The sequence below is a fragment of the Thalia democratica genome, chromosome 3 (assembly GCF_965202585.1).
Source record: "Thalia democratica chromosome 3, ktThaDemo2.hap1.1, whole genome shotgun sequence".
Taxonomy (NCBI): domain Eukaryota; kingdom Metazoa; phylum Chordata; class Thaliacea; order Salpida; family Salpidae; genus Thalia; species Thalia democratica.
The window spans coordinates 52856406-52928494 of record NC_139167.1 but is presented as its reverse complement, the minus strand read 5'-3'; the positions used below and the strand labels follow the sequence as shown (position 1 = coordinate 52928494).

Here is a 72089-nt window from a genome sequence, read left to right as displayed (position 1 = left end):
AGCTAATCTTATTTTTTATTTTATTAAAACTGTCAAAAACTTGTTATATTTGCACATATGTATAAACAAGAGTACAGTTAAAAAAGTAAACGTTTAACGTTAGTTTTTTATTGTTTATACTGAAAAGAAACAAATTGAACTTATCTTTGAGTTATAGTAAACACCAATGCTTAATTAGCAACAAAAAGAATATTTTTAAAACTTGCATTTATTTTGTAAATATTTTACATTTTAAGATTTATAAATAGTCCTAGCTATTAATAATGTTGCTTATAATAAAAACACAAGAATTCCCAATATATTTATAAAATACTGGTTGATTACTAAAAATTTTGAAAACCAATATTTTTTTACTATCAATTTCTTTGTTTCTACCATTTTTTTACAGACGTAAAGCTTTCGAATGGTAACAGGTAAGCAGTGGCGTCGCGTGGTATTTTTTTTAGGTGGTGCAGAATTTAAAAAAAAATCCCCTACTTTAAAACTCTTTTTTATCTTAAACAAAGACTTTTTTCTATAGCAATTACATTAAATTGATAATGTAATTTGGGAATTTTTGTAAAAAAAAAAAAATAAAATTCAAAAAAAAAACTAATTAAGAAAATAACTTTAAAAAAAAGGTAAATACTTTAAATATAGGAATAGAAAAAAAAATTAAGTAATTTAAAAGACTCAAAAATGTTAGATTACTTATGATATAAATTTTTAAGAAGACTTTAAAGTTTAAACTAACAGTAGAAAAAATTTAGACAAAACAAATTTTTATTATATTGAAAAATACAGCAACTTTATTAGTCCTTTTTATTGCCTCAACTTTATTTAAAAAATATTTGACTAAACACATCATACTAAGAATGGTTATTTTACCAATGTTTAACTTAACAAAATAATAAATGTCTTATTAGACTTGGCAAGGAAATTAAAAAGTCTACAAACAAAACAAAAAAAGGTTTTGTACAAACTGCAAGTTTATTTTAAGTAAAATTTATTTTACTAAGTAGAAAATAATTGCTTATTTACTGCTAAATATTGACAAAAATAAATGAGTATCAACTTAGAACTAATTAAAACTGTTGATGTTTGAAATAAAAACAGCTTGACTACTAAGTTGAAAACACAAAAGTAAAATAAGCAAGCTCATAAACATCAAACTTTACGAAGTCTCTAACTTACAATTTAGAATTTAGATTAAACAGACTAATATTATAATAAGAAAATACAGCAAATGCAATAATATTTCTCTTAGCCTCAACTTTAGTTAAAAAATATTGGGTTAATTAAACATCAAACTATTTATAATTATTTTACTAATATTTAATTTAAAAAAATCTATTTATACGTGGCAAGTAAATTAAAACTTTTACAAACAAATAAAATGTTGTGTACAAATTGAAATTTTTTTAAAGAATAACTTACATTACTCAGTAAAGAAATTTAAAAGAATTTTAAAATACAATTAAGATAAAAAAAAAAGTTTGACTAAGTAAAAAACTCAAAAGTAAAATAATCAAACTAAATAATATTAAGTTTTACAAAGGCTCTAAAGTTAAAACTTAGAGTAGCTTACAGTTTAGATATAACAAACTTATATTTTAATAGAAAACACAGCAAGTATAGTAATATTTCATTTTAGCTTCAACTTTACTTGAAAAATATTGGATTAAATACCAAATTAAAAATAATATTTTTACTTATTTTTAACTAAACAAAAAAGGAATGCATAATGAAGCTTGGCAAGTAAATTAAAAAGTCTACAAACAAAGAAAATCTTATGTACAAATTACAACTTTTAAAAAAAAAACTTAATTTGCTTAGTACAGAAAATGGTTACTACTGAATGAATACCTAAAAAATAAATCTGAAGTTCTAACTTTGCAAACATAAATACTTAAACTTTTACTTTTCACCTTTGTAACTAAAATTCATTCTTCTCTCCTTTTGGTTGATAAACTTCTCCATCATCTCTTCCTTGAAACTAGCACAGATTTTGAGTAAGTCCCTACCAATTGAAATTACACTTAAAGAATTCAACCTTGACTGACCCATGGTGTTTCTCAAAAATGTTTTGATCCTTTTCAAAGATGAAAATGTTCTTTCAGCTTCTACACTAGTCATGGGAATAGTTATCAAAATTCTAAGAAGCTTTGCAGTCTTGTTAAATATTTTAGTCAGGTTATGTTCTTAAAGATATAACAATATTTTCACTAAAGCATCCTGATGCATTTCAGTACGTGAATAAAATGTTTTCAGTTCTCTTTCTAACTGTTTACATTCAACTACAGGATAACACTTCTTCACTGTTTCTATAAGCTTCAAAGGAAAACAAATTTATAAACAGTAAAATTTTTTGCCAAAAATAACTGCGAAATTCTTAAATGGCCTAAAAACTTGAACCTTTCAGTGATGGTGAAGCTGACACTATCACAGACTTCTTTTGCTGAAGAAGAAAGGCTTTTTTTAACATTCTCTGTACTACTTGAATTTCTTATACTGTTGACTGCAGCTTGAAATGTTTCCAAATGTTGTTTAATTTTTTGAACAGTTAAGTCTGTGCATTGCATGATGTTATACAAAATTTCAATTGCAGGCATAATTTCCTCTGTTAACTCTGATAACTGGCATGATTTAAGTTTAGAAACTGTCCAATTTACTTGACTAGTATTTTTCTGCATTTTCCTAGTTATAAAATCTATAAAAATAGCAATTACCTTGTTCAACAAAAAAATTGTTTTAGCTATACAGAGTAAACTAATAAACAGTTTCAATATTAAAAAAATAAAAGCAAGGTTGCCACTCTAGAAACACGGTTGCCACTCTTTGAGTCAAAAAACTGTCCTGAGTGACCTTGAGTTGGGATGAAACACTTTTTTCACAATTTGATCTTATTTTATGTAGTTTTTACTGAGCTACAAGATGCTTTTTACAGATTTAAAAATTTTAAAATATTTTTTTAGATATAGCCGGTCAAAGTCGAAGGCAACAAAAGGTTCCTTATGGGAGGCACAAACTGAAACGGGGTTAAAAAAAAGTGTTTTAACCCATCCCCCCTTTTAAGCCCTTAATATCTACTTTAGAATTATTTTACTTAAATTGTTTTATACAGTTTTAATTTAACTACAAGTCATCTTTTATAAATATAAAAAAATCATATTAATTTTTGAGATATAGTAATTCACAGTCAGAGGTAAAAATATATGTTGATACTTTTAAATTTAAAACTTTTCTTCAACAAAAGTATAAAAATTGATAAAAAGTAGGATGAAAAAGTTTGATAAAAATTGCTTTAAAAATTATGGAGAATATAGGTTTTCAGTAAAATTGTATTTTTTTGCTGTTTTGGTTTGCTCCTTGTATAACTAATCATTGTACTCTCTGGCTTTGACCGGTTGTATCTAAAAGTTTAATTGGAAATTTCAAGTTTATTAAAGAGTAACTATTAGCTTTCTGAAAAAGTTAAAATAAGAACAACATAAAAAAAAGAGCCTATACACACCCCCCCCCCCCCCCTTACCCCTCACTATTTTGCACAATTTTTTTTACAAACATTAAAATTTTTATTAATTTGTTTTCTAAATTTAATGTTTTTTTGTTGGAGATTAAAAATTCAATAGTTCTTTAAGGGTATGTTTTTTTTATTTAAATTTAATTTGTTTTTCATTTTGATGACAGTATTTTTCTCAGGAGCTCAACTTTTTTAAGTTTGGTTAGTGAGGCTGTTAACTTTTCAATAAATTTAAAGATAATATATAAATATGTAACCATTATAGCAGTAAAAAAAAAATGGTTAGTTAGTTTTCATGTGGCCATAGGGGTAAAACACTTATATTTTTAATTTAAAATAAGTTTGTTATTTTCAGAGTAAAAAACTAAAACTGCTTTAGTCAGCCTGAATATTTTTCGAATTTGGCCTGTTTTAATTTATCTTGGGTAATTTTGAGTTTTTTTTTAATTTCTAAGTTATCCTGATTATGAGGCAAGGTAACCATGTTTCAACAATTTTATCTAAAATTTTTGCTTTGTTTATGAAAAAATGAAACTAAAAGTCATATAAAGTAGACTAAACTTTCCTAAGATGTTAAACTATTCTAAGTAATCAAAATTTCTAAGTTAAGGCTATTTACTTTATTTAAATATGTGACTGTTTCAATAATACTAATTTTTATTTAATATAAATCTAAATTATTTTTTTGTAAGAGTAAACTAGAAGTTTACAATAAACTTCTTAACATTTTTTTTCAGAACTCAAATTTTACATTTAAATATAATTTAGTCAAACATTTTATTAACTTTATGATAACAATAATCAGTTATAGTTGAGTTTATGTATGCAGATTAAAATAAAAAATCAAGTTTTTAAGACTTTGGTGATTTAGGTTTTTTATCTATTTTTTTCAAAATATGTAATTAATGACAAGTTTTGTTTTTTTATTGTTTCGTTTTAATAGAAGTGATCTCTTAAATTTAAAATATCATGTGGGTACATAAACCTAAGTTTAATCCTTTGCACTTTGCAATAGCTTAGCTTTGTTTTTAATTTATGTTTACAATAGCTTGTAGATGATACTTAAGCAAGTTCTGTTTTAGGGAATTTTCAACTTAACTTACTTACCGCAAGATATTGATTTTGCGGTAATTCTTAAAGAAATTTTGCTTTTTTGAGTTCATTTGCGGCAGTCAGCTAAGTGTTTGCGGCAGTGAAGTGGGCAAAATGGTCGTTTTCAAAATTGGAGGTTTAAAAGAGATTTTGTTCTAAAAAATAACAAAAACGTTATAGATACTTTTTTTTTTCCTACAAAATTTTAAGGTGGTGCAGTTGCGGTAGTGCAACACCCCACGCGACGCCCCTGCAGGTAAGTAAAAAAAAAAACGATTTTATTTTTGAACAGCTTAGAAAGTAGTTTTGTTAATCATATTAGTTTCCTTAAAAGAAGAAGTTTTGATAAAATGAAAATGAAACCATTGTAAATAGATTGCATAAAATTGAGCGTTAACATTTTTTATTTTAAATAACTGAAGAAAAGAGTTATCTGATAGTAATTTTTAATTAGTTAGGTTGTTAAAATTAAGTATTTTGGACGCGTTTTAACCTTAGTACTGAAACTAAAGCTTTTGTTAATTATTTACTTGAAAACTAAATTTTTTTATGATATATTTTCATAAATATCATTGCATTTTTTAAATAAAGTACAAATAAGTATATAAAATTATAAAGAGTAATTTAATATTTTTGTTATTTATATAGGTTTATTTTTAGTCGACTGAAACTGTTTTACTAATTTAACGCTTATTTATAAGTAAAACAAATAAAAGAATAAACAAATAAACCTACTCTTCTAATAAAATCATTTTGTTTAATTATTATAAGAGCTTAAATTTAGTTAAAATTTTAATTTAGAAAAGTCTTGAGTAACTAAATTAAATAAAAGTCATAACTGGTTTATTAAAACATAATTTATAGACGTTTAGTCATTAATTGACGCAATCTATTATCTGATGATAATAAAAAGTTTATTTTCTCAAAAATATATAAAATATAAGTTAATAGTTAGTAATGTGCTTGATTTTTTTTTAATTCTTGGCCAACTTTTATCTAATCTAATACAAGCAAAAAAATCCTAAACCCGTTTTCTAATTTATTAAGGAAACTGTTTTACGTCAACTTTAAACTATCTAGCTTCAATCTTCTTTTGATAAATTTTTTTAACTAGTTTTTAAAATAATAACCATTAATGAGTTTAATGTATAATGTAGGTACAGTTTAAAACAAAGAAAGACAATTATATCACTATGAAATTCGAACTATGCTTAATTATATTTAACGAATAAAATATAAAAAATCAAATGTGTCAATTGGTTTCAGTTGAAAATTTTGAAATAATTATTTTACATGTACTGAAATAAAATTAACTTAATAAAATTACTTAACTGTGTATATATGTTTGGAATAAAATAAATGCATATAGGTTTGGAACTTTTCATAAGTCAAATGAATTAAACTTGTTTTGTTAAAAACTTAATTTAGTACTTTTGTTCTCACTTTTAATTAAAACTACTGCTATAGACGTAAGTCAAAAAACATCAAACAGTAAAATTTTAATTTGATTTGTTTATAGAATGTCTAATGTTAAAGTATATAAACTGAATATTTAACCGTAACAATGTTTATAACTTTAAAAAATCTTTTATCAGACAAATTCAAAATGTGTTGAAGGTGTTTAATGTGGTTTTATTTAGAAGTCATAAATTACACAACGTTCTAAATTGTGTTTTAAATAAAATGTAAAATGTTCGTTTTCGTTGCATGAGAATTATCTTACCTAAACTAAAAAAAATCATTATTTTATTATTAGAATGTTCATAAATAATTCAACCTAATAAAATAGATTAACTTTATTTTAAGTGGTATCAAACTCTTTCAATCATTTACATTAAGTTATCAATAAAATGCATGATGTTCAGTTTTGAAATAAATATTACTGTTATTAGTATTTTGTCAACATATGTATCTTGTTTTGGTGTTATATGTATATGTTTAAGGGTTTATCAAAAGTTCTGACTACTTTTTGAAGTTTACTTTCTATAATTTATACTGTTTTTATAATGTTGTTTTAAAAACACTGATATCTATATACAATATACATAGTATAGATATTTTAAAACTTTTTTTGAAGGCTTCATGACAATTCATATTCGGACAATTCAAACTCTTAAAAAATTGTTAAAAGGCCACAACTAAAAAGTATTAAATGTTTGAAAAAAAAATGCGTATGTAAGTCTAACTGTTTCTACAAAAACTTTCTTTTGTTTTTGAAAAAAAAGACTTTAATTGAAGAAAGTTTAAAAAAAATATTAAAACACTATACTTTAAAACTTTATTTAGCATCTCTAAAATTATTTAAAATATTTAAAAAAAAAGTAGGTTTCAATTAGACCTACATCCACATTTTTTATCTTTTTGAATAATTCAAAAATTTTTAGGTTGCAGCCCTTTAAAAATCGTTTTAAGAACTTGAATTGTATAACTTGAATACTCTTGCACACTTTTTTAAAATGGTTAGTGTTAAAGTAATTCTATTTAACTTAAATTTTGCAGATCTAAATAATATTTTTTAAACAGGAAAAAACTAGTTATTGATGTTGCTAGCAATTTTTTGCTGTCTTATGCAGCAATTATCAAAAAAATCGGCTTTGTTGTTATTGTTAAATCGGCAAAAGTTCTGACTACTGTTTGAAGTTTACTTTTTATAATTTATACATAATTTTGACTTGCCATTAGATATTACAGAAAAAATATAAGTTTCTCAAAAAACGTGTACTAATAAAACTTTAATGCAATTTATATAAGTTACGTTTAAAATTTTACAAATAAAGACTCAACGTTTAAAATATCATTTTCCTAAAATTGTTTCCAATTTCTTTAGTATTTTTTTGATAATTCACACCATATATTAAAGTGAAGTATTAAAATATAACTAGATTAAAAATCGACTTTATTTTTTTTAGCTTAAAGTTTTATCACAAAAAAATTTAAAACATGTATCGTTTTAGGTATAATTTTTTGCAGTATTATTATATAATGATAAATATTAATCATAATTTGTAATGTTCAAAATTTTTACTGAGGTTTAAATACCTATTATAAGCTCTAAATATTTTAGTATGTCAGACTGTACAAAATCTAATCAAATATCAGAAGATAAAGATTACAGAGAAAATTTTATTACATATTCTATTGTTTTAATAAAAACATTAATATTAATAATAACAATAATAAATCAATAATAAGAGTAATAATAATAAAAGTAATAATAATAATAATAATAATAATAATAATAATAATAATAATAATAATAATAATAATAACAATAATAATAATGATAATGATAATTGTAGTAATAAAAATCATAACAGTTATAATAAATTTAACAATAATATGTATATTATATTCTATAATTATCAAATTTTAGTGTTAAAGTAAGGTCAAGAAAAGAAGAGTTCTTATTTTGAAGTTTGGACTCAGAAAAGAAGAACTCATATAAGGTGTAGATAGGATTTAAAAAAACTGCGGACAGAATGAAGAATTCGAATGAAATGTTAAATCAGAATTGAGGGTTCTTATGTAATGTATAATGTTAGTATTATGTACTACTACTAATAATAATAATTGTAATAATAATAATAATAACAATAATAGTAATAATAATAACTATTATTATAAGAACAATAATAATAAAAAAACTGGCGATAGAAATTTTTCTTTTTGCATTATTTTTAGCTAATATGATTTGTATATTTTGATTTGTATCACACAAAAATCGAAATTGGAATACTCAGAAATTTATCAAAACTAGATGAGACACTTTTTAACGAACCATAGAAATACATAACAAATTTCTTAAACTCAGATGCTTACAAACTACTAATTAACTTCATATACAAGTGTTGATTTAGTATTAAATTTATTTGTGTTTTAGCTTTTACAAAGTTTTAATAACAAACACTTATTGTTTTTGTAATAATGATGGTTAAATTTTGGTACCTATTTTATATATATATATTTAGTTTATAAATTATTTTATCCTGTGCCGCCTAACAAGCTAGTAACTGTTGTTTTTTTCACATGTAAATTTATTGATTTTACCTTTTACTTAAATGGTTGTATTATCACGATTTTTAAATATGTGTTTTAGTCATGAACCAGTAAATACTCATTCTTGTTCGATGTTTATTTTTTTCAAAACTAAAACAGTGTATGAAAAGTAATTTACTTATTTTAAGTATTTATTTTGATATATTTTTGATTCTCGTGTTTAATTTTCTAACTTTTAAAGTAGTTTTTAACATCATTTTAGTTAAAAATCAAAGCAACTGAAGTTATAAACTACGAATGACTATTATTTTATTAAGAATGCTTTTTAATGAGTAGGAACAATAAAAAGAAACAATTTAAAATTTTCATGCAAAATCTTATATAAAAATACGTCTATACTCAATTTGTTTGAAATATTTCAATTAATACTGAAATAGTTCAACCTAGACTTTAACTGTTTTAAAATTGATACAAACCATTCAAAACTCATCACTACTTTAACAACATTATTCAGAAGTTATTCGATCCTATAAACTCATAAACTAGTTTATAAAAAAAGTTAATTACTTTTTTTATTAAATGTAAATACACGATATGTTCTGTTGTTTTTGACAAGATTTTTTTTACAGAAAGTAGATTAACTTAATCGTGATGAACATTTGTTTTCAACAAAATTTTTGTTTCAATTTGAAGAAATTAAATGGCTTTGAAAAGGTAAGAAAAATATTATAATGTTTTTAAATATGGTGCTTACAAAAAATATACTAATTTCATGTTCAAATACTTTTTAAATATCTGTTTATTTATGATATATATATATATATATATATATATAAGCGCATATAAAAAATTATAACTTTTTAGTTAACTATTAATATACTGTTAATAAGCTGTTGTTCATGGTATTTTTTCTTTTTTATAATAATAATAAAACTTTTGAAAGTATTCATAGGTTTCAAAACGTGTCCTAATTTATAAACGTTCCACTGAACTGTTCGAAACTTTTAACAAAAAAATTATATTGTTATTTATGTATGTTTAGCTTATCTTTCCAATAAAAAAAAATATTTCACTTTATTCAGATATTAAGTAATAACCTAGATATACACTTTTTTTAGCTTTTTTCATTCAAAACTACGTAAAGTTGACATAATATTTTTTTTCATTTTTGGTCAAGCAAATGAAAGCATGTGGAAGACTAAATAACTGTATATAATAAGTATGGTTACTCTAAGTAAAAAAGCAGTTTATTGAACTTCAAGTGAAGTTCATGTATTAGATCTAAATTTGTAAAATAGTCTAAATAACAATACAAATACTACATTAAACAAACAGACTCTGTGTTCAGTTATAATAATAAATACAATAAAGTTATTTTTTCTGAACTATATAGGTTCAAACTGACTTTTATTACTTAGTTAGTACTCTTTGTTTGATAAGCATTAGTTGATATTTTTGTTTAAATATTTTATTAGGACAACCATTTAAAAAAATAACTTTTGGGAAATTTTTTAAAACTTAACGATAGAAACGTAAACAAATGTCACAAATGTTTATTTCATAAATTAAATAATCGTTTTATTAAATAAAAAGTAATTTGTCTTTTTCCTTACCAACAATACAAATACAATAAAAAAAAAGTACTTATTAATCACCCGAAAATTAATTTTATTTGGAAAAAGTTAGGAAGTCTTAAAATATGACATGTAATTAATAGTAAACTTCTTTCACTTCATAATAAAAAAACATAACTGAGCTTTTTCCTGTGGAGTTGTAAACTATAAAATTCTACGTAAGTTGACTGTATACACTTTCATGTTACCCTACTGACTTATCTTATTTTTAATAAAACTTTTCATAATAATTGGATCTTAACTAAGAAGGCCATAAATACGCAATTAATTAAGTTTTTCACGAAGGTCTTTTAGAACTAGTATTTTATTTTTTTAAAGTTTTTGCTGTTTTATCACCATATTCTTATTTAACTTCAAACAAAATGATGTGATATCTAGAGTTTCTTAATAGCAAAGGGTATATTTATTCTTTATACAGAGCTACACAGAATATCATATCATTAAATTAATAGTTCAATTTATTTTACTGGGTATTTTACTCAAAATTGTATCTAGAGAATATAGAATGAGCTGTACACTTTTTATGAGGATGTTTTGTATTATTAATGCAATTTTATATGTTTATATTAAAAAAATAGAATACGTTATAAATTTTCCTCTAGAATCTTAATCGTGTAATATCTGATAAATTTTGTATATTCTGACATATTAAAATACTTAGAGCTTATAATAAATGCTTTTATTAGGTATTTCATTCTCTGTAAAAAGTTTAAACATTACAAACTTTGATTTGTATTAAAAATTATATATTAATATTGTAAAAAAATATACCTAAAACAATACATGTTTTAATGATATTTCGTGATAAAACTTTAAGCTAGCAAAAAATGAAATCTGTTTTTAATATAGTTAGTTTTGATATTTTACTTTAATATATGGTTAAAAATTAATAATAAATATTAAAGAAGTTGATAATAATTTGATTAAAATGGTTTTGTTGACGTTTAACCTTTATTTGTAAAACCTTAAAATCAGCTCATTAGAATTGTATTAAAGTTTTATTGATACGTTTTTTGAGAACGTTTTTATTTGTACTATAATACTAAATGGTAAGTCAAAATTATATGTAACTTATGTAACGTAAACTTCAAACAGTAGTAAGAACTTTTGTTAAACCCTTAAACATTTAACACCAAAACAAGATCCATATGTTAACAAAATATTAAAAACAATAATATTTAATTTTAAAATGAATAAAATGCATTTTAATGATAGCTTATTGTAAATGATCGATAGACTTCAATACCACTTACAGTGATGTTAATCTAATTTTAATAGTTTAGATTATTTATGAACATTTCAATACTAAAATAGAGTATTATTTAGTTTAGGTAAGATACTTCTCATGCAAAGAAATTGAACATGTTACATTTTACTTGAAACACAATTTAGAACGTTGTGTTGTTTTGACTTTAAAATTATACCACATTAATTATCTTAATCGCAGTTCAAATTTGTCTGATAAAATATTTAAAAAGTTATAAATATTTCAAAAATTAAAAATCTAATTTCAATATTTTAAAATTAGGCATTCTATATATAAGTTAAATGAAAGTTTGTTTAATTAAGCTTTTACTAATATCTATAGCAGTAGCATGATTTAAAATTTGAACAAAAGTACTAAATTAAGCTTTTAACAAAAAACAGTCAATTTATTTAACTTATGAAAAGTTTCAAATATGTATGCGTTTATTTTATTCCAAACATATATACACAGTTAAGTAATTTTATTAAGTGTAATTTATTTTAGTACAGGTGAAATAGTAGTTTTAATTTTTCAGCTGAAACTAATTGAAATATGTGGTTTGTTATTTTTCTTTCGTTAATTAAAATAAACCCGAGTTCAGATTTCAATTTGATATAATTGCCTTACTTTGTATTAAAGTGTTGATAATTTTTACATTAAACTAATTAATGATTATCGTTAAAAATCAGCAGTTAAAATGTTATCAAACGAAAAATGAAGCTAAATAGTTTAAAATTGAGGTAAAACATTGTTTTACTAAATTAGAAAACGGATTCAGGATCTTTTTTGTTTGTATTAGGTTGGATAAAAATTGGATTAATATTTGAAAAAAGTTATTCTAAACACATTACCAATAACAAACTAGTATTTTATAACTTTCTGAGATAATAAACTTTTTATTAACATCAGATAATAAATAGCGTCAATTGATGACTAAACTTAAATAAATTATGTTTAAATAAACCAGTTATGACCTTAACTTAATTTATTTACTCCAGATATTTCTAAATTAAGAATAAAATAAATTCAAAGAAATATGTATACTATGAAGATACTTAAATTTCTTAACTTCTAAAATTAACCGGCTTTTTTTGTATTACCTTTTAGATAAATTATAACTAAAAGTTATATATTCATATTTATGTTCTGCTTTAAAGTTATAGTGACGGCCTGATTTTCATATATGTACAATAAACTAGAGTTTAGACTAAACGTACTTTTTTTTAGTTTAGATTAAATTAAAATATGTTTATATATCAGAAAAACTATTCCCTTACTTTTATTAACAAACACATAACTATGTTTGAAAAATACTGTAACTTTACTTGATATGTTGAAATACTTTTTAGTCTTCGAGCTAAAATCATTGATTAAAATTGATTTAATTTGAAGATTTAAAGCTTAATACATAAAGTAAACTTAAACAATATAAAACATAAATTTCAAAACTTCATGTTATAACACATGTTGTGATCTGTTTGTAGCTAATACATTTAAAATGATTACAAAACATTAAATGTTAAATTACAAAACATCATAAGTGAACACACATTGATTTTATTCGTAATTAGTAATTTTTATTAGAATGCTTTTTACACCTCAAAAGAAAATACCAATTACAAACCATTTCAATAATTAAAAAATATATACATTGTTTTTTTACTTCACGAGAAACTTTTATTCATTTGTGTATTTTTATATACAACGTTATAGGATTTAAATGCGATAAAGTTGTTAAATTAACATAGCTAAACATTTATTGTACATGGAACACTTTGTACTCACGATCGTATTGTCTAGTTCTATATTAAAATCGATTTGAACATATGCTTTTAGAGAAAAAGAAGAATACATTTGAATATACTTCGAATGAACTGTTCTTTAGCTTGTCTTAGTTAAAATTTTTAAACAAAATGCTAAATATAAATTTGAGTTTAGTAGTTGTTGGAGTACCTGTATAAACAAAGTTACAAACTTATATGTAAACTAAAAGTTCATTTCTAGAAACTAATTTAATGTGTATTAAAATTTTTTTTTTTTAGTTTGTTTATAATTATTTTATTGAACAATAAAAGTTTGACTAAACTAATGTTGTTTAACGTATTTAAGATACAATATTTGGCATATGACGTTGTTTTCTAAAAATAAATTAAAAGCCTTAGATAAAGTTTCTATTTAACTCAAATTATTTTTTTATATTCTTCTTGAAATGTACGTGCTTTCCGAAAATAAAAGTTGTTCAAAATACAGTTAAGTTAAAAAAAAAGAAAAAAAAAAAATACACAGCTAAAATTTTACAATTTGAGAATTAAAATTTCCTCATTAGCTTAGAATTCCTAATTTTTTTAATTAATTGTCTTTAAATTGCAAAAATAAAAAAGTTAAAACCTATCAATTATATTGCTGTTGTGAAACCATTTATTGTGTATTGAACGATAAAAAAAGCACTCAAAAAGTTTGGTCTAAGGACCTGGTGTACGAAAAAACCTTTTGGTTATCGAGTCGTACACCACATGCCTTAACAATTTCTTACAAGCAAAAAATTTTTTTTTTTATCTAAAATATAAGCCTCAAGAAATAAAACAATCAATAAAATGAAAGAATAAAAAATTAACCGAAAATTTACTAAGTTATGTGTTTACTTAAGAACGTTTTATTTATAATGTACTCGAAAGCTTGTCTAATAAGATAAAATTAAAATACAGTGTAAGCCTAAAACTCAAAAGAATAACATAGAACTAAGTAACATTTTAAGACCAAAAACATTAACTAAAACTTAACTTATAAAACGAGAATAACAATAGACATGAAAAAAGCAGACATTAAAATACTTAAAATATAGGTCACAACTTTCAAATAAGGTAAAATTGTAAATGCTGAATTACTTTAAAGTTGAATTTTATTTGTATTTTATAAAAAAAACTTTTTTTTTTTTAAACTGATTGAAAGACTTAACAAAGTTAACATTTGAATAAATAAACAAAAAAAAGTTTTATAAATTATTATTACTTTATAAAGAGGTGAGTTTGACCGTAAACTCAATTTAACTTTTATAAATAATAATATAGAAAGTAAGTACTGTAACATTTAAACATTATGCACTTAGTGAGAAAAACAAAAACACAAAAACATCAACAATTTTTTTTTATTTCAAAAATTTTTTATTTGTTTTTTTCTTCTGAATACTTTTTTCAGCCCAAAAATGTAAGTATAAAGAAGCAAATAATATTTGCAAACATAAAAAAAATGAAAAATATTTTTATGTTTGCTTAGAAAGTTAAATTAATTGATTATAAGTTAACTTGAGATAGCGATCTCAGATTACCATTTATTTATATATATATATAACTCTCTGTTAAAAAGTACATCTATCACTTAATTTTTATATGGGCATACTAGAGAAATAAATATATAAGGAAGTTTGTAAAAGTTCTGTAAAATTATTTAGCTACTCTAAAGTTTAAAATTTTTAATGTTTTGATTATACAATTCTAAATGTTCAAAAATTACAAAAAAAATTTTTACAACTTAATTTTTTTATTTTCTTACCTCTGTTTTTATTTATTTACTTTTTTTATTCATTTTCAATTATAACCAACAATGACCTCTCTTATTGCTAGTGATCCTTAAAGGGTTTGGTCATATATTTTAAAATGTTTTAACACGTTAAAGTCTAAATCTTACAATTTAAGTTTCGTTTTAATACCTTGTCTTTGATTTTACATCTATTTTAGCTTTTCAGTTTTAAACTATTGACAACAATAAGCTTTATAATTTCTAATGCTTTGCAGATAATTAATTAAAATATATTTATATAACAATTTTTATGATGTTAAAGGTTTTGGCTGTACATTTCAAAATATATCAAAGTCAAAAGGTTAGAACTTGAGTTTTTATGGTTCGTTTTCTTTATTTTTATTTATAATTTAGATACATATTAAACAATAACCAACAATAAGCTCCATTATTTCGATTGATTTTGAAGGTTGTGGTAATATATTAGAAAAAAGTATCTTAACACATTAAAGTCAAAGTCTAACAATTTAAATTTCTTCTACTCCCTTGCCTTTGACTTTACTTTAATTTTCCTGTTGAAATAGAGTAAGGATAATATTTTATATTTTAATAATTTTCAAAGTCATACAATGTAAACCAATTGTTCAAATGTAAGCTTCAAATTTTTAAGTTTTGTAGTTACGTCCTATTATGTTTTTTATAACTTTTCCATATGCATAGAAATTTGTGTTCATTCAGTTTATATTCAATTTGTTAAAAAGTGTCGTTTTCAAAGAGTTTGAAAGTACTTTAAACAATTTAATAAGAATAAAATAAAAAAATTGTCGATTTATTCGGAATATAATAGTTTTTATATGTAGTATTAAGTTAAAGACAAACAAATCACAAAGAATAATTGACATACCTAAGGACAATTTAAAAATTTAATTATTATAACATTGTTTTTGTTATTTTAGTAGAAAAAATACTAAAGTGGTCAAAATTATAATAAGTACTATTACAAGAATTTTTAACGTTTAAAAACAAATTTTAGTTCTGTATACAGTCCAACGATACTTAAAACTAGTGATCTACTGGATCTGGTAGGATCCAGCCTTTTATTTTTTAAGATTTGGCTCCTAATTTTGAAAACAGATCCGGTTCTAGCCGGATCCAAAACATTTAATAGAGTAATACTTATTTTCTCATAGAAACAAAACGTATATATTTTAATTAAATAAACCCTATAAAACATAAGCAAACTATCACGTATAAACAAGTCCACATTATTAGCATTTTTAACAGTTATAATGTTATTTGTAAAAATTAGGATTTTTTTTACCACTAGCTATAGAAGTTATAAACAAACTTTATAAATATCCAATTATCAACGTTTTACTTGAACTCTATAGGCACACGTTTAGCTTATTTGAAATACAAAAATAGCGTTGATTGATTTTAATGTGCCAATTTAGCTTCCTTCTTCCATAATAAAACCAGATTTTACTCTTAACCTTTTATGAACTGTGTAAAGTTAAAAAAAAAAATTGTCTTTGTATACCTTTAAAAAGTTTAAGATAGGGTTGGAAAGCTTTTGTTATCAGGGTGACAGCATTAAGTACATAACAAGCCTAATTTGTTCGACGTAGACTTTTCCGGGCTGCTTTTTTTATAAAACTAAAATAAACTTTATAAAAGTTTTTAAACTTAGAGCTCTACTAATAGGCGCTAATAGGTAGCAAATTAAAATCTAATTGTAAAGTATTTAGACTTAACTTACTATTAAAATCACAACGTGTCATGCCACTAGTCCGGGAGACGGAAAATTGCGGGCCACAAGCGTAGTTCGGCCCGCAAGAATAATAAATTAATTTAATAAAATAATATAACTTGTTTGCGAAAAATTCCGCGAAAAATACAAAAGAAACTTGCAATAGATATTTTGAGGTTTAAAGTGAAGAGCAAAAAAAATTAGGTAAAATTTACGGGAGATTTGAAACTCAAACTAAATATTTTTATTCTGCTATGAAGAGTTAAAAATGAAATTACTACTGTAGCCCTTTGTTTTAGAAATTTGGCCCACAACTACCAAATTCCTTCAAATTACTTGTTTATACGCTAATGTTAAGTCATTTTCTATGATAACCTGGAGTTGAAAATCAAAACTCACTGTTGAATTGTATTTATAGTTAATTGTATTTTGTTAATCAAATTACTAACAATTAAAAAACTTTTGAGTATATTTATAAAAGCTCATGTAACAATAGATTTTTACAATTAAGGTTGTAACCCTATAAAATTGATGCAACACAAATATTGAGCTGTAAAATATTTTTATGGAATATTAAAAACAACTTCAAATTAAGAAAGTCATTAGCAGGTATTAAGTGTACCGCTTTGATTTTATTTAAAAACTAAAAGTTTTATAATAATTAAAAGCAATATAAAATCATATATATTCAAAGTTTAATTATTTAGATTTTTTAGCTTTGTCAAATGATTTGTTTTTGAAATCTACCAAAAAAGTTCTGTATTGATTTGAGTAAAAGTATTGTTCATACTAAAGACTAAACAGGTTTTACAGAACTCAAAGATCAAAAGGTTAATTAGTGGCTTAAAAGTAAAATTTCAACCAAAAAAAAATTGAAAATAGGTTGACGTTTTATTGAATAACTATTTTTTTTATATATGTTTTATCGAACCATATAAAGCTAATTTATGACTTGATATAAAAGCTTTTGCTTGTTGTGATATAAAAAATTAAAACCGTTTTACTTAAATTATTTGATTTTTTTTTTCGTAGCTATAAAACTGCCATTTATTTTCAGTAATGATTTCTTTTTAGAAAAGTTAGTGGCTGATTCTTTTGCTATTATGAAAGAAAAGAATCAAATAGTTTAAAAGAGCATAATTTTAGTAATACAATCAATAAAAGATTTCTTTGACAATTTTAAATTACATGTTAGCTATTAACTAGATTATTTCAACACTTTAACAACAATAAGAATGTTGCAAAAAACTAATTTTAAAAAATGTAGCAAAAATCCCATACTCAAAACAAAATGTTTCAACCCTACTACGATAAGTAAAAAAGGTATTCCAAAATTTGTTTAAGATATACATTAATCGAGCATTACTTTAAATAGAAAGCCGATTTTTTCGATAACTGCTGCATAAAACAGCAAAAAATTGCTAGCAACATCAATAACTAGTTTTTTCCTGTTTAAAAAATATTTTTTAGCAAAATTTAAATTAAATAGAATTACTTTAACACTAACCATTTAAAAAAAGTGTGCAAGAGTATTCAAGTTATACAATTCAAGTTCTTAAAACGATTTTTAAAGGGCTACACTAAAAATTAATGAATTATTCAAAAAGATAAAAAATGCGGACGTAGGTCTAATTGAAACCTACTTTTTTTTTTGAAATATTTTAAATATTTCTAGAGATATTGCTAAATAACGTTTTAAAGTAAAGTAGTTTAAATTTTTTTAATTTCTTCAATTAAAGTCTTATTTTTTTAAATACAAAAACAAAAGTTTTTTTAGAAACAGTTAGACTTACATACGCATTTTTATTTTTTCAAACATTTAATACTTTTTAGTTGTGGCCTTTTAACAATTTTTTAAGAGTTTTAATTGTCCTAATTTGAATTGTCATGAAGCCTTCAAAAACAGTTTTAAAATATCTATACTATGTATATTGTATATAGATATCAGTGTTTTTAAAATAACTTTCTAGTCTTTTAGTTTAATTTCAATCTTCTTCATAACTTAATACTGAAATAAATCTGTTTTAATTTGCTTTTAGTCTTTATTACTTTAATATTGGCCTAATTGAAATCGAAGTTGACCATACGTAGTGGCGTGCTTACAAGACTTAAATTTAAAACAACATACAGGTAATATGAAAAAGCTAAAAACTAAATAAAAATATATTACTTAAAATAAATTACAAATAAATAAAATCTATTAAAATAAACAGTAATTCTGTGATCAATTTGTCCTGTAAGTCTCCTAAAGATAAAATTTTGGCTTTCACCGGATTTCTTTATAATAAGAAGCGCATAATGTTGCAAACATAAGTTTGCTTTTTCTAACTTCACTTAAGCTTTTTAGTTCGCGTTGCAAAAATCTTTGTATCTTAGTTTTAAAGGACCAATGGTACGTTGATAGCTGTATAAAAAAATCGCTCATTACTAACTCTAAGATTATCATCTTAGTGATAAATACTATGTAATTGTATTTATTAGTTGAAAGTTTAGTTTTTATAATTTTATTAAGACTAATAGAAAGTTGTCGATGTGTACCGTTTTTAATATTTAAGCTATTTTTTTCAACTACAGTAATTATCGAAAATACCCTGTATATTTTTCTATAACTCAATTAATTTATTCACTTAATTAGATCATGCTCTATTTTAACATATTCACTTTGTATTTAATACCAATTTAATATCTTCACACTTAAACAAACACAAATAAAAGCGTCTGACTTGCATCTTTTTGAAGTTGAAAATCACCTTAATTAATAGAAAAAACGCAAAACATTTTTTTAGAAAGATGATATATTAAGTCAGATTTTTTTCTATCTAAAAGAAATTTTCAAATTCAGATTGAAAGAGTAAATTAATATAGTTCTGGGCTAAATAAAAATTTGGTTTTAGATTTACTAATACTAGTTTTAAATAAAATACTATTCACTATGTTAAGTTTAGTGCGATTTGGGCCCACTATGCTCTTAAATTTACTAGGTTGAAAGCTCTAGTAACGTCGATAGATGCAACGTATAAGTTCATATGTTGTTTTGCATTTCTCCTGTAGCTGTCATACTAAAAAATTGTTAACATCTATTTTTGAATTTTATCAACGTTTTTTTAATCTGTGTCAGACACAAAGGTTAGAATTAGCTTGGCTTGAAAGTGTATTGTCTGACTTTTTAAATACATTTAAAAAATATAAAATCAAAATTTAGTTATAACAGACTATGATAAGTGACTGCCTATTTATTACTAATTTGATAAAATGTTTTTAATGAGTTTAACAGACTTAATATTTTTATATCCTTTACTTATTCAACTCATACTGGTTCTAAATAAAAAATGTTTTAATACAGATTCAATTTCAGAAACAACTTGTAGTAATTTGTTATTTTTTCAGTTTTAAGTTTCAGGTTAAACACAAAAAACAAAACATTTTAGAACTGTAATATAAATTGAGATACAAAATACTTAGCTACTGTGTTTTAAGTTAGAGACTGTGTTCTAAAACAAAAAAACAAGTTTATATGACCAAACAAAAACCTAACGAAAAAGTTATAAAATACTTTAAACAAACTTTTATATATGTTTATAACTAAACTTTCAAAAAAAGTTGTTAAAGTTTTTCAAGTAACAAGGTACAGCTGTTTAGGTACTATTATAAGGCATATTTATAGAATATACGTAAATAAACAAACTGAAGTAGTAGGTAAAAAAAAATTACGTTATGTTGTTATTTGAGTATTTCTAGGTAAAGTTTTTATATACTCTGAAAAACAAAAACTTAAACTCAGATTAGCATAATCTTAAAATAGTTTATTCCAAATTTCAATTACAAATTTATATAGTTTTATCAAAGTCTAACTTTTTACTTTAATGAACAGTGCCAATATAAACTTTACTGAATAAGCGATTATGGTTTTGATTACAAACTAAAAAAAATAAAAAGACGTTTTAGTATAGTTTTTATTAATAAAGAGTCTCTACAATATTGTCGTAAACTAGCTTAAGTAAACAAAACATTGATATAAATCAAACTAAAAAATTTAACAAACTTTATTGTTTTTAAGATTAAGTTGATTAAGTAGCTAACTATTTTGTATACTTTTTAAAATTATTTAACAATTAAGTGCTTTTGGTAAACATTAAATGTGTTTCATGGTATTAGTAGATTAAAAATTGCCCTTCACCAACAGCTTGTAATGATTATGAAAAATTTATAAAGTTACTATTAAAAATAAGTGTAAGTACTTTTTTTACTATAAGTTATTAAAATAAGTTGCTATAATAAATTATTTTACGACTTTATCTACCTAGAATTTAGGTGAATTTTTTAGTTACCAATTACTAAACCTTCCAAAGTAACATATTTTTCACAGCTATCTAAAACTGCAAATTTTTATTTGTTTATTGAAAAAGGATTGAACTTTATTTTTTTAGTAACAAAATCTCAAAAAAGTTTTCTTCCGGTATTAATGAGTTATGTAAAATTCTTAAAAAGTTTATGCTCTCACTTTTATGAAAGTTACCTCATCAATTTTACTTGATATTGTAATATTTATTGTTATATTTATTAAAATCTATGTTAGTATTTAGGTTTTTTACTTATATTTTTAACAATTGTTTGTAAGAATTTATGAAAAAGTTAGAAAAAAAAAGTTGATAAACTATTATGAGAATCAAAAAAATAAACATCTTTTTCAACCTATTTAAAAAAATATAAAAATAAACATAATTGTTTTTCAAAATAACTATCAATTATAATTTTTTCCTAGTTTTCACTTTTAAATCTATCACAGTAATTGATTTATTTTTCCCCACCACGTTCTGCATATATAGGCAATATGATTTAATTTTTTAGTAAGTGTTTACTTTAAATTTTTTTTGGTTTCCTTGCTACTTAAAAATTACAAATCGATCTTTATATAAACAAACTGTAAAAAAGAGAACTTTATGAGTTTCAAGTAGCTGAAAACTTTGTTTAAAAGTAAATAATTATAAACTTAACTACTTCAAAAACTCAAAGCATTAAATTTGTATTTAAATTAAAAGCTGCAATGTCACCAATCATTAATTGTTGCATAAAAAGTTCTAAATTTAAAGAACTATTTTTATTTCTAGAAAGAAATTAGAAGGAAATATATTTATTCAGCTAATTTGAAACGATGAACTAAACAAAGTTTTAATTGTTCTATTGAAAATTTAAAATGTTTATAAATTTTTATAATAATTAGTATTTTGTTCTAAAGATAAAATCTGATGTTTATAAAACCGAGCTAAACAGATTAAGCATTGATCACCAAGATAAAATACTTGTACTTTCTTTCGTTTGTTGTGTGGACTTTTCTTGAACAGCGATTGCAGAGAAAATTGCTATGAATTATATTAGCGGTTTGTAAAGCTGAAATTATCACGGAACTTTTCGATCAGTTTTTAACGCGAGTACGTTGCTTAAAGGGCCTAAAGCGATCATTGCAAATATAACAAGTTTGCATTTGCGAGAATTTTACTAATTTTGCTGTAAAACAGTGATCTACAAACTTAGTAAAAAAATTATATATGTTTCAATTCAGATTAAACGGATTGGCGTATAATTAGTAATTTAATGAGATTTTTGTTCGCTGCTAGACAGTTAGATTACTCGTATGTCAATTTGTTATAAAATAAAATAACTTTTTTATTTACTTAGGATAAGGCTTTGTAGCTTTTATCTTTTTTAGTAAATTTTACTAAAAAAAAAAATTACGCAACACTAATTGTTTATTAGCGAATAAATTTATGGACAAAAGATGTTGTTATTCTACATTGCTCAAATTTTAACTCTACTTTTATTTTGTGAGTAACATTCATCTATTTTAAAGCAGTTTTTAACAAAAAGTTTTCAAATGATCTAAATTTAATAAAAATAAAAAACCTTTAAACATTTTTACAGATTACATCTGCATGTATGTACGTTTTGTGATACTTTTTTTAGAATACTTCAAAAGAAATTTTTGGTAAGAAAAACTAAATTTAAACTAATAGTATAAATATTTTTGAAAATAACGTTTTACTAAACTGTCAATTTATTTTAATACAAACTAAACACATTTAATACCATAACGTAAAGCAATAAAACATTTATAATTTATGGAATTTTATAAAGATAAAGTTGAATGGTAGTATTCTGTAAAATCTTAACATAAAGAATCGTTTTTAGTTTTGATAAGCTGCGTACTTTTAAAGTTGTTCAATTATCCGACGAGCTTCTTTCGTTCGAATTTGAGCTTCTTTCATTTATATTTATTTTTTAAGCAAGCAATTATCTCAGTTAATAATTTTAAATTGTTAGTTTTTTGTAAACCAAATCATTTGTTTTGAATATAGTTTGTTTTACACATATTTATAACTTGAATTTAATCGTTGAAAACATACTTAACCAAAAATTGACGTTTTAAAACTAAACTTGCTATTTTTGTCCACAAATTAAAAACTCGACAAAAATAAGGTTTGAGTTTTCCAGCAAGGTATGAGTAATCTATCAAAAAAATTATATGGTAATTTAAATTTAATGAATAGTTGCATAAGTACGAAGTATTTTTAAAACTTTGTGAATAGTTTAAGTGAATAGCTTAAGTGAAAATTGAAACAATTTTGATAAAAAAAATTACCTGTTTGTTTAGTGTGCATATAGCTTTGTAGGTCGTCAAATAAAGTAAATTGATGTTTCATTAAACGTTTTTTTAACTAGTGCATGTCAATAAGAATATATTGCCATAAACACTAGTTACAAAACTAATGACCTGAAAATATTTTTGACCTTGATTAGGAAAACCACACAAGTGCTTTACATAAACCTTGAAAAACAGGTTTTCGGCATTAATACATGTCCATTGTGTTTCTTTACTTGTTTTGATGCGTAATATTCATAGATTTCTATATACCCTAAAGCCAAGTCAAGTTAAAAAAAAAGAATATTAGCACTGTAGAACTTTATACTTAACTCTTTAAATATTTTTATCACTATTGTTTTAATTATTCATTAATGTGACACTTGTTATAAGTATTATAAGATGTGCTGTTACTTTACTTAAGGATAACAGTAGAACTAAAGAACAAATATTTTACAAACAAACTGAAAAGATAAAACATAGAGTTTTAAACTGCAAAATTTACGCATAACTAGTATAAAGTTCTCAGTTTAGTTGTTTATAATCTTCTTGTAGAATAGTTTAGAATTAATATTAGACTTTATACATGAGTATTGAAAGACAAGTTTTCTTTGAAAATATTAAAAACAAATTCAAATATAAAACAGCGTTACTCTTTGCATGCAAGTTCTTACGTGCTTATTTTTAATTTACTAATAGTTTTGAAAATGATTCTGGGGTCTAGTTTTCAAGTCTTAACTTAATGAAATAAGTTTCTAAAGATATAGTTAGATAATTATGACTTTTGTGGGATATATCGTTTAAAACTGTTTATCGACAAAAAATACAACATGTAATAAGACGTTTTTAAAAATATACTGTGCAGTTTACTTTTAAAGCAGCATTAGTAATTGACTGTAAGTGTATTAGTATTATTTGAATATTGAAATTGCTTATAAATAAGAAAAAGTAAACAAATAAAAAACTAATAAACAAGCTCCATAGAACTTTTCAATAATAAAGTTTTTGTCACAAAAACTAAAAGAACTAAAGCTTTTGACCTTAATGTTACGTAAGTACAACATTAATGATGATCAATAAACCGTACTTTAAAAAAAATATGTACAGTTTTACGAGCCGTAATTAATCTTTTGATATTTTTTTTTACCAACAAACCTACACAATAACTTGAGGTCACCTTGAAAATTATTTTTTATTGCGAGTTTTGTTTGTCTAGATCAATTAGATTTTAATATTGTAAGAGTTATTAGTTAAAGTATCTGGTTACAACAGTTTTAATCAAAACAGTTAAAATAATGCAGAAAAAAAAAACTAAGAACAAACAAGGTTTATTAAACTACAAGAATTTAAATAGATAAATGCTCAACATGATAAATGTTGGAGCAAATAATTTTTATGCATTGTTATTTGCCAACATCGTATTATGTGACAACGGTTGTACCCCATACAACCAGTTGGTTAGGGAAAATTGAAGGATATTGCTAGTAGCTATTTGATATCAATCGATGTTTTAATTTCAGAAGATAAATATGCATATTTTTATGACAAACCTGAAACTCAGTTTTTCAAAGAAAAGTTAGTTTTTGAACTTAATCTAAAAGTTAATTATGTTATCACAAGTATATTAGATATATATCCAATGAAGTAATCTTTTAAAGTAGTTAACAAAACTTATTGTTTAATAATTAATCAGGCTTAATGATAAAACAAATACTCTTTTTTTTAAGTATTTTACAAATCTTTATCAGAACTTTTTTATGATAATATTTACGTGCATTTTATTAAAATTAAAAAACATGAACGTGATTGAAGAATATTTTGACAATTTGAAAATATGTGTTTTATATATAAACAGTCTTAACTAGTTTGTAACTAAGAATTTAAGAACCAGTTTTATTTGATTTAAAAAAAAGATACATAAAAATACCTGGATTATATGTAATTTAATTTTCAACTATTTATCAAAGATGTTTTTGTGTCTTTTACTTATATCAAAATAGTCGATGCTATTTATGTACAATGACATAGCTTCTCAGAAATAAAGTAAAATGTTTAAAGTTAGTTATGTTTATCAGAAAACTGTTTAAATACAAAATAAACACTTTTAATAAAAAACGAACTTTGAATCAGGTTGTAGCTTAAATGTTTGAAATAAATATGTTTCGGTATAGTACAGATACTTTGTACGTAAGGTGCTTGTAAAATGCTTTTAAAAGTTGATTGTTACCTACATTTTACATCTTATTACACTTTCTTTACATTTAAAATCTCGTTAATTAGAGTTTTAAAATGAAAAAAGTTGAATATTTACTACCTAAAAGTGCTTTTATTCAACTATATCTTATACTTTTAATATCTATGATACTTTGAAATCGGTGACGTAACTAATTTAAAAAAAAATAAAACAATAAAATTTGACCCTACGTCCTTATTGAGATATAACTAAATAAAAAATCTTTTAGTTGTACTAATAACATTTTAGGCAGTTTTATTTTTTTAAAAAGATTAAAATAACTTATGTACGAATCAGAACGAAAATTTCTGTAACTTAATAATAATTGCACCAAATTTGTTACATAAAATGTTAAGTTAGTTAAAAATAACCTAACCGTTATTAAGAATAAGTTATTGATGAGCTCTTTAAGTTTAAACAACAAATACAAATTAAAAGACCTTAGAAGCTTCCGGTCAACGTAAAAAACGAATACTGCAGAAAAAACTAGTTTCTAATAAAGACTACGTTGTAGTTCGTAAGCAAAAGTTTGATATTCAAGGTTTGTATGCACACATTAGTAAACACTCATTTTTATAGTTTGTATAAGTAAAATGTTTTATTACTCAACAATATAAAACAAAATTAAAAGAAATATCATTTTTTTAATGTAATAATTTTTTACAAAGTTTTAATACCTAGGTAAAACTTAAAAAAAAACTCTATTTTTAAAGTAAATGAGTTTTCGCAAAATTTAACGTGTTAAGTTTAAGATATGAAACAGAGTAGTTTTGTAAGAAGTCTTAACCCTTTTTATAGCACTACAAGCACAAAAACTAAATGAAACAATTTTATATACAATAGCGACATAGATAACGTACGCATTTTGAACCCAAGCAATAAAGCGTTTTATCCGTGAAATGCGTGTTTTATAGTTTTGATACAAACTTTTACTTTTTACCCTAAATGATAGTTGATATAAACTTTTTTTCCAACAAAAATACGATCTATTATAGTTTAAAACAAAGCTACTATATTTTCCAAAAACGTTGGTTCTGCTTTTCTTTGATCATATTAAGAACATAATTTTGTTTAATAAAGTATCATGAATTTTTTTTCTTTCTTTTAGTTCTAACAATTTTCGAGACTGAGCGTGTTATCGACGTTATCGACGTCTATAGTTGAGTTAATAGAAAATTGTTTCATTTAAAATTTTTATAAAAATTAGGCTGCGTTTTATTAAGAACTATAACTTGAGTTAAAAGTTCTAAAAATAACAGAAAATGTTTCAATGACTTTTAAAGTCGATTGTACAACAAGAAAAGTTGCCATTCAATCTTCAAAAATGTGTGGTGGATTGCAACTTTTTGCAACAAATGAAACAAATGGAATTTCGTTAGGCTGGTTAGGAGGTGTTTAATTAGAAATACTAAAGTTATTTAAGAACTTAATTAAAAGCTTATTTACATTTATTAGTTTGTTTTTAAACAAAAAGGCCTACTTACTTGATTGTTTTTAAATGCATTTCAAAGCAAAAAGTTAAAGTATGTGATAAATTATGAAAATAACAGATAGGTTCTCGTAGAACGTTTATTTATAAAGTTTAGGTGTATATAACTATTTTTTAATTATTTATTAAAAATTAAAATAATGTATTGTTAACAAATTTAAAAAAAATTATAGCAAATAGAAATATTTTTTAATGATTAAAAAAAAATAATGTCTTTGTTTAGTTTTTTTGTACTACTTACACACTTAGTGTTTTATTTAACCAAAAAAACATGTAAATAAACTTCTAAGTATTGTCTTTATAATTACATTTACAACAAAATCACTTAATGTTCTATTAAAACATTATCTGAAATGTATTTTAATCATGAAACACATGATTTAGTAAACTAACAAATAAATATTTAACTAAAGAAAACAGTATCTAATTAAAATTTTCAAAATTTTTTATTATTATTGTTTAGTGAAAAAAAATCTTCAATTAAAAAGTTTTCAATCAACTGTAAATCCCTAGTTTTGATAAGAAAAAAATTTAATAGAATTTAAATTGAAGAAACGTGGTTTAACATTAAATAATATGTTTTCAAGCTTCAAGTGCAAAGAGCTATATTTATAAGTCTATCAAAAAGTTTTACGATAATTCATAACACACCTTGTTCTTAATTTTTCTTAATTTGATGTTTTTAAACGCCCATAAATTAATATTTAATTTACAATTTTATATCTTAAAGCAAAACTGTGATTTAAGTGCAAACTAATAGGTTTTTGTAAAAAAGTACTTGTTTACCAAAATTTATTGCGGTAGTATAAATATTAGTATAAATTAACAGTTAAAGTTAAACAAAACATTCAAGAACAGTTTTATAGGTATGTAAAAAGGTTTTTAGAACTGGAAATTCGGGTAAAAGTACTGAAAATGTAAAAACTAACAAAAAAATTCTTTAAAATTGTAGAATATAATTTAAAAAAATAATCGTGATTAGTTCTTATTAACTATCTTCCAGAAACAGTAACTTATACAATACACACCAATAAAGTAATTTTTACTTAACTAAGGTTTAAAACCGTAACTATATTTTTTCATAAAAAAAAGTTTTGTATTACTTGTAAGAAGGCTTTCAATACATTCTCAATTTTTAGTAACTCACGAATGCTTTTATGTTTTATTTCTGCCTAGCTTGTATTTAAAACGTATTAAACTTTTAACTAATTTACTTACGTATTTTTATTAAGTTTGCTGTGTAAAATTAATCAATGCTTAATAATTGCAGTTTAAGGTAACGTACAAGTGTTAATCGCCATTAAATAAATAAAAATCAAAAAATTTGTAGTACTTTATTTTAAAAGTGGCTTGCTTAAAGTAAAAGTCTTTGTTTTTATATATGTTTTAATGACCTTTAAATTATTATAATGTTTATTAATGTTAGGATATAATAAAACTTGACTCATGGGATGAACTTGACTATGCTACAGTCGAACCTTCCCAAAAACGAATCCTGACAAATCAAAGAAGAAATTTCATCTTATACTAAATGCGCCTTAAAAAGCTGCAACTGGTTTAACTTCTTCGACTGTTGTAATTGGTTAGAATTATTTGTAACCCTATTTGTATGTATTTTTAATTATTGATGAAAATAAATTAACAAAATTAATAAAATACTAACTTATTTAATGAACAAATCCTCTTTTTTTTAAGATAACTTACTGTAAAAAAGTCCTATAACTTGTGCCAAGTAGCTATAAACATAAAGTGGGTATTTTATATGAAATTATAATACTCTAAGAAAATTTATAATCTTAATTTAAAGTGGTATAAATATTTGAGATATAACAAAATAATAACCTTAGTAAAAGTTGATTTCTTAATAACTCGACAAAGTTTTATCTTAATTATTACCAGTGTGTATTGTTTCATTAGCTGTTTTATGGTAAACTGTTATTAAATAAGTTAAGTTCGAATAAATTGTATCTTGCTTTAAAGTACGCGAAAAAATAAAGCATAGTTTATTTATTTATAGTCATACTTTCTGTATTTTATTTCAACTAGTATTGTCTTAGATAATACTAAAAGAGCACGTACTAATTTGAAAATGCTTTAAAACGTTATTTAATCATATATTTAACATGTCTTAACAATATTTGTGTAGATCGTCACAAATTTCATAAAACAGTATTTTTTTCTTGGAATAGCTGTAATAGCACGTTTCTCACATAGAAGGAAATGTTTAAGTTTATTACTAGTAATGAACTTGAATTTTTACGTACGTTATCATAACAGTTCCTAAGGGCAAATAATTTGATCGTTCAGTGTCTAGTTATTGTTGTTTTACTCACGTTGATTTATGGGAGAAATTAAAATAAAAAAAGTTATTGTTTCTTTACAGTGTATAAAATTATGTTTTATTTAAAAAACAAAAAACACATTATATGATGAACACTTTTTTAAAAGTTGCAATTGACTTTTAGAGTCCTTATAAAAAGCTGTAAGAAATGTTAAAAATGTTCTTTTGTTCTATTATAATTACTGTAACTTATAATAGTTGTTCTTAAATAACTTTTGAATGGTTTTCTTTTTTTGTACGTACAACTATATTCAATAAGTGTTAGTCTTGACAGATTTATCTTAAATAGTCAACGCTAACAGCTTAAGGTACTGGCGTAATGGATTATGAGCAATAGAATAAAAGCTAGCTTTTGATGACACTTAATAAAAAAATATGGAATAAAGGGATACCTAAATATTTTAAGTTACGGCTCGTATATTTCAGGTTAAAAATCAAGGTTACGAATTTAAATTAACTCAAATTAAATTTGATTTAGGAGTTAAAAGTTAAAAAAAGATTGAAACAGTCAGGTCAAACAATTCTTCACATTATTAATTTTATTCATTTCTTATACAAATAAATAAGTTAAGTTTTGCACAAACAGTTTATGTTTATGAGGTGCACTTATAAAACGTGATTACCAGGACAAGAAAGAAAATTCGTGCAGAATTACGGTCCTGAAAAATTGACACTTGACAATAAATACTTTATGAACAAACTAAGCTTAATATTTATTATGTAAATGCTTTTAAATTGACGAAACTTATACGTTGTTTTATTATTCTGATAGATAAAACAGTTATAACTTTACATCGTTTTAACTAGTTTATAATACGACTGTTGTTATAATACGAAAAAAAAAACTGCAGAGGCCTTAGAACTTTCTTTAAAGTAAGATTAAACTAATCAGATGCTTGAAAAAAAAAGACCAAAACAATCATAGAAATTAATTAATTTAATTAGTTTTCTTTAAAAACAATACTTCATTTTCAGCTGAATAAAGTTACTTATTATTAATGATAATGCTTTAACTTAAGTATATCTGCACACTAAAACAAAAAAAAAAGACTCTAAACCAATTCGTTATATTGCGGTAGCTATACTTTAATTATTCCTAAAGTTTTCACAATGTAGTAATGTAGACGAGTTGTTCCTGAACGTATTTTTTTTATTTATTTATTTAAAAATAACGTTTAGATACAATTTCGTTACCCCACTTATTTCTATTGGTGAAAGACGAAAATAGCAAAGAAGTTGAAAAAAAACTAAAAGAAGACGAAGAAAAAGCAAGGTTATCAAAACTTACAACCACAATATGTCCAACTACAGTCGCCTCAACACATACTCAAACGATGGTGACCAACAACCAGTTTACTTTAACTGTGCCCAGGCCTTTAACTGTGAACCCAACCGCCTACCCTAAACACGGTGGCGTGTACAGAGACCCACATGTGGTACTACCCTCAAAACCTGGGATTAACTTTTGTTTTAACCAGAATGGAAAGGATAAATAAGTTTGTTTGTTTCTTCTTATTAGTAGTTGTATGATTTTTCACATTCTTACAGTAAATTATTTTAAATAAACGCCTTTATTTGTTTATATTGTTTATCAAACAAGTCAAAGTATAGAAAAAAAATTAAATATAAATTTTTAAACTGTGGTTTTTAGTATATTTTAAAGGAGAAAGACTTGTGAAAAAGGTCAACAACTTTTATTATGAGAGAGAAAGTTTGTATTTTGAAAATCAAAACTTCTAGAAACTTTTTTAAAACGAAAATGTTAACTATCATTCTAACATGCGTTTGTTAAAAGTTTACTTTTTGATAGAGAACCCTACCGTTATGTTCGTAATATTTTTCGAGTATATTATCTATAACCTCGAACTTTTATTCTATTTTTATTTTGATAGAACAATAAGCTTAACTATTTTAGGTGACAAAATTATTTTTTATCCGGATATTGGGTTAGTCGTTAATGCAAACATGACTGCAGTTCCAGAAGGAATTAAAAGTGAAACTGGTAAAGATCGATTCTACATGGACAGTGTCGCTTTTGTAATACCAAAACTTAAAGCAAATGTTATCGTAAGTAAAAATAAAATTTATTTGCTCAAATTTTCTCATTAAAAAAAAATTGTTCTCCAGTTTGTAAGCTTTGAAGAAACTTCTTAAAACTTTTAGAAAAGTCTGAATTAAAACTATGGCTTTATTTTTATCAGTAGTTATAAAAGTTACAAAATAATATTTGAGTTCTTTGAAATAAATATATACTCAGGTAACTCCGTATTCAATTATGTTGGATTGAAACGTTTTTCATATCCAGTCACTTCAGCGTTTCCAATTAGTCGAAGCGGTTTTGACATAATGTTGTATGACGTCATACCACATAGATAAATGAGTAAAGTTCATTTGAAAATTGGCGATGTTGAATTCAAGGTATTAATCAAAAAGTTTTAGTTAGTTTAAGTTGTTGAAACTATTTTTTAATTGGCTTTTATTTTTAGCTGATGTTGCACATGAAAGCAAGAGTTCCTCGCATTGATATGGCTTTTGAAGATCTCATTCACGTAAAAGGTACTTTGTATAGTCTGGTTGGGCAGTTTTATGGAAAGGAAATCACATTACAGGAAGAAGATAATGGGCAAAGAGCGATGATGAGATTTGGGTTATTAAGTTATGACTTTGATAACAGTTTTAAAGATTAAACATTCTTTTGAATTTTTTTTTAAATTAACGATCTTATACATACAGCTAAAACTATTTAGTGTTATAAAAATCTAAGTTATATTTTTTGTCAAAATTATATAGAAATGAAATGGCACTGTTAATGTCAAATGATGAAATCCAATTCTTTAACCAATCCGGAACAACCTTGCTGGTTTGCAGCCAATAGCAAATTCAATTTAACCAAGCACTCTTTTTTTGTTAGAGATTCTATAACAACTAAACCTCATTTTACCAATGAAGAAAAACAGCAACAACAATTAGAAATAAAAAAGTGAAAGGCGGAAAAGCAAAACTTACAGTTCTTGAGGCACTTTTCAAATAATCTAAAATAATTTAGTAAAAACAAAAAACTGACTTGACATACAAATTCTGAAGTAATAGTAAAACTGACACATTGAAAAATCTGTTTAAAAACCATAAACTCTGTCTGCCTTTTTCTTTAATAGTTACCTTTTTTTAGGCGTTTTTTTTTGAAAATTTATTCAGCATTAGACCGAGGGATAGTATTTTATATAGATATACTGTACTATTTGAAATTAATGTTTAATTTAACTTTTTTAGTTATATTATAGCTTTGCTAAAATTTAAGTTTTATGTATCCTTGGTTAATGATCTGGTTTAACATTTAGTTAGTCTATCTTTGTATTAAAAAACATATTTTTAAATTTAACAACTTGGCTTAAATTAAAAGTAGAAAAAATTTCTAAAACAGTGATGCAGTTTTAAATGTCAAACAATCGAAAGAACTGCTACATAAAGGTCTTTAAAAATTTTATTATAATTTTTTAAAAATAGATAATAAAATTAAAGTTTAATTTGCACTTTAAATAAATAAGGTTGAAAGCTTTCAGTTTATTTGAAGAAGATTTGCTTTGTTTATTGTTTTTTTTTTCATGTTTAAAAAACAAAATGAATAGGCAAACAGGTTTAAAATAGTAATATGTTTATTTATTTAATTTCAGCTAAGTGTTTTGTATAAAAAGAAGTTTATTTTAGAACTATATGAAGTTGTTAAAAAAGATAATATTTGGTAAATCAGAAAAGCTTACGAGCGCAGAATTAATAAAAGTATTTTGTTATAAGGTTTTTTGTAGCAAAATTTACTAAGCCTGGTCGAACATAGTTAAAATCTTTTTGGTTGTTTAAAATGATGTTGCAATACATGAAGTTCTCAAAGTTGTTGTAATGATAGAACTAAATATAATCTATATAAATAGATTTGCAGTAAAACAACCTTCAAAATACTTCAAAAAAAACTCAAAAGGATAAAATAAGTATAGATGTGTAGATGTTTCTGAAAATAGTTTTTAAAACTGCTTTGTAATATACTTTAAATAACTAACTCATTTTTTAAGTTATAAAAAATTACATGTGAAATAGTCCAGTCAAATATTTTTCATAAATAGTAAACTTTAGAATACTTGTTTTTGTTAAAAATTTTAAAGCATAAAAGTTAATTGCTACTTCAATATAAAATAAAAACGGTTCATCAAAAAAAATAGACTAAAAAATGATTTCCACCTTAACAAATTAAATGTTTTAAGTATTTAACTTCACTAAAAAAACATATTTACATATATTTATTATGTATTAGTATTTTTCAAAAATAAAATTAGTTGTATGTTACATAAGCTATACTAAAGTCTAGGTAAACTGCCCTTTACAAATTAGAAACCGTTTCATAATTAGTGGTTTCAGTGCGTGATGTTTTATAGAACACCTTAACATTTTTACAAGTAGTATACAATTCGAACACAATAATAATTTATGAATTTCGAAAAAAACTTGTATGTATATCACTTGACAAAACACGTTGTCTTACGACAGAATAATTGTGTGCCAAACTTAATATCTGAGAAAAAAAAAGTTTTTTTAGTAATTTTTTTATTTTCAAACAATTTTAAAAGCATAAACTTATACAAAATATTTTAAGTTCAATGCTAAACCTTTTCTTATGTTTAATGTTAAAGGTAAATGTAAAATTTAAAAAAAAATTAGAAAACATATTTTATGTTTGAAAAAATAAGTTAAACTGTATCAAGACAGAAATATTTCTTTTTTTATATGCAAAAATTTGTTGTTTATCTAAACTTGTAGAGTTTTACTGAATAGAAACAAAGCTGTATATAATCAACATGCTTGAAACTATTTAATAAGCTTTTTTCTGCCTATAGCTTTTAAGCCTTGGTTTTATTTTTATTTGTTTCTTTTTAAAAAAGCAAATGTTTTTAAAAGTTTTTGTGCAATAGGAACACTGCATTTTACTATACAGTTAGAAATAAGTCTTCAAAATATTTAAAAACTTTAAAGTTTATTTTGACTTGCAAGTTTTATTTGTTTGAAATTTTTTAAATGCAACATGTTTTACTTACAATCTATCTTAAATTAAATTTAAACTTACGCTTTCCGTAGTATTTAAAAATTTTAACATAAATCTATGATAAAGTTTTTTATTAAACTACAGGAATTTAAATAAATAAAAGCTCAACATGATAAATGTTGTAGCAAATATTTTTTATGCATTGTTATTTGCCAACATCGTATTATGTGACAACGATTGTACCCCATATAACCAGTTGGTTAGAGAAAATTTGAAGGATATTGCTAGTAGCTATTTGATATCAATCGATGAGTCAATCTCAGAAGATAACTATACCAACTTTTATAAGAAGTCTGAAACTCAGTTCTTCAAAGAAAAGTTAGTTTTTAAAAAATAATTTATTAGTAACTGTCGTTTCAAGAGTATAATAACAAAATAACCAATCAGGTACACACAAACTTTAGAAAAAAATAAAAAACTGATTTTTTAAATATATTTTTTGACAAAAAAAACCCTATACTAGAATAAGTTTTGTAAAATTTACAAAAAGGCTCGTTTTTGTATGGAAAATGTATGTTTTAATAGCGCTTTTTATAATAAAATACTTTTATATATATAATAATATATATATTAACATATATATTAATAAAAGTTATTGTTATAAAAATTGGTTTTAAAATTATACTTTACATGTTACCTTTAGATTTTTTTTTTAGTTTTGGAGCTTTAAGTTCTTCCAGTCAGTTTGTGAAACTTTCATTAACCTTGTCTTATTCTGATGTTCCAGTCCACGGTACTGACGAGAATATACTCAGACAAGCTATGCATGAGCATGTACTGAATGGAGAAATTGAAAACGGTGCAGAAAAATTAGGAACACTTTTGTTGCTGCGTAATAAGTTTTTGATGGCACCAGATGTTGGAGTGAAAGACAGATGTTTAAAAACAAAAAACCAATATTCTGTCCTTTCTACAATGACCGAAGAATTTGAAACGTTTGTTTATTTTAAAAAAATCTGTCGGTTAACTTTTTATTATAACAATAGACTTAAAAACTGTAAAAAAATTTGTAGAAATCAAAATAATCTTACACACTTTTTGAAAAAAAAGCAAAAAAAAAGGTTCTAACTTTTTAAACTTGACTTGCAGTTTTTTAAGTTTTAGATTTTAGAAAACCAGCCTTAGATTAGACGCTTTTATTAAAAGTAGTTTTAGAATCGAAGAAAAAAACTGACATTATTTAAAAAATAATTATAGATTGCGTAATGAAGTTGGTGATATGAACTTTGAAAATTTCCTCGGACTTTTTGCTTCATCAAATGAAAATAACGATTTTGTTGATGACAATTACTTCAACGTATTGTGTTCAGTAAGTGTTTAAATTAATATATTTTATACCGAAAATGCTAACATAATTGAAAGATAAAACAACACCTTATCAGTATTAAATATCAACAGATTTTAAAATGAAAACAATGTTTAAAATAAACAGCCTAAATTAATTTGTAGCTAAATAATAAAAATTTTGAACTAGAAAAACATCAAACATTTATTGGTTTTATATTAAAATTTTGATTAATACTTAAGAAAGGTTTTAAATGTTTCCAAAGTTCATGCAAGTTTAAGTTCAATCTATCTAATAAAAACTAACTGTTTTACCTTAATCTAAAATAGCATATGCTGTTGGCGTCAGTAAAATTAGTTTCTTCAAGGAAAATAAGTAAACAAAATAATATTTCTTATAAAAAAAATAAAAGAAAATTTTTTTTTACCAATTATAGTTGAACAGTGTTTAAAAAACAAAGTGTAAAAAAATTACACGCAGTGTGTATTTGTAATTGTTTAATTGTTTAAAATGTTTCAAATTAATATAAAAGCTTTAACTTAAGTTTTTTTTGATAAACCTTCATAATTTATGTCAGGTACCTGCCTTTTACGTATGCTTATAATAGTTTAAAGTTTAGCAATAAAAAAAACATATTTATCTTATCTTGCATTTATATAAAATGATCTTAAATATAATGTACTTAGAGATATATTTCTGTGTTCTTATTTAGGTGAAAATAGTTCATATTTTTTTGAATGTAATGGTATTTATTTTATTATGATTTGAAAATCATATAAAAAGTATGTGTAAAATTTGTATAACACCTCTGTAGTTAGACAACATTTAATAAAAATTTTATTTTATACAAAGTTAAATTAATAAGTTTAACTTAAACTAATAGTGACTAAGCATAAACTGTTGATAAACTTAAACATGATATAAATACAAGGCTACTGGTCAAGGTGCTGGAGAAAAAATAGTTTCTAATAAAGACTACGTTGTAATTCGTAAGCAAGAATTTGATGTTCAAGGTATGTATGTAAAATTGATAAATATACTTAATTATTTATATTATCTAAAATGTTAGCTTACTCAACTGAATTAAACTTTAAGATAATTACAACTTTAGCCAATTTATGCAGTTTTTAATTAAGTTTTAATGTAATCTACGAAAACATAGTGATGAAAACTAACTAAAAATTGATTTATATTTTTTGAAATAATAAAGGCGTTTAGTTTTAGATATATACATTTAAATTTTGTTACAAACTCTTAAATACATTTTAACTCAAAAAGTATACTTTTGAATTTGATAATTTGAAACTGTTTATAGTAGGTATTTCTATTGATATTTTCTTTATAACTTAAGTAAATTTAAACTAAGTAAATTTTGAAATGTTGTTTAAATAAATTTAATATTAATAGCAAATATGTCAATGACGTTTAATGTCGATTGTACAATAAGACAAGTTGCTATTCATGCTTCAAAAAAATGCGGTGGACTGCAGCTTTTTGCAACCAATGAAACACATGGAAAGCCTTTAAAATGGTTACTAGAAATTGTAAAATATGTATTCTTACTCGAATCAAGAGTAGAGTTAATCGCTTAATTTTGAATAGCTTTACTCCAATTTATTAGAAAAAACATCTGTGCTTTTAATGTGTTATTAATCGTATTTTAAAGTACTTTAAAAAATAAAGCTCGTATTAAAATATAAAAATCAAATATTGCTTTTTATTAAATATATCTAAATGTACAGAAGTGTTTTAATATTTTATAGTTTATTGTGATAATTTTTCAATAAAAACTTTAGGCTTGATGACGAACTAGTGCTTACGATACCAGTACATAAGAGATTTGGTGAATGGAAATTGGAATCTTTGAATTCAGTCAGAAAAGGATGTAAGGTAAAAGTTGTAGGCCAATCAACAATGGGATTCTTTCACACATCAGTTGCACCAAGAAACGTTAGGGGATCTTTTAAGGTAATTTGTTGTATTTCAGTTGAGTATTTGTTATATCGTTTAAAGTAAATAAAAGTTATAATAACCGATTTATTGATAAAGTTGACTATAAAAGTATTTAACTTTGTTCAATACTTTCTTTTGAATTTGTTAAGTTAGCAAACATGTTTTGAGCTTTTTAGATATTAAACGGATCTGAAATTTAGTGATAAACTTAAAATTTCATATTATGTGCTGAAAACTTAACATTTATTTCTTATAGCTGATCAACTCCGTAAGTAAAAAACTCAATAAACTTTTAGTATCTAATTTTTTCTACTTACAATAATTTTATGCATGTTGTACTTTTAAAACAGGTTATGCACTCAAGACCAACATTAAACACTGAAATGGGTGCATTATTAGACTTTTATGGCCTTACTCGTACAAACACTACGTATAAAGCACAAACTGTAAGGTAAAAATTTTATGAGTATTACTTAAATGATAACAGTTTTCAATTTTTTTTTAATATTATATAGCACATCTAACAAGACATATACAAAGTATATAAATCATATATATGTATTTTTTTTTAAACTAAGTAAGCTATTACAAATTTGTTCAATGTTCTTAGAAATAGATCAAAAATAGAAGATGAGTCGTATAAGAAAAAAAAAATAAGTATTTTAGTTTAAACCCTCTGATTTTAATTATTGTTTTGTTATATTTTATAACTAGTGACAAAATTTTTTAAACCTTTTCTTAATTAGAAAAAATGTTTACACTTTAGTTGTTTATTGTATTTTATACAAAATTAATATATTAAAATATATTGTGTTAAATTAAAACAAAACTATTGAGAAAATATTTTTTAGTTTAACAATAACGTTTCTAAAAATAAAACTACAACGAAAGTCTTTAAAGTTTGATGTAAACTTTCGTTATCAAAGTAAATGAATGTCTTAATTACAAACTATTAAAACGCTTAAAAGCTACCTGTTCAAAAGGTCTGTAATTTTTACTAACAGATTTTTAAACATCTACGGAGATGACATAGTAGATCCAATTAACTTGGACATTCCAGCAGGTGATGAAGGAACTGTTTCATTGAAACTTCCACAAATTACTTCTTCATTCAGGCTGATGGTAGAAGGAATTAGTAACAAAGGTTTAACAAAAGCTAAATAAAACACTAACGAGACCTCAGCATATGAACTTTTTTATAATTGTGTTTATCAAAATATCTTAAAACATAAATTGCTAACAACATTTAGAAGTAACTAAAAAAATTCTTTTTATTTTATTAGCCATTACTAATTACTTTGACATCACTTACTACTTCTACTTACTATTTAGTTGATAATTTAACACAAAAATCTAATATTAGACATATAAGATAGTATAACAATTATTTTTTAAATATACAATTTAAATCGAACTACAAAACATCTTTAAGGTATCAGATTTATGAGAATGGATTCAAGGCTGATAGAAATTTCAAATTTAAAGATTGAGTACGATTCTGATTTACTGAAAGCTAAACCAGGTAAAAGAATCAAAATACCAGTTGATGTTACGAATTATGGTGAAACAGTAAGTGTACTTGTTAAACCTTTGAATTTTATATGGCTTAAAATGTTTAAAAAAAATATTTTTTCTCTTTTTCAATTTTCTTTTAAAGATAAAGAATGTACGAGCCTTATGTTTTTACAATCTATTTTATTATTCAAAAGTTGTCGATGATACAACAATTTAAAGTTAGACAATATTTATACCAAAAGTAAGCAGTAAGTTTTTAATTTAATAAATAGAATTTTTTTTTGATTTTTATTTTTAAGTTATACAATATTTTTTTTATTTTTTATCAATAAAAGTACAATAAAATCCCAAATGTTGTCCTTATAAATAGATTAACATTACAGTAGCTATTAATAATAACAACCATGTTTGTTAAACTAATCTTACAAAGTTACAAACTTATCATGATCCAAAACTTAATAAAACAACTTACAATTTGATAGGCTTCGATTGCTAAATGGTTGATTAAAATATTAAAGAAATATATGTATACTTATATACACATACTTTAAGTACAGTGACAATCAACCTATTCATATAACTATTAACACCTGATTGTTTATTTAATACATTTCAGACCTATATTTTAACTTATCTCTTGTGATAAAATTATTTATATAGTAAGTTTTCCTTTACTTGAAGATCCCTAATCTAGTTAAGTAATAAAAGTTTTAAAAGTCTAAAAAACTATTTTTCAAATGGCATAGGATTAAATCAACTTTGATAAACTTTAAACGTAAACATTTATGTATAGTACTTAACAGTATGTATGATTATTAAGAACACACCTTTTTAAATGGTTATAAGTTGGTTTCTTAATATTTATATATATCGGTTATAAGATTCAGTAAAAAAAATATTTTCCTAAAAAGCATTTGCTTACCTAAAAGTTATTAAGGTGTTGATAAAAAAAAAATTATTTAAACTAATTTCTATAATAAACAAAACCCAAAAAAAAAAGTATGTTAGTTGTATTAAAGCTTTAAACTTAATCTTAACGTTTTTGTAAGTTAAAGTAATAATAAAAAGTCTTTTAAATAGGTCTCAAAAGGCTTTTGATTAATTTTCTAATATGTTATTGCGTAAGATTGTTTTTTTTTTGTTGTCTGTCTAGTTTTCAAGAAAAAAATTGATAGTTTTCTTAAAATAGCTTACTTGCTTAATTTAATTAACTATGGTAAGTTCATAAATAAAATAAGTGTAATATTAGTATTTGCTGTTTAGTGTTTTGTACAAAAGTACTTTTTTGCGATTAACTAAGATAAGCTTATCAAAATGTTAAATTAGAAATGTAAGCTTTATTTCAAAGGTAAAAGACAAGTTTTTTTTTAAAGAATGTAATGATTTTATATTATTATCTTTTTTTTTATTCATTAGGATATAATAAAACTGGACTCATGGGATGAACTTGATTATGCTACAGTGGAACCTTCTCAAAAAAGAATCCTGACAAATCAAACAAAAAAATTTCATCTTATACTAAATGCCCCTGAAGAAGCTGCAATTGGTTTAACTTCTTCGACTGTTGTAATTGGTTAGAATTGTTTCTAAACACAGTTGTTTATGTTTCAAACTATTTACAGTTGTAAAATAACAAAAAACATTTCTGAAGTTGCTTAATATAGCTATATTTTTTCACAGCAATCTTAATACTGCTAAATATTTAATTAAATTATTCAAACAAAACGGCATTAAAACAACAATAGAATCCGGACTATTTCAAACAGACTTCTTAGATGTATCCTTCAACATATCAAACTAAAGTTACCAACCATACAACAAACCAAACTCACCAATTTTATATGTAAACTACAACTCCAATCATCCCCGACAAATACTAAAACAACTACCCGAAACAATAAACAGAATACTAATAAAACTAACTAATAACGAAGAATCCTTCAAAAATGTAAACAATGAATACCAAAAAGCATTAAATTCGGCCAATTATAAAATACACCTTAAAATACAATAAGACCACTTTACCAGAAAGAAATAAAAAACAAAGAAAAAGAGACATAATATATTTCAACCCACCTTTTAGTCTAAATGTAAGTTCCAAAATAGACAAACATTTCTTAAATCTGATTACCACATCATTTGATAAAAACCACCCATTAAAAATGAACCACCCAAAAATTTAAAATGTCATGTAACCTTATTTCATACATGTCTGAGGTTTTGTGCAAGTAGTTGCTGTCTATGTGCTAAATAAGTGTTAAAAGTATGATTATGAATACAAAAAATCAATATGTTCAAAATAACAGTACTGAAATTTTGATACTTGACAATAAAGACTCTTTGTATGAATAAAATTATATATATATTTATTTAGAAAAAACAAAAGCTAGGTAAACTAAATTAAGTTTCACAGAGCCTACATTTAGGGTTTTTTAATAGTTTATTACAAGTTGTCGAATTCAAAAAAGACAGCACAATTATTTCATACTAGCTATTTCACTGTTTTTCTTTTTGATTTCGACAATTAGTAATAAACTTTTTTTTTTTTAAACAAAATGTTTTTTTGTACACCAAATCCTAGGACTAAATATTTGAGCGCTTTTTTAGTCGTTTAATAAACAATATATATATTATTAGTTTTTTCTAAAGTTTCGGTCAATAGTGCTCGACAAGTTAAATTGGAGCTGTTTATATAAATATATATTTAACAACAGTTTTATACAGCTCTTTCGTATATGAGATGTTTATGTCTCATATACTCCTCAGTAAAGCTTTAGTATATACCTTTTTAAATTTTAAATCAAAGTAAAATTAAGACGTTCAGGCGAGCAGTTTAAAACAACTTTCTAATACAACCTTTCTTTTCTATGTTTTACAAAATTTCAATAGCAATTACTAAATATTTAATTAGTTAATAAACAAGTAAAACAGATAAAAGGGTGAAAATTAAGTTTTGTACAATTGGTTTAAGAAATACTACAAAAAGTAAAGTTAAATTGCTTTTCTATTAAAAGGAGTAATTTAAGTACTAAGATAATGAAATAAAAACTTACCAAACATAAAACCAATTTCAAATTGACAAAAGGTCGCCGAAGAAGATCAACTTCACCATCACAAGTTTCACCTTCCACTTCTGTTGTGACGTCAGAATTAAAACTTCTTAAAATAAACTCAGTTCATGTGACAGCAAAAATAAACTCAAGGTTTATCTTAGTTTTAATTATATCAAACTTTTTAATCATTTTTATGTAAAGTAAGACGAGTTGAAAAAATAACAGATTTGCCGAGACAACAGTAAAGACTTCTGTCACAAACAATGATGATAAAGCAAGGGAAGCAGAAATTGATTTGTTAATTCCAATGGACGCTTTTGTAATGAAGTTTACTATGGAAGTTGGTGGCAAAATTATTGAAGGTAAAGTAGAAGAAAAACAAAAAGCAAAGAAAATATTTGACAAAGTTAGTAAAATGAATGTTGTGGTAAACACTTTGTTTTATCTTTGAATTAATAAAGTTTAGTGTTGTAGCATGTAAATATGTTTTATATAACATGCATTTTAATTTTCAAATTTTTGCTAAACATTTTCTAATTAATTTTTACTTAATTTATATTATACTTAAAGATAAATCAGATCATTTATTTCAAGGCATTAAACTAACTAATTAACTAAAGTAAAAAAATATTGAGAGAACAACATGAAATTTTAGGCAAAGCAAAGCAACAAGACTGTAGGAAAAGTTGCTTCAAGACAGAAATCAGAAAGAGATTTCAAACAGAGTATGGTAGCTGCACCTGGTGAAACAATTGTTTTCACTGTAGTTTATCAAGCATTGCTATACAGGGTTTGTTATCATTAAATTTATCATGAGCAGAAACACAACTCTAATAAACTTAATAACCTACAATATAGAACAAGAAAATCGTTTTATTTATTACTTTTATACTAAAAGTAAAATAGTTTTAATACTAACAGTTTGATTCAGCATATAATTACAAAGTGATGCTCAATCCTAATCAGCCAATCAATAGTCTTTCTATAGACGTCTTTATTGTTGAGGAAGCACCCCTCAAATATGTTAAAACACCAGGATTTTCAGATGATATGGATTCAGTGTTTGATCCTAAGTCTGTACCTGACGAGCCTCCTAAATCTTCAAAAATTACTTTTAGGTCAGACCACCATAAAACCGTTTGCTCCGCTTATAAACTTAAAGAGTGTGATAAATTTAACAATCAAATAGAGTTGAAATGCGTTTAAAGTACACTTTTATTAATAAATTTACTTTTTATATTTCTTTACTCAAATATATATTACTTAATATATAAATGTTAAGAGTAAGTGTACTGTAGTTTTTTTATAAAATTAATATTTCTAATAAAACTATACCACATTCAATAAATAGATATTTGTATTTCAAAACTTAATAATTCTTTTATATCTGTATTTGATAGCTAGTATTTTTATATAAATAATAATTAAACTTAGTTTTAAAAAAATGTCCACAAAAACAGTAATTGACTATTTTACTTATGCAGCAATGATAGAAGGACATGTCATGTAAGATACCAACCTACAGTGGAGGAACAAACCTATGAAAACGCATTCGGATTAAACGGTGCTTACACTGTTCTTTATGACGTAGAAGGAACTGATATGTATGGAAGCATGTCTGTTAATAACGGGTATGCTGAATTTTAGTTAACATAAGTAATATTAAAGCGCAGTTTCCATTGAATCAATAAAAGTCTTATAAATATGTCAACGTTCAGCTTTAGAAATTGTCTGGATTTTTAGTGAAGAATATCAAACATGTACACTTCGAATAAAAATTTTAATGTTTAAAAAAAAACAGTTGACTTTTTGAAGTTTTTAAGTTTCCTATTTTTTATTTTTTAAACTGTTGAAAATAACTTATTTTTGTTTATATTTTGAATAGAAAAATAAAACATTTAAAAGTTATGACTAATTTAAATTTTAGTAAATACCAACTAAACTTTTTTTGTTGCTTAAAGGAAAATTGAGTTGTGTTTAAAGCTACTTTTTAAAAGTAAATTGCTAAAAATTCTTAAGGAGTAGTTCCCAACCACTTTGATGTCCTACACCCCTAAAATATTTTAATTTTTTTCGCACTCCTTGCAGTATATGTAGAGTACTTAGTAACTAGTGTAAGTTTAAAAACTATCTATAAAAAGACTTAAGACCTTTATAGTTTGATCTTCATCAAGAACTCTTTGCGAGCACTCCTGATTGGTAAACTCTGTTCTAGAGATTACAACGAGACCATTAAATGAAAAACTTTTTGCACACTGGCTAACCCATATACATCTATAGAAAGTATTCAAAATTTTCTTTAATTTTTGTATCTTGTTTGTTTTGTATTAAATGTTTCACAAATTTATGAAAGTTAATTTCTAAAATTAAACATGTTATAGAATATGCTTTCGTATAAATTTATGATATTACTGATAAAATTTCTGTACATAGTAAAACAACTTCCATACATTTTATCAATATAATGCATTTAAGAATTTAAAGGTTAATTTTTATTGTAAACTTCAATATAACTTTTTTTTTCATTAACCGATTTAACGCTCTAAATTTAAAACAGCATTTTGTCATGTTATTTTTTATGCAGTTATTTTACTCATTTCTTCGCTGCACGAACCATCCCTACTCGACCAAAATCTCTCATATACATTTTGGACAAATCAGGATCGATGTGGGGATCGAAAATGGACCAAGCCAGAGATACTTTGATTGAACTTATAAACCTTAATGATGAAAAAGTTTGATAAATTTATTCTAAAAGTTAAAGTTTCCTTTAGTCATGTTAATAATACTAAACTTGTTTAAAACATTATTAATAGTTCATTAAGAAAATTTTTAAACAAAGAAAAACCAATCTACACAGAGATAACAGTTTAACTTATTAAATTGACTAATGTTACATTATCTATTCGAGTGATTTAATATATTGTATAACTTTAATTACCTCACCTTAGTTAAATATAAGTTCGCCATAAATAATAAAAAAACCTTGACGTAAATTTAATTTTTATATTGTTTACGCTATTATCTGTAGTGCTAAAAAAAACTTTACTTTTATTTTCAAGGACTTTTTCAACATAGTTCTGTTTAATTCTGGCATTTCTAAGTGGAAAGACGACTTAGTATTTGCAACTCCAGAAAATAAAGCTAAAGCTATAGATTTCGTGAGGAGGAATGCCAATGCTGGTGGTGGTACTAACATTAAAATGGCTTACTCAAGTGCTTTTGATTTGTTTGAACCTTACTTTAAGGAGTTGGGTATGTTTTGTTTTCAGCTAAATTTCCTACTAACTTTAAAAATAATAATTGTTGAATTTTAAAATGTTTTAAGAACTTTTGTCGCTAAACTTTAAAATTAATACTTTTCAAACATTTTTTATTATTTCAAAGAAATAGTTTTCAAAAGTAGTAAGAACATTGTTTTATAAATTTAATAAATTGAAAACCTATTTCAAACCACTATCTAGTTTTATAAATATAATGTTTTTTTTGAGATCTAAGACAGTATTTGTTTTATTCTTCTTATAATATAACAACAAAACTGTTTAACAATAATACATAAGCTTTTAGTTAAAATAAACAAAAGTGCATAACTGAAATAAAATAAAATCTACAGAAGAATTCACAGAAATGACTGATGCCGATATAGCTTTCCACCGTTAGTTAATTTTGATACTTGTAAAAAACTAAAAGTTTTTAAACTTATACATCTAAAAAATAAATTATTAAACAGGTCGAACGTATGATTCTCTTCATAACAAACGTAAGTTTTAAAGTTTTTTATTTATTTGTAAAGTTAATACTATATAAACTATTTAAAAGTTTAAATAACAATTAAAAACTTGAACATTAAGTACCATAAAATGATTTACTACAATGTTAAATAAACGGAATATATTTCATCTATATGTTGTTTATATTTATACTTAATTAGACCGAAGTAAGTTTATTCTAAACAAATTATTAAAAGTTTTTTTTTATTAGTTTGTATAACTTGATATGTAAAATAATAGAATTAAGTACTTTTAATTTATGAAAAACTATTTTTATAAAATGTAAATCTGAAAAAACTGTACACAAATAATTTTTTTAATATTTATATCCATAAAACGTAGTATAGAAAAAGACAAGTAATACTTTTTACCACCGTTTAATTTAACTTACTTACAGTATTTTTTTTAACTATTTTTCTTCAAAATAGAAGAAACAAGGAGAGTTGGTTCTAGATACGGAAGTGACGGTCCGTTTGATCTCCGTGTAAATTTCTATCCTGTTTTAGGTTTAATTCCTAATATTACCGATGTTAGAACTGAAGGAGCTTCTTATTATCCCGACACGTGAGCATTCCCTTTGTTTTGTATTAAAAGTGTTTCAATACTTTTTAAATGTACTGCAAGACTCTTTACATTTTTTACTTGCTGCTGAAATGATTTTGTTGTTTAAGAAGTCACATATTTATAATTATTGTTTTGATTTTAATTCTATTTACGCTTATGTTTAAAACCTAGTTAGTACTTAGTTGTAAAGTTAGTAATTCATAGTCTTTGATTGTTTATTTTAACCTAAATACAACAGCCCAGAGATCAGCAGACTTTTAAAATTAAGATGTCTGAATTACTAAAATTTATTTTGTTGGTTAGATTTATTATAAAAAAGTCTTCAGCAGCTAACGTAATTTCAAAGTTTGCACAAAAACATAAAATTAAATATATATATAGTTATTTAGTATTTACTATTATTAATTCACAATTAATTTATGTGAACGTTTTAAATGATTATTATGAAAAAAACTATATTTTGTTGTTTTACACAAGAGCTAAAAAGCTTTATTTTCATCAAGAATAAAAAGTTGTGGACTGGAGATTTCCGCTTAGCTGATATGGCCAACAGTAGTTTACTGAATTTTGCTGTAGCCTTTAAGATTTACTTAAAAAAACTTTACATTTAAAAAATTGATTTTACAAGTTTCAATCAATCTTAGTAAGAGTTTTTCTTAATAAAAATGTTATTAAAGGTTCGACACAGAAGTGACGAATTTAGACGAAACCGGTTTTGACGCAATAATCACAAGAACCGATGGTAACGACCCTACTTGGGGCTGGGGCCAGAGTCCAACTCTTTACTTCACAATAGAACAAGAAACAAATGTAACGTGTAAGTATTCTGATTTTTTTTAAACATGTTCAACTATTGTAATTGAGAATATACAGTTATATTATCCAATCAAAGTTATTAGAACTAAACTATTCCACCGAAACTTAGTTAAAATTAAGGTTTTTATAAATAAAAAATCAGTCATCTAGCAAAAACTTTAGTTGTTACAGAATAACGTTTTCACATACTCATATTGATATAAAGTTAAAATATTTCAAAAACATTATAACTTTTAAATTATTAAGTTAAATCCTAGTTGTAGAATGCATTGCTTTAATTAACATCTTATTTAGGGGAAACTTATATTGGAAACGTGAAAAAAGTTGAACTAAACAAATATGAATCATTTAAAAACAAACGAGAAAAAACATCAGAGTATTGGAAAATGATATGTTTTTTAACTGATGGAGAGTTAGTTTGTTTTTTTATCATTTAATTAGGTTAAAAAGTAGCAAATTTTGTTGATTTTGTTATTTATTTTTATGTGAACAAGAAATAAAGGAATTTTAATAAAACTATTTTACTAAGCTTCAAGTTTAAAATAAAAACTTGACGCTGAAAAGAACGCTTAAAGTAATATAACTTTGAACTTTTAAAAGTGTCAAATTTTCTTATAACTTATACATAGACAAAAAATACTTAAATCTACAAAAAGTTGTTAAATAAAAAAAATATTTAAAAAAATATTTACAGTTTGTACAAAAAGACTCTTTAAGTTATAAATGTTAAATATAAACAGTTTTATAACAAGTAGAATTGTATGTAAAATAAAATCGTTAATGGTTTTTATAAGTTTGCACCGCTTGATTAATTTAAACATTTTAGCTTAGTTCAAAACGCGAAATCTATAAAGATGAATTTTGGTCAATATTGATAAAACTTTTTATTGATAAAATACTTTGAAAATAACTCTAATCGGTTATTGCTTCGAAAATTGCCTAAATAAAATCAATATTTAAGGTTTTATAACGGATATAAACTAATGTGTCAATGAATTTCAAGTTTACATAAGAATAAAGTTTAAAGTTTTGCACACTTAGAAGGAAAAGTTATTTGATAGTATTTAAAAAATAAACCTTTAATCTTAAATTTCTTTAAGCACTTATAGCGAATATACCGATATTGTGATATTTAAAAAAATATATTTTTTTATTTTATAAAAATTTTCTTAAACAGAATTTATAGTGTTTCATAACCCTTGTTTTGAATATAAAATGTTTGAACAAGTTTAAAATTGCCAGGAATTTCTGCATACAAGTGCTTACGCGTTTTCGAATTTTAAAAACTTAGATTTTTAATATTCAATAAAAAAAGGTTATGACTAATTGTGTTAATGTTAATCAGACACACCTCAGATTGGACTTCAAACGATGAAATAGCCAGACAGGTCAGGGAAAGAAACGACGGAAGAGTTCTTATTCACAATGTGGCTTTCGGATCTGGCGCTGATTATGAGTTTATGCAGCAAATTTCAGCAGAAAACGAAGGAATCGATAGAAGAATTTTTGAAAATCTTGATGCAGCTGCATCTGTAAGTTTTATGAATAGTGATCTACCGAATCCTAGTGTTCGGAATCGAACTCTGCCGAATCCTAATTTTAAAATGAGATTCGGATTAGGGCGGATACTATATTTGTGGAGCCTGTAGATCGCGGTAAGCTTTTTAAATCAAACTCAATTATTTGTAAAAAGTTAAACGAAACGTACAACTGTTCAAAAGTTTATTAAAACTAAAATTAATTACGACGTAAGACATACTAGATTATAAAAAAACAAGCAATCTTGAGTTTGAAACGAATATAAGTTTATATATTGTCAATAAAGCTATATTTTCATTTTCGGATACTTGTGTGTTTAACATTGGTTTTTTATTCGATTAGCATTGATTCTAAATTATAAAGTTCACTTCAAGTACACCTCTAGAAATTTCAAGATATTCTCAATGTTTGAGTTTTAACACGGTACACATTTATGCAAATGATTGATAATAACACTAAAAACCAGCACTTTTTAAAACATTTTGTTCGATATCTTTCCTATATATGAGATGCTCTGGTTTAAAGAGCAAGTATACTTGTTTTTGAAACTTCAGTCTAATATTTCTGAACATAAGAAATCGAACACTTTTTGTAATAATGCTGTTATTGTACTTACGTTGTGTTTTTAGAAAAAGTCTAAAATTGGTTTTAAAAATCTTAACGAACTATTTTCTATGTTGATATACGAATAATGATGGATTTCAGAGTTTTAACCATTACTTGTTTTTGTTATTGTTTAAAAGCTAAGTTGTCGATTTTGTGGTTTTATAGAAAATTATTTATTTCATTTTGTATATTTATTATTAAAGTTGTTTTAGTAATTTTTAAAAGTTCTTCTTTGAAATCGACAAATGTTAAACAAAAGTATGATGCTATATCTATAAAACAATCCAACAGACTTACATGTGTGTATTGCATTAGGAGATAGAGGAAAAAATATTGCAGTACCTTTTTTGATGCTAAGTTATTACTGGTAATTATCAAATTTAGATTGGTTTTTTAGCCGTAAGGTTTTTTTCTTATAATAAAAGTCTGCGTACAATTTGATGCAAAAAATACAAAAACATCAAAGACCCGCAACTAATTTGCATATATCAAAGTAAGGCTATTTTTTAATTTAAATGTTTGATTATTAAATCTATACCCTTAACCCTAATTCACCTTACCAAAAAAATATATCAAATATCTTTTATTAATTCAATATTGATAAAGGTAAATTTACATCTTGCTGTTATTAGTCTTGTTTCGATATATGCAAACTAGTTTCAGATTTTCGAGTACACCCAAACAGCAAGCTTAATTGACCCAACACCAACCTAACTATAAGAAATGAGTTGTTCAGAAAATCTAAAAATAAAGTGTTAAAAGCCTAAAAATGAAAAAAAAAATACTGTTAATCAAGCTGGAATACCTAAAAGTTATAATAGTATTAACAATAACAGTAATGATTATTATAGTAATTATACAATTTGATCTATTGGATATTTAGTATCCGGCCGAATCCTAATTTTAAAACGAGATCTTAGTTTCTAAAATTTATGGATTCGGTAGATAACTAGTAATAAACGTTATTAATAAATTTTACTCATACAAATATTATGTTGATAAACTTTTTTCTAGATAAGGGACTTTTTTTACGAAGTAACAAACGTCGTGATGACCGGTGTGAATGTTGAATATGACAAATCTAAGGTTTCTATGCTGAGTAACGTTGATTTTCCGTACATCAGCAAAGGTAAAGAAATGGTTGTCAGCGGAAAACTGAATGATTTTTCAATTGATATCGATCAAGCTACTGGTGCTATGGATATGAAATACAACATAAAGGGAAAAGTAAGCTTTTGAAAAATAAGACTAAAGATAAAAATAGTAAAATTATTTACTTTTAGTAACAATTTTTCATGCTTTCAAGTGTACTATAGTACAAATTATAATTAAAGAAACAAAAATAGTCAACAATCTTTAGTCTTTTATTTTAATTATTTTAATAGTTAAACTAATTGAAATTTTGTTCAACAGCTAAAGTTATTCTTTGTGCTGCATAGTGTTATTTTAATGGTAACCTAGCATTTTAAATTATAACAACTAATTTATTAAATAAAAGGGAATTTATTAAACTGCAGTCTACTTTTCTTTTTTAATACTTAATAGTTTAAAACTAATACTTCAAGCTTACTGGAAGAGGACATAAAGATCAAGTGATAATTGATTTCGAAATAAACCCGTACAAGACTAGTAGAATATCTGAATCTCAACATAAGGTTGTGCATAAATTTAAATTAAATTGTAAATATGTTTGAACATTTTTATTTCACTATTTGTTATCTAATTTAGCTTAACTTATACGTTTATACAGATTGAGCAGTTTTCTGAGCGTATTTGGGCTTTTATGCGAATAAAGAAGTTGTTAGGAGACTTAAAAGCGATGGTTGACGACTCAGCAGAAAAAAATGAAACTACTGCTGAAGCCTTAGAACTTTCTTTAAAGTAAAACATATTTAATAGTCATTAAGTAAATTACTTCTTTTAAATCGTGTAAATCATAATAAGGTTTAAGATGTTAACTGTAGGCAAAGTTAGTCTTTATTGCTTAAAAATTGACTAAAACTATTTATCAATAACTAAATTATAATTCAAGTTTTTTTACAAAATAAAAAAATAAAACTGTTATCCTTGCGTTATGTTGTTATGACTTAATATATAGCTATACCTTGATATTTCCAAAAGTATTTTTAAGTAATACTGTAGACAAGTTTATATCTTAACAAAACAGTTTTTAATATTTATTTAAAATAAATTTCAGATACAACTTCGTTACTCCACTCACTTCTATTGTAGTGTTAAAAGATAAAGATCGTAAGGAAATTGAGAAAAAGCTTAAAGAAGACGAAGAAAAAGCAAGGTTAGCAAAACTTACAACGACGGTTGCTCCAACTACAGTCGCCTCAACAAATACTCAACCGATGGTGACCAACAACCAGTTTACTCAACCTTCAACTGTAAACCCAACTGCCTACCCTCATTACGGTGGAGTTTACAGGGACCCACATGTGGTGCTTCCCTTGAAACCTGGTGTGAATTTGTGTTTTAACTGGAATGGAAAAGACAAAGAAGTATGTATAATTGTACTTTTTGCTAATTGTATGATTTATGCTTTTTTACTGTAAATTATACCGTAACTTCTGTGAAATTTCTAGTGTTATTTATTGATAAACCATAGATTTTTTTTTTCAAAGATTTTACCCTTAGTAAATCAAGTTCTGATAAACACTAAAGTTTCTATTTAAATAGACCAATTTAAACAAGTTTTATAATTTCAGGTAACAAATTTAATATTTCATCCCGATAGTGGGTTAGTCGTAAATGCAAACATGACTGCAGCTCCAGTAGGAATTAAAAGTGAAACTGGTAAAGATCGATTCTACATGAACAGTGTCGCTTTTGTAATACCAAAACTTAAAGCTAATGTAATTGTAAGTGTGAAAAAATATATTTGTGATTGAACTTTTTAACTGTTTTTTCTTTAGCTTCAAAGCTTTGAAGTAGACTATTTTATAACTTTAAAAAAAGTTTACTCTGGGTTAAACAACAAATTTTTGTTTTTCAAAAGTTATTCGAGTTATAAGATAATACTTCAATACTTTTCAAGTTAATAAAAACTATATAATACCTTCAGGTAACTCCGTATTCAATTACAATTACTTACTTTGGGATGGAAAGTTCTTCATACAAAGTCACTTCAGCGTTTTCAATTAGTCGAAGCGGTCTTGACATAATGGTCTATGACGTCATAGCTCATGGATCAATGAGTAAAGTTCATTTGAAAATTGGCGATATTGAATTCAAGGTTTTAAATCAAAAATATTTATTGCGTTTAAGCTGTTTTAACTAGTTTTAAATGCCTTTTATTTTTAGCTGATGTTGCATACAAAAGCAAGAGTTCCTCGCATCGATATGGCTTTTGAAGATCTGAGTCACGTAAAAGGTACATTCTACGGTCTTGTTGGGCAGTTCTATGGAAAGGGAATCACATTACAGGAAGAAGATAATGGGCAAAAAGCAATGATGAGAATTGGGTTAGTAGAAAATTATTATTTTTTTTTCTTTAGTAAACGACTTCAATATTTGAGTTTTACTAAAATCCATTTTAAAATAACTAACTTATACATTCAATATTTTTTATCACTTGAAAAAAATAAAGTCTATAGTTTAACAAAAATTTATACAGTAAAGAAATGGCACCTGTTAAACGTCACAAGATGAAGTCGAATCCTTTAACCAATCAGGAACAACCTTGCTGGTTTGCAGCCAATAGTGGGCTTAATTTAAGCAAGCATTCTTCTTTTGTTGTAGACTCAATGACAACCAAACCTCATTATACTAATGAAGAAAAAACAGCAACAAAAGATGAAAATAAAAACGTGAAAAAAGTAAAGGGCGAAAAAGCAAAACTTACTGTTCTTGAAGTGCTTTTCAAAAACTCTAACAAAATATAATAAATTCTAAAACTAACTTAATATACAAATACTAAAGTAGCAATGATACTGAAGCAATAAAATTACTTTTCCACACAAACTGAAAACTTTATCTGCTTTTTTTATTTAGTTAATTTTTCATATTCGTTTTAATGAAAATATAATCCCCGTTTAAATTAAAGAGTTATTTAACAGCAAAGAGCAACCTTAATAATTTCAAGTAAGTATTTATAAATAAAAAAAATGCATTTCAATTTGTTTTTAAAATTTGTTTTAGATGTTCATTCTAAATAAACTGACTTAAATATTGTATGGTAGTCTGTCTGTGTAACTATTTTTCTTTCAGCTAGCAAACTACTTTTAGAGAGTAAATATTTAGAACTATAATAACTTAGCGAGGTTTGAAAGTACTTACTTAAAATTGATGATTTTTGTTAATACCAAACGATCATATAAAATTTATCCACGAGTTTCAAAGTCATATAACGAAAATTTAAGTGTTATACGTGAAGTTATTATTCAGTTTAAATTTAGAAAAGTTATAGAAAAAATTTCGTTATTGAAAAGCAAATTTTTTGTCCTTCTATTTAATATATTTCTTGTTTACTTTAACATAAAGAATTATACTGAATACAAACTAAACTTTATATCATCAACATGTTTAAAAATAGCACTAAGTTTTGTTCTGACTATAATAAACGCTTATTATAAAACAAAATAATAAAAAAAGATAACAAAGCCATATTTAAAATATTTTTATACAAGAAATTCTGCATTTAACAACACATTTAATAAATTAGATAGTTTTTATTAGCTTTAATCTTTACAACAGTATAAAAAATGTGTGTATTTATTAATTTACATATCATTAAAAAGTACTTAATTAAATGTATTTAGTTTTCTAGAGCTTTATGTTGACTTTTATGACTCATGTAGTTAGAAGTTATGTTATATAGCTAAATAAATTAGAATCAATAAACTAGAAGTAGTTTAAAGAATGTTTTTGCAAACTTTATAAAAGAAATAGTGCATTAACTAATAAACTATTCTCAAGTTTTATCATGCGTCAAAGTTTGAAATTTTTCTAGTTTTAAATGTTTTGTAGTTATTAGTTTTCTATCATCAGTTTTTGGTATTAATGTTTTTCATTATATTAATTCTAGTTTAGTATTTGTGCGATTGTTAAAACACAGTTAACTTTAATCAAACTACATCCAAGTTTAAAAATTGTTTTAGCATAGTCTGTACAGTACCGTGATAAGAGAATATAAAATGGTGTTAAGTTGATATTGTTTGCTTTTAAAATTAAAGCAATTATCTAATATAACTAATAGTGAATGAGGTATAAAGTTTTTATAAGGCTAAGTGAAAAATATACAGATTATATAAAAACTGTTTGTGATAGATTACACATAAAAAAAGCTAAATAAAAATAAAAAATAAATTGACTAAAAGCAGTATTGTTTTGACTGATTGTTAGAACCTTACAATATAAGTCTACGAAAACCATTAAAACTTTAAGTGAGTAACATAATAAAACAATAATTTGTACTGACACACTTTCAAAAAGTAAAAGTGATACTGAAGAAGTTAATTTGCGTTTTATACAGATTCTAGAAACGTTTTTTTTTTTCCTTTTTATACAACGAGTTTTTGTTACAATACTTTTAAACAAAAAGTTCATAATTATTCATTTTTACCTCGGCTTTTGTTTCATCAATTCGAATTTTGAATTAAAATTAAACTTTGTTTTTTTTTACATCTAAACTTTTAAGTTTATTACTTTGAAGTTATTTAACTTATGATTAGTTCAAAAAACCGTTAAAAAAGTTTAGTAGAACAGTATTTATAAGTATAAACCAAAGTCTGCTTGTACAGTTTATTTGTCGAAAAGTAAACGTACATTTTTTTTTTGCATATAATGGATTGTAATCAGTTTTTTAAATAGTATTAATAGATTTAACAAAAACCAAAAAAAACTTCAACATTTCTGAAAGTTTTATAATAGTAGATAGTTATCAGTTTGATTAATCTTTATACATCCATCAAAAACAAAATACTCATTAACATCTAACCGCAGTATATGCTTTTGATCCTTTATTAGATTAATATTTTTTTTTAACCTCTTTCCTATGTTTTACCTCATTTTGTATAATCTTCCCACAGTTTTTAAAACTTTGGTTAAATAGAAATGATTAATAGATGTAATTTAATTTTAGGCAATACTTTATTTGTAACCAACTAACTAAAACATTTTACCTTAACATAATGGTTTTATATATGCAAGCGTATCTATAAATAAATTATTTATTATTTATTATCTTTTAACTGTATTTTAACTAATAAATAGAAAAACAAACTTCAGTTGTCAAGAGTTGATGATAAGTCTTTTATTGAGTCTCAAAATTGACATTACATAGTAATTTAAACTTAAAGAAATATTTAACAAAGTTATTCGGGCTTCCGAAAAATTTAACTTTGATTTTATACTACAATGCATTTTAAGTTTAGTATTTACATAAGCGGAAATAAAACAAGACATTGAAATTTTTTAAGGTAATATTATACTTTTTAGCCAGTATTTAAAATAAATCTATAGCTTTAAGAATATTTTTAGATTTGTTGTCATAGACAACAATTTAACGATTGCCTTCTATGATAAAATAGTTTTGTTGTATAAATATTTCTGTAAGTATTTTATATAGTACTTCATTGTATCGTAGTTTTGCTACCTATTTAAAAAGTAAAAAAAAAAAAATATACAATTGTTTTATCAATTAACAAAAGTCAAAGTTATTGTTCTGACGAAACTAATAATGCGTAGAAACTTTAATAAACAACACAAATACTAGCTGTTTTTTTGTAATTTTTATATTTAAGATTTAGTTATTCTATAATGAAAAAAAAAAGTTACTAAGTTTAGTAGTTTTTTTAAGCTATCGGTATTGAAAAACTAAATACAAAACACTTAAAATGTTTTCGTAGTTTTTACTTTACATTAGAAAGAAACGGGCTTATATTTTAAAAACCAACTTTAGAAATCTTAGGTAATTAGATCTAAAAAATAATATATTAAAAACAGATCAGTGCATGTAAGATACCAAAACTAGAGAACTCAAGTTATACAAACTACCTTATTTTTATTGGCTTTAGAAATATATTATTTTACAATTAAAAATGTAAAGGCCAAAGTAGTTTAGGAATAGTTTTTAATAACATTGTGCATTAAATTTTTGGTATACAGTCAATTTAAACTAGACTTAAATTCAAATAGATTACAATATTTGAGTTTTCCGGTATCTAACCTTTTATAAACTTTTTTCTAGTTTTTTTTGGTGTAATATGAAGGTTGAAACTTTTTTGTATAATTTTTCTATCTAAGTATTTTTATAAATAAAACATTTTATATTTTATTTTTTACGATACCCTTGCAGTTTCTATATAGAAGTACATGTCTCTCGTGTATATTGCAAACTTTCTTTCAATATTTCTTGATTATCTTTTCTTTTCAATTACTTTTAAAGTCAAGTTAAGTAAAAAATCTTTGTTAGTTTTATACTTTTTAAGTATTACATTTGTTTAATATTTATTACTAGTTTTACATATTGTTGAAAGTTGTACTTTCTAAAATAAGTTAAAAAAATTATATTCTGTAGTTTAAATATTACGCCTATTGTCTGAGTTTAACTTAAAAATTCTTTAAGATGCACAAGTTTGATAAAATCAGTTTTTACAAACTAGACTATAATTATTTTTTTTACTTATTATGTTTTGAACAGTTATGTCGGATAAACCTAAATAAAAAAAATCTGAAAGTTTTATTAATTAAAAGCCCCTGTTACAAAAACGCTGATACTTTATACTAATGATTATATATAAAAAATAACTTAAATATTTTGTTTCAAATTTTTCTATAAACATTATGGTAGGGTCACTTTACTAATAAAACTAGCAACTTTTCTTGTTTGTTTATAAACCTGTATCATTGTACGTTTTCTTAATATATTATAACTTTCGTCCGACGACTGTTTTCGTGTCAATTAACTAGTACGTATTCTGATGTATTTTAATTTATCAAATTTCTTTTATTATAACAAATGAGTTAAATAAAAACTCTAAGCTTTATTTCACTAACAATGTTAATTGATAAGTTTAGATATAACACAATAAAGTATCTTAAAGTTTGTTTATTATTTTTGATTTTGCGAATACTCTAAAACCATTGGAAATAATAACCACCAAGTTAATGACAAATAATAAGTTGAGGTTAATATAATTATTACTAAAATTTTTAATAGTAGTAGTATATATTTCCATGATAAACTAGAAAGAAAATTTAACAAAGACTATACTTATTTATCTAAAAATAATGATAAACTATGTATAATATTAAGGTTTCTGCTAATATAAAAAAGTATAAAGCAATACTTAAAAAACTAGCATACTACGTATACTTCAAACAATAATTTAATTAAAAGTTTTGACTTAAAAGTCATTTAATCATTATTCTATGCACAATTTCGTGCTGTATTTAAAAAACTCAGTTAAAAAAATCTATGATTAGCAGTTTTGCTTTCAAAACTTATCTAAATATATCATATTAGTTAATTTTCTCAAACAATAAATTAAGGTTTTTTTTTAATTAAATAAGGGTTGTATCTTTTTATATTGTAATGCATATTTAAGTGTTTGAGTAATACTTAATCACTTGAAACTTAAAAAAAAGCAGCATTTTTTTCTTTAAAGTTCTAATTTTATCACTTTGTTTTCATGTTTAACAAAAATTTCAAAAATTAAATATTATTTAATAACTAAAATTCGTTAATATTATTATAATATAAGAAAAGATAATTAAAAAGAAGCTGTACAAACTAAAAGAAAATATTTGTACTTCATTTAAAAAAGTTAAAAAAAGAGTTAAACATTTATATTTTTGTCAATAGATATAAATTTTTCAACCTAAGTTCAAATATTTTTTTGGAAAACTGTTTTTATGAACAAATAAATCAACTATAAACAAAAATAGAAGTTTTAAATAGTTTGTTGACAAAAAAAAAGGTTTAAAAAAAATTAGATAAGTTTTTTACTTTATGTTGTTGAAATGAGAAACACAATTTATATTCTTTAAAGACACAAACGTTGACACAAACAACAACAAAAATAAACTTACATCTCTAATAAGTTATAACAAAATAAATAGGTACAATGCATGATATCAATCTATATTAGTTATTTTGATACAGACATCAGAACCTTGTTGTTTTTATTTTACGTAAGTTATTATCTTTTAACTCAATGTTTTCACCTGTATGAAGTATAGCAAAAAAATTATGTAGTTTTAATAGTGATAAAAATAAGTTTTTAAGTACAAGTAAGATCATAAGAAAAAATAAATAAATCTATAAGTATAAATTCCAAACGACATAAATAAGAGATTTTGTTTTTCATTAAAGGTTAGTTAGTAGAATAGACTAGAACTTCAGCTTTAAACATTAACATTTGAAATTACTAAAACAAATTACAACAACATTTCTATGAATTTTTCATCTAAACGTAACACTTAAAGTGTTTATCACTAATTTATTTCAAAATAAAATCTTTTTACAATTATATAGATATAAAAGCAGCAACACGCGTAAGGAGATTTAGCGGAAAACATATAAATTTAACCAAAATGTTAAACATATATTCATGATTAATTTAAGATAATAAATTTTTATCTTAAGTTTACACAACAAACAGTGACAACCAGTTTCAAAAGCAAACACAAACTTAATATTATTTAATCGAATTAAACATTGCCATGCCCTAAAAAATTTTCAATATTAAAATAAATTAAGAAAAAAGGCCTGAAACAAGTACAAGTTTTGCGTTTCTTATTTTAAAATGGATTTAAAGATATATGTAAAATTTATTTGTTACCCTTTTATAAATGCTACAGCTTTGATCTGAAACTTAATAAACTTTCATCTTTTAAGCTATATTTATTATTTTTATATTTGAGTTTAAGTGCAGGCCATGTTTCGAAATTGCAAAAATCAACAAAAAATTCTTCAATACTTCTAAACTACAAACAACTCAAAAGCGTTTGTCAAACCTTAAAACTAAAACAATACCTTTAAATCAGAATTATTGTTTGTCAAGTTTGTCAAATATCAAAAAATAAACGTAATACAAGACAATATAATGCTAGAATTACGCTAAAAATTTTTTTTAATTAAAGTCTTGTGTACATTTAAAACTAAAAAAAAAGTTTTGTTTTGTTTATTTAAACGTTTTAATTAAAGTATATAACTTTGATAAATTACATGTATAAGTATAGAATTTTCTATTGTTAAAAAAAATTTTAGTTTAATTAATGATTTATCAATTATATAAGCATAAAATATTAATTTCTAAAATTAAAAAGTTGTGTTGTTTTTAACTGTTGAAGATTAAATTATGACCTAAGCATTTTAATAATATTTTTTTTTAAGTTAAGCAAAACTAAAAAAATAACATTTTCTAGTTTACAGGTAGTGTTTTTAGCGATAAATATTATATAAAACTTGAAAACAAAACAAGTTATAAGTTCTGAAAAAATATAAAAACTGTTAACTTTTTTTTTGCATATGATCTAAACTCATAAAGTAAGTTTAGTTAATTATAATCTAAAGATGCAAAAGTGTTATTTATTAGCTAGCTTAAAAAAATAGTCAAGTAATTTGCGTTTTTTATAATAATAATTAAGTATGTTAGAAAATGTAAGCATATATTTATGTATTTTTTTTTAAACATAAGTAGAGCAACTTTATATAAATTTAAAACTACTAAACTTAATTTTTGTGAGTTATTCATTGGTATTACATTATATTAGAGATAGTATAATAATAAAATCAATTATCTATATCTTACTACTTAGTTGCACGCATGATATTTTTGTTTTGGGATGTGGAAAAAATACTCATTAAAAAAAAATCCCTCACTTAAAGCTTTTGTCTTGAGCTGTAAGCGCTTCGTCTTTTAAGCTTCTTTGCACGTTTTTGTTAAACTGGCTTGTTACCTTGCTTGTAGCTTCACCTACTAGCGTAGCCTGTTGATTTGGTCGCTTCCTTACGCGCTCTTCCTGCTAGCTCGTGCCTCTAATTTTATATGTTCACCTTCTAGCTGGCATGTTTAAATATTCGTATTTCTGTTACATGGCCTGCTCCTGTTTTTCCCCTTGCTGGCTTCACTCGCTAACGTTGCCTGCACGTTTGACGCTTAACCATTTCAATTTTATCACCTTTTTTGATAGATTGTTTGCATCCAGCACACTTTTCTATGTATAGTTTCCTAAAACTCTTCTTTTAATTCACATGGTGCTGAAGTTCATACAGCTTCAGCATTAAGCTATAATAAAAAAATAATGTTTGAAAATGTGTATATATTAAAGATGCAGTTGACACAGATTAAGCTTGCAGCTCCGACATATCGAATATTTGAAGGTCGAATGTAATAAATTGAAAAATAAGCAATCTTATCAAATAAACACAGTAAAATAACAAAAATCGAAATTGTTCGTTTTTTCTTCATTTTATTATTGAGTAAGTGGGACAACAACTCTAGCGCTCTACCTAACGCGTCGCCCCTTGTACTATTTGTTAAGTTTTAGTTTTATCTAGATTAAAAGATAAAAGTATAGTTATAAAACCTAACATAAGGTAGGTTGGTAGCAACGAAGATTATAAATTAAGAGTTATGGTGGTTACTCATACCTTATTACCGCATATTTAAAACATTTAAAAACATAAATATATAATGTTTTTAGTAAACGTAGCGATAACTTTGTTTTTATTTTGCTTTGCTTAATGATTCTATATCAAACCAAGTTACATAAATTTTCGTTGTTAGCTTTATAATATTTTTGAACCTCCTAATTTTATTATAACTTTTACTCTTACGATAAACTATTTTCGATAGTTTTGATAGTACTTCAAACTAAATCATCAAAATAAAATAAAACGAAAGGAAAGTATACAAATCAGCCAAACAAACTAATACAGGGGTCGTCAGGTGTTAAAAGTTGCGGACCAAAATTTGAAAAAAACATTCGATTGGGACTTTTGAAGTTTTATTTGTTATTCTTTATTAAAAAACCCCAGATTATCTAGTTCAAGTTTCAAATTTGCTTTAAATTGTACCGGAGACTTTTTTTCTTTTTATTCTAATTTTCAGAAATTCTAGTTTAAATCAAAACAAAGTCTATCATGGGTCACATCCGATTTAAAATAAAGACATGTTCGCGGGCTGTTTTACCCTTTTTTCAACTGTACCAACCCCTGTGTTAAAGCATACTTTTTGGCACATTTGAAAGCAACGGTTAAACATTTCACTGTACGAGACCTAGACTTTTTTAAAACGCTGCTTTCGTACCTTACTCTTCCAAAACTTTCAAAAAGTTTTAGTTTTCTTCGGTGCATCGTCACTACATGAGTCGTATTTCGATCTTGTATGCTCTGCTGTACGAAAGCGAGACATTATATATGTCCATTAAGCTAGAGAAAAAAAGAGAATTTTTACCAACGACGCCTTTGTTGAATTTAAGTGACCATTTAGTGCAACGGTCTTATCACACCACAAAATCTAAACGCAACTTTTGCTAGCTTGATGATATTTAGAAGTTAGTGACGAGCGCATTTTGTTTATTTTTTTTATACAGTGAGTTAGTCATCGCAAACGTAACGTTTGTCGCCAAAAAATACGATACAAAAATGTTGCAAGCGCGTCCCGACTAGAAATAAGTCTAAAAAACAGTGAAATCTGTGTATGTGTACTTTTTAATTTTTTATACTGATTAGAGTTTAACTACTTCTATAAAGCTTAAATTTTGCAAAGCTAAACAGTTGTTTTAAATAGCAAACAACAAGTTTCTGAGGTTAGTGACAATATTTGATGTCAAATGCAGCAATTTTCAAAGCAATAAAAAAATCAGCTTTGTAGTTAAATAAACTTATGATGAATAAAAAAAAAGTTTTTTAAACACCCTTTTTCTAATCGGAGTATGTCTTAAATTATTTATTTTAAATATTAAATTTAATTAGTATTTAAAAAAAAGTTTTTGAACTAAAATATAACCTAGTAATGGATTGTAAACTTGAAAACAGTTATTTAGCAGATTCTTTATATTTAATGAAACTAATTAAAAGTTATTTCTAATCAAAAATAATTTTAGAAATAGCTTTAAATATCTTAGATTACAACTTTTTTTTGTTTTAAACTGTTTGATTTAACTTTTATTTTCATGAAAGCAAAACAAATCAAGCATACTTTTTTCTTAAAAAAACCAGTAGTTAAAACTTAAAAAAAAAAATTAATTTAAAATACAACAGAAGCAACTAAGAAAGAAACTAGCCGTATATCGTTTGATAAAACATATATAAAGATTTTTTTAAATCTTCATTTTTACAGCAATATGTTAACCTACTTTCAATATTTTCCTTAACTTTTATTGAAATTCAACTTAAAATAATTATAAGCAACTAACTAATCTTGTGTGTTTTGAGTTATGTAAAACAAGTTTAGGCTCTAATATGAACAACCTTTTATTTACAAGTCAACACAGTACTTTTTCAAAATATTTTAAAAGCAAATCATGAGCGAAGGTTGTAAAGCTTTTAAAAAAGTTAAATTTTCAATTTAGAAAGTTTGTTTTTAGATTTAAAGATCTATTTACTTTTAGTGAAAATTAATGCCGTACACTTTATATTCGCTATTAATTTTATTTTCTAATTTTAAGTATCAAAGTTTACTCTAAAATAACGTTTTATTGTGCTGATATAACATAGTTTATAGTTTTGATTGTCTAAATCAAACATTAATTTTGTTTATACTAACAAGTTCAAATATTATTGATTTTATTATTATTACAGTAGCAAAAACTACTTAACTATAAATACTAATTAAAAATGTGGTTTAATTTTTTACTTAGTGTAATCATACAAACTAATATATCCAATTATAACCTATGATGTTTAAAATGGACATGTATGACCTATTTAATCTGTTGTTAAAAAATATAGTTTTAAAGCATTAACTCTTAATCCTAACCAGATTAAACGTAAAAACTTCACTTATGTCTAAAATTTGTAAAAAAAACGTGTTTGGTATATTAATTATTGTATCACAACCATTTAGTTATTAAACTACTTTTTTAATAATGTTATTTAAAAAAGTTAAACTAAACTTCTTTTAGTTCTTTCTAAAAGAGTCAATAACGAGTTTTTCTGATTTCAAGAAAAATTTATTTTTTACAATTAGGGGATAATTTAAGTTGTCCAAACAACATTATGCCATTAGCTAAAATATGAGTTAGATTTTCTTTCAGTTTCTTAAAAAAGAGCAAGTTTACAAAAATATATCTGTTTTTATTAATTAAACATACTTTTATATACTCGTTTCTTAAGTTTCTTTAAATACTTTTATTTTAATTATGATCGAAATAGTTTCTGGTAATTAAAAAGTAACGAGCATGTGTTAAATTTCATAAACAGTATTTATTTACTCTTTGAAAGTTTAAATTTTTACTAATTTACTTTGTCAAAGCTAAGCTATCTATAAAATAATTGTTATTCTAATATAGAGTATTTTATTAACACCATATTCTATAAGTACTATTTTATCACAAACTTAATAATATTTTCTTCTCCTTTTTTCAAACTCAACAAATTTTTTTTTGCCATCGCTACTACAATTTCCTAAGAAATCCTAAAATTCTCATATAAAAGCAACAAACTGAATTAGCAACAGCGTAAATCACTTTTCAACGGTAACAAAGAAACCTAGGTAAAATAATATCTCTTTAATAATTTTCTGTATATGCAAGGGATGATACAATGACGCTAGAATCTGGGACTTTGTAATACTTTATTTATTAAACGAAACAAGAAAAGTATTATGTTTATCAAATCTTAATTTGACCTCTATAAGAGTTAAGAATGAAAGCCTAGTATTTTTCTTCCAAGTTTCGCTGAAAATACTACATAAAAACTTACTTAAATTAAATTAAACAATAGCTTTAAACCATTTTAAATTGAACAAAAAAAAAGAACTCAAATATTTGGTCCTAGGACATGGTGTACGAAAAAACCTTTCGGTTATCGAGTCATACACCAGGATACAGTTTAAAGTCATTTCCAGGACAAGATTAAATTTTTAAGAATTGAAACTGTTTTTTTTATGGAACTTTAATTTTCTAGACTCAAGCTAGAAAACATATAAAGCAAACTTAGTGATAATTTTTGTAAACAAATATTTTTATCACCAAAAATAAGTAACAAAATAACTTCTTAATAATATTTTCATATTCTTATTTACTAATAAACTCAAAAAACTTTTTAATGTCAAAGAATCCTTTAAAAACGTAACGATCACTTGCTTAAACGCCCTAATTTTAGCTAATTACAAATATAATGGGTGCACGACTATCCAAATTCTGACAATTCAAATTACGACAACTCACACTCGGACAATCAAATTCCAACAACTCAATTTCGACAAATGAAATTTATTGTTTTAAAATTTATCACTTCACAAATAAACTCGTATGGTTTTGAAAAGCTTTGTGTAATAATTTATAGAAACAAAATGAATAATTTATTGATATTAAGTTTCAAATGGTATATAAATACTTAAATGAAAATTTTGTTTTTTTGTTTCAATATTATTAAGCAATAAAACCGAATGTATGAACATTTTATTGAAACATTATGTTTACTAAATTTTTTTACCAAAAATACACACAACCTATCTTATTTGTATACAAATTTTTACGCTTTTATGTTGAAAAGTTAAAAGTAATACTTAAACACAAAGTCTGAAGCTATAGTATAGTTTGAATTGTTTATACTTGTTTAAAAATTTCATGAGATACATATAAATATATTTTTATGATACACTCCAATAACTTTTGTTTGGGTTTTTAACTTAAACAAATTAGTATACTCGCAGCAAACCTCTTGCAAAGCAATTGTAATTTTATAAAAGGTTTTAATTTAGTCAGCTAATTATTTTTAAATAAATTAACAAAATCTTTACTGAAACGTCATTTCTTTTGTCTAGGAAATAAAATAGCTTATGCAACACAGCATTAAATTTTGACTTCTGCATAAACAACATAAAAAAGCACTTAAGTATATGTAACACACTGAGTATTTGTATATTATTAGTGTGTTAGTGCAATTAAAACGTAAAAAAAAAGTTTATCTTTCAAAATAAAAAACTTGCATGAAACAAAAATTGATCAGAAAATTTAGTTAAACAACTTTAATAAAGGTTTTTTAGTTTAGTTTTAACATTAAAAAAAGATGTTATAAAACGTTTTCAATACTTACTTGAAACTTAGTATGGAGCGATTATTTAAAAAATGTTTATTAACGAAACACGAAATTAAATGATGGATTTATAAGTGTTAGCACACATTTTTACGGCGCTCAATCATAGTACTTTCTTTTGATTGTATGAAAAATTGCTGGAAATAAAAGTAGTACATTTTATCTAATACACTACAGAGCATCAGTAAATATCCTGAGCTGCTACAAATGAGTATTTTATAATTAACATTTAATTAATATGTTCTTATACTTTAAAACCTTAAGTGTAAAAAACATATGAGTAATAAATCTGATGGATTCAGATAACTAAACAGCTAATGTCTAAACAGATAATCAACGATTTTTAAATCTTTATTTACTTTTGTATGTGAAGTTATATGCTGATAATCAAACTTTAGGAAGCATTAATTGCATACATTTGAGCATTTCAAAAAGTTAATCATTAAATTTTATTTGTAATAGTATGTTAGTTTGACTAAGCTGTGGATGAAAGTCATTTAAAGTTGCTTTAAGTTAATTTTTTTTCTTTTAAGTTTTAATTAATGATAAAAAAAATGATTGAATAAATTAGATTATACTAAAAGATGTTTTTATACCTTTAGTTAATTATCAAATATTTGTTAAATCTATAAGAAGTTATATACATTATAAGCAACATATATTCTGATTAGAATTACTGTTTATGTTCTACTTGACAAAAATGAAATAAAAAATTAATAAAAAATTAAGATATTTAAAAAAATAATGTGAAAATTTTTTTTAGATGGTAGAATATTTTATTTTAAGCAAATTTAATACTCGTTTTGTCTGAAAACATATTGAATTTAGAATCTTTTAATTTTAGTTTAACATATTTAAGTACAGGTTTTGTAAAAATGAGTGAAACAAGAAAATTTCCAAAAGTTAACGTTTTGAAATCTGTTATTGGAGATTATATTCAGCCGCCGCATGTGACGCAGGAGATATTTGATTCAGCTATTTCTTATCAACCCGAAAAATCTGATCTTTTTGTTGCTACATATCCGAAAAATGGAACTACATGGATGGTTAGACACTAGTTTTAAATAAAAGTAGAGTTGTTTGTTTAAGAACTCCTATAATAAAAGCAGTATTTTTTTTTTAAGTTCGAATTTTTAACACAGTCTGAAAGTGCGTACTCAACAGAATGCATATAAATAAGAAATACCAGTCTTAATCGAAAGTTGCATTTTGAACATAAGGTTTTAGGCTTAACTGCCTTAAACATTATTCTAAATATCTGAAAAACTTAGTTGTAAATATATTTCAAATAAAATCTTAGTTAGTTTATAAACAAAAATCTAAATTTACAACAATGTGTACATCGATAAAATAAAATGTTGCTTTTTAAAAAGATTTCTTGTTAAAAAACTCATAATCATTTATTGTTCATATAAAATATTTTTAAAGCGTAGTTCACCTAAAGTATTAACATTTTCATCTTGATATAAATTGAAACTAAAACAACTTTATTCAAATTTCTGAGTTTAAGCACTCTAAAACTCATGTACGACTTGTCCTAATAAAATTTTTAAAACAAACTTGTTTTTAAACTACTTATTCAGCTTTTGTCGTTTCTTTTTCAGCTCTACATAGTACATATGCTGTACGGTCGCAGTCTTGATTTGAGCAAAGGCGACAACATCTTCGATAAATATGCTTCTTTAGACTTTATCGGGGCGGAAAAGACCAAAGAGTTTCCGATCAAGCCGAGGATAATTAAGACGCATTACCACTACGTTTTCACTCCAAAAAGCGACGAAGCAAAGTACATATATGTTGGTGAGTACGTCACAAATAAAACTTTTATACTTTGCATTGATCACTTGCGGAAAAATTAGTAAGTTTTCAATACTAACTAGTCAAACGCAGTGATCTTCACGGTGTGCACATGTGCACAGTGATATGAATAGAAATTATTATATTGTGCATAGAAAGTTTAGTAAGAAGACAGTGTATTTCTTTAACGACGCTTGTTTTGTATATTTCATAAAAATGTGATTTTAAAGCAAAACAACATTTCTTAAAAATTCATTAATATTCAAGACAGTCAAAGCTAAAAAAAAACATAAAAGTTTATATATTTTCATAGTGTAGTTGGCAGTAATCCAGTTTACTTTTCAGTAGCTTGCTTTACACAGATTTTATAAAAAATTATGACAACTGGTCTAACGCACCTCATTCAGTAAACAATATTAAACAACAACTGTGATTTATATTCGTTACAGCTGATCGTATAATTTTATCTCTTAACAACATTCTCAGCTAGAAACCCGAAAGACACTGTGGTTTCGTTTTATCACCACACGGTGGGGTTTCCTTTTTACGAGTTTGAAAACGGAAACTTTGACGACTACTTTCAGTTGTTCGTGGAGGGAAAAGTTGATTTTAACAACTATTTTGACATGGTGCCTGAGTGGTGGGAACGCTGTAAAGAAAAGGATAACATTCACTTTGTTTTATATGAAGACCTTAAAACGAACTTTGAAGAGTGAGCTATAGATTTGGTATAAACCTTAATACTAACGGACTTAAGTTGTGATTTAATTAAGAAACAAGTTTTTAAACTTTTTTTAGCAATAACAAAGAAACCTAGGAATTTTTTATACTATTTATTTAGTCGTTAAACACTTATGTTTTTGTAACTTTCTGATTGAAAAAAAAAACAAAAATACTTATAATAAAATTTTATTTTAAATATTTCATTACCACAGTAAAACCTTCTGCTACTGTTTAACTTAAAATTTATGTTTGTTTTACAAAAGAAGAAGTTTTTTTAATGTTTCTTAAAAATTTAACGTTTGAGTTATTGACCAACAAATGTGTTTCGAACAAACTTATTATCTTAAATCGTTTTTACCGTAGTATAGTTTTAGAAACAGTACTGAGCTTTAATTTTTTTTCAGAGAGATTCTAAAAATAGCTGAATTTCTGGGCAATGGTTTGAAAGAAAAGTTACTAAAAGATGATAAAAAAATGCTGAAAGAAATAACCGTTAAAGCGGATATTAAAACAGTAAAAAAGGAACAAACGCTGGTATTTTAGCCAAACTAACTTCTATGAGACTATTTTCATTTAGCAAATTAACATTATTTGTTTTATTTAGCAAATAAACATTTTTCATTGTAATCAAAAAAACTTTTTTTTATATACTTAAAAACTGAATTATAATATTTTTTGTAAACTTACACTTAATATAATTACTTAAGTACTTTTTCAAACTACTAAGTAAAAACAAAAACATGTTAAAGAAAGTCTCGCATCCAGAGTTCAAACGTCTAGAACATTTGCCGTTTGCCCGGAAAGGAATAATAGGTGACTGGAAAAACAAACTAAATGAAGAGCAGAGCAAAAGTTTAGATGAAAAAATGAAAGAAGCAGGAAACAAATATCCAGGATTTGACCAATTGTGGGATAAATACAAAGAGTATTTATAAATAAAATTTTATTTGTAATGTTAGATTAACAAAAAGTTATATTTTCATACATTTTATACATTCTTCAGACAAATTTATAAAGCTTTTTTATTTTTTCTAATATTGGATATATTGTTTGCAGAATGTTTAAAGTTATTTAATTATTTATTGTTAATTGAATGAAATTAAAAAAAAATACATTGAAGATTTAATGATTTTTTTAGATACTTATAGTTATTTTTAATCATAAATAATTGATTTTTTATAGTATTTTTTTATTTGACTATTTTTAACAGTACTTTTTTCTAAGTGTTTAAAATTTAACTTCTTGCATTAAATCACTAGTACAAAAATAAAGTAACTTAGATTTACTTTAGTTAGGTACCCAGTACTTGAAATAACTGAGTAAGTACTTTCTTATTGTAAATTATACAAAATCTTTATACAAAGTAATTTTAGTTTGATAGTCAGTACTTTAAATTTTTGTTGTTGTAATCATATAATCTTTAAATTCTTCTAGCAATTCAACAGAATGAATTTGCGTTGTAGAATTTTTCACTGATTTTATTCGGCCAAAATCCTTCGTTTTTATTTCTCTAAAACAGATACTTTACATCTACAACTTTGTTTTTTAATTCGTTTTTTTAAATGAAGTTATATGTATTTACCTTAAGCTTAAGATTAAAGGGTTTTGAAAGTTCGTACTATACCAACAAAGTTTTCTCCAACCCTTTAAAAGCATTATTATTTTAAAAAAGTAAAATACTGTAATTAATTGTATACAATGCTAATCATAACTATTTTTAAATTACTCACAAAGCAATTTGCTTAAATAAAGTTTATAAATTTTTGTAGGGCTTAATCGTGTTAGCTCACATCGTTTTTATTTAGACACTAGTTTGAATAATAGTTTTTCTTTGTTACTCTAACTCATAACTCCTTAAAAAAATAGCTTGATTTTATTTTGCCTCTTTTTTTAGACTGCGTTGAGTTTTTATAGTATTTTCACATTATTAAAACATAACTGTTTCTTATATATTTTTTTCACGTCATAACATTAGTACTTTTGAAACTTGTAAATTTTTTTTTCACTATACTTGTAGTATATGATTTTGCTTTAAGTTCTTTTTGTTTTATAATTTAAGAATTAAATAAAAATACTAAAAACTGACTAAAATGTAGCTCGAAATTTTAAGTCATTTCCAAATCAAAAAATGAAATTTTCTTTTTAGAATTTATTTATAAACTATTTAGCTTTCTAATAAATTGTTTGTATAGAAAGTTTTCACTAGTTAACTAAGATAATACTTTAACACAAAGTAGAATATAGCAATTAAACTGATAATATTAAAAAAATTGAACATCTTAATTAAATAACTGCTTAAAAATACAAAAAAGAGAAGTTTTAACATTAGTCAATTTAATTTAGAAACGAAAAATTACCAGTTATGTTTTTAGTAAATCAAAGTTAAATATTTTAATAGATAATTTTGAACTACACTTTATCAGTACTTGTAATAATTTAGACAAAGTTATGTACAACAACAAATTGAATATTGGTCAATTTGTTAAAAAAACAACGACGTTTCTCTTATTCAAATTGATAACACGGTTCTACGCAGTTTTCATAAAGTAGATAGTAGTATTGACATAATACTATAAGAAATGCCTAGTTTTTATTGCTTAAATTCATTACTTTTTTTTTTTGATAAAAATCTTAACTTATTTTGACTTATCACAAAACTTTTAGTATATATATTGTTTATTCTTATAAGTTTATAATGAAACTGAATTCTTAGTTAAAATTAAGAAATAAAAAACAAGTTATTTTAAGTTGTTGAAGTTTCTATTTAACTATATTAAACTTTTAATACAAAAAATATAAATAACTGTTAAATTTAAAAGGTTTAATAATAATTCTTTTATTTATCTAACTTAAAGTTATTGACTTAAGTTACGTTACAGTTGTTTAATTTAGTAATTTTAGTAACTATAGCTGTATTATATTTAAATTTCGATTAAATACTAACCGTATTTAAAGATTTAGAGAAAAAGATTTAATTTTACATAGATTTCTGAAACAAAATGCTTTTTTTTTTTGTAAATACACTGCGGCAAGTACAAACGAAGATCACAAGTTTATAACAACATAAGTTTTAATGATTTTTTAGTTAACATACTATGGATCGTTTTTAACAATTTTTGAAGTTAAAAAAAACGTTGCTAAAAATGCCTAAAGCAATTATTGGTTGTATGTTAAAAATATAAAATGATTTTATATCAATATCCCCGTATATCTTATGCTTTTGATTAAAATTTATTAAATACAAACTGTAGTTAGCAGCGTAGTATTTATTAACTTCAAAAAATAAATTATATGTTTATTTTAGTTTGAAGACCTCATGAAAAAAAAAAAAAAAATATTTTAATATATACTTTTGCGTCAAACAATATTTTTTTTTTATGATCAGTTTTACGAGTTTAACTTGCAGTTTTGTTTAAGGATTTAAAAAAAATTTACAGTTTACTATCATTTCTAACTCGCTATCATTTCAAACCCGATCATTTCTAACCCGATCATTTCTAACCCGATCATTTCTAACCCGATCACTTCTAACCCGATCACTTCTAACCATATTACTTCTAACCGATCACTTCTAACCCGATCACTTCTAACTCGGTCACTTCTAACCCAATCATTTCTAACCCGATCACTTCAAACCCGATTTAACCCAATCATTTCTAACCCGATCATTTCTAACTCGGTCTTTTCTAACCCGATCATTTCTAACCCGATTATTTCTAACCCA

General features: G+C 24.2%; 2 protein-coding genes across 2 annotated transcripts; both read left to right on the top strand.

Annotated features, from left to right (window-relative positions):
* Positions 1 to 34613: 34613 nt before the first annotated feature.
* LOC145831344 (inter-alpha-trypsin inhibitor heavy chain H3-like) lies at positions 34614 to 53799 on the top strand. Its single transcript, XM_082938567.1, has 31 exons — positions 34614 to 34843; positions 35182 to 35460; positions 35723 to 35834; positions 36742 to 36823; positions 37218 to 37341; positions 37607 to 37778; positions 38114 to 38214; positions 38768 to 38907; positions 39196 to 39332; positions 40695 to 40851; positions 42364 to 42481; positions 42557 to 42737; positions 42987 to 43121; positions 43253 to 43449; positions 43816 to 43962; positions 44916 to 45066; positions 45394 to 45586; positions 45945 to 45986; positions 46062 to 46091; positions 46530 to 46665; positions 47343 to 47482; positions 47776 to 47893; positions 48827 to 49013; positions 50641 to 50853; positions 51192 to 51281; positions 51377 to 51507; positions 51824 to 52133; positions 52341 to 52493; positions 52697 to 52867; positions 52936 to 53096; positions 53249 to 53799. Exons 1-31 carry the CDS (start codon positions 34635 to 34637, stop codon positions 53514 to 53516), a joined length of 4785 nt encoding a protein of 1594 aa, XP_082794693.1. The 5' UTR covers positions 34614 to 34634; the 3' UTR covers positions 53517 to 53799.
* Positions 53800 to 66720: 12921 nt separating this feature from the next.
* LOC145832396 (sulfotransferase ssu-1-like) lies at positions 66721 to 69300 on the top strand. The gene is made up of 5 exons (XM_082939714.1): positions 66721 to 66891; positions 67450 to 67645; positions 68129 to 68354; positions 68770 to 68899; positions 69115 to 69300. Exons 1-5 carry the CDS (start codon positions 66721 to 66723, stop codon positions 69298 to 69300), a joined length of 909 nt encoding a protein of 302 aa, XP_082795840.1.
* Positions 69301 to 72089: the final 2789 nt, after the last annotated feature.

Coding starts and splice junctions, on each gene's coding strand:
- LOC145831344 (XM_082938567.1), top strand. CDS start 34,635: ATGATAAATGTTGTAGCAAATATTTTTTATGCATTGTTATTTGCCAAC. Junction 46,666..47,342: donor GCTTCTTATTATCCCGACAC/GTGAGCATTCCC, acceptor ATGTTATTAAAG/GTTCGACACAGAAGTGACGA. Junction 53,097..53,248: donor AAAGCAATGATGAGAATTGG/GTTAGTAGAAAA, acceptor AAATTTATACAG/TAAAGAAATGGCACCTGTTA.
- LOC145832396 (XM_082939714.1), top strand. CDS start 66,721: ATGAGTGAAACAAGAAAATTTCCAAAAGTTAACGTTTTGAAATCTGTT. Junction 66,892..67,449: donor AAAATGGAACTACATGGATG/GTTAGACACTAG, acceptor TTTCTTTTTCAG/CTCTACATAGTACATATGCT. Junction 68,900..69,114: donor TAAAAAAGGAACAAACGCTG/GTATTTTAGCCA, acceptor AACATGTTAAAG/AAAGTCTCGCATCCAGAGTT.